Here is a 72,089-nt window from a genome sequence, read left to right as displayed (position 1 = left end):
AGCTTTTTTTTTTTTAAATGTTACTAGTACCATGATAGCTACCTCACCCCAATGTGATGTTTGCCCCAAAGGGCAGTTACTGAATATACATGTACTGTATAGGTTTACGCTGTCAGTGTGGAATTCACATAGAAACTACAGGCCTGTTTCCTGATCAAGATGGTTTATGGATAAGCTCCCAAGAAGTGTCCAAACATTTTATTTCTTTTCAGAAATGAATTTGTTAATTGTTTGTGGTTATCTTATGCTCACCGAAGACTTACATTTATTTCATCAAGTAATGATCACAAAAATAGAATTATCAATCATAATCAAGAATTATCAATAATATTTGATGGTAGAGCATGAATCTTAGGGTTGTGGGTTTGAGCCCCAAGTTGGGCAAAAGATTCCTGCATTGCCAGGGGTTGGACTAGATGATCCTCGTGGTCCCTTCCGACTCTACAATTCTATGGTTTTAGTAAACAGAAATCCTTGACCATAGCAATCAACTTTTTATTAACTTGCTCTATCATGTATTGGATGTTGTGTGTAAATGTCATAGTGTTTCATTTTCAAGAGACAACCTTGGAGACCCTAGCAGAGTTTGCCATGAATGAAATATTTCTAGAGTTGGTACTGAGGATGGAACTATATATCCTTGGCAGGTTTATTAGCCTATGTCAAAGAACAGCATGTCTATCACCATTATTTTATATGTATATGTCCTCCTCCTGCCTCATATATCCACAGTTATGATGTCTTCAAATGTTCTTGCCCCAAAAGTCGGTTTTGCGCATCTGTAGTGGATAAGTGGGGGCAAGTGTTTTAGTTTAGATTTCTAGCCAGATTCAAAAATGTCACAGATCTTATTCAGTAGATAATTAAGGTATGGGTACAGTCTTAATTTGCACGCTGTGAAGAGACATCATTTAAAATGGTATTAGACACTATGATCTATTAATCATCAGCTGTAGGAATATTTAAGCTTTAACTGTACAGGATTTTCTACTGAGAATCTGGGCAGGGTGACTGAGGCAGATCCCATATCCAAATCAAAACTCAACTCCAAATGCCTGAGACAGCTGATTTCTTTTGGTATTGATCTTGAAACATTAATCCAGAAATTGTACAGTAAAAACACTCACTTTTCAACCAACTATTTCAGATCCTTAAATTAAACACCTGAAATGTTTTTAACACCAGCAATGCTTTCCAGCACAACTTGTTGTTCTGTCCCTCAGAGTCCCTTCCTCTTGGTTTGCTTCTTCCTAATTTTCCTTGGCCTTTCAGAGCGTTTCCCCCTCTTTCAAGGTAGTTTTGGAACAGTTGGACGGGACAGAAATAGATTGGTTGGTTGGTTTTATTTCCCCCCTGGGTGAATAACTGGTATGGTGATTTTATTTACCCAGGTTTCTGAAAACAAATTGGTAGGTTTGTGCAGCGGCAGAGGAAGCCTCTCAGGCACCTGGGGGAGTGCACCCAGGTGTGGGGCGAACCGCCCATAGGGACGTGGCATGCGGGACGCCCAAAGGGACACAGTGACCCCATCCCTATGGGTGCCGCACGTCCTGCCCCGTCCCTATCGGTGACCCTATCGGCGCATTGGCGATCTGCCCAGGGGGGATTTTATCAACTCCCCTCAGGGATGACACTCGGGGCAAACCGCCCCCACTGCTCCCCTTTCTCCGCCACTGGTTTTGTGGTGTGTGTGTGTGTGTGGGTGTGTGGGTGTGTGTGTGTGAGAGAGAGAGAGAGAGAGAGAAAGAGAAAGAGAAAGAAATAAGAAAGGAATCACTTCCACTTGGTTTCTGGAACAGCAGCAGTATTGGTTTGCTGGACTAATTCCTTTTTAGTATTAAATGCTGTGTATACTTATTTGAGAATAACTCCATCAACTTGGTGTGTGCATGTGTGTTTGTGCATATGTAGACACACACTGAGTAGATCTGCATTGGACTGGCAATTCTACTCTGAGGTGAAAACGGAAGGAGTCCCATCCTTATTCTGAACACCCTTGGTCCTGGCCCTTTGTGCCGCCCCTTGACACATTGCCCCTGTGAGAACGCAGCCCTCAGTGGCGGGGTGGGGAGGTTGCTCACTCCTGCTTTACAGAATATGCCATATTTCAGAACTTTTTAAACAGTGTCCTTGAATATTTCCTAAAGGGTCCTTGATGAGAAGATAGTGGTGGACAACCTCATCCAAAAGAGACAACGTGTCTACTGTCACCTGTACTACTTTTCCCTTATGGTTCCCCCATTCAGTTCCTGTGTGAAGCAGTTAAGGAAAGACCATGGAGCCATGTTTCTATTCTGAACCATTTCCAGAATATTCTGCAGCAGGCAAGGATTCCATAGCAGACATGTTCATAAGGAAAAGATTCCCTAAACAAGGACTTTTGAAAACCACAGCAGTAGAAACTTCAGGTATGCATCTGGGAACAGAATTTAGTCTGACCATTTGATTTGAAATTGACAGTTCTCTACACTCATTAAATGAATTGTGGTAAACATTTCTTTTTGTGAGTTATACAGTAGATGGATGCTGAGGTGGAATGGCAGCTCATCTTCTTACACACTGTTTTAAGAACTACATTTCTACTACACTTTAGCTATTTCCCCATTGCAGGGCCAGCTTAGCCCACCAGTCCAAGGGCTTAAAGGGGACATAAGTGTGATATGGATTATTTACCTTATGCTGCTCTTCTGAAATACTCTACTGGATGCTGCAACCTAGACATAGCAGTTTTCCCAAGTACATTGTCTTCCAACTTTTTTCCTTTTGCATTTCATTTAACTGCTCTTGTAAAAACAGCTGGTTAAGCTCAGAAATGCCTGGAGACAATTGGAAATTGCAGAGTTTGGAGAAAATGAAGGATAAAGTGCGAGACTGGTTACACTACGCTCAGATTAAAGAAGTCTTTAAAAATGACAAAAAGTTAGGGTTCCAGGTGGAGAAATCGAAGTTGGAAACAGAACTGTTAGAGCCTAAGACTAAGGTACTTTCAAGAATGTATAACTTGCTGTTAAAATGGAATACACAAGATGAAATGGTTAAATCGGCTATGATAAAGTGGGCACAAGACATTGGGCACAACATTATGTTTGAGGACTGGGAAAGGTTGTGGACCATTGGGTTGAACTTCACTGCATGTAATGCTTTGAAGGAAAATGTAATGAAAATGATATATAGATGGTACACGACCCCAATTAAACTTGCCAAAATATACCATTTGTCTGATAATAAATGTTGGAAATGTAAAGAAAATGAAGGAACATTCTTTCACCTCTGGTGGACTTGCCCTAGAGTGAAGGCTTTCTGGGAAATGATATATAATGAGCTGAAAAAGGTATTTAAGTATACCTTCACTAAGAAACCAGAGGCCTTCCTTTTGGGTATTGTCGGCCAGAAGGTGTTAAGGAAGGACCGAACATTTTTTATGTATGCAACAACAGCAGCAAGGATACTTATCGCTAAGCACTGGAAAACCCAAGATCTACCCACACTGGAAGAGTGGCAGATGCAGCTGATCGACTATATGGAACTAGCCGAGATGACCGGCAGAATCCGAGACCTGGGAGAAGAGAAAGTTGAAGAAGACTGGAAGAAATTTAAGATTTATTTTAAAAAGCATTGTAATTTGGTTGAATGTTAAGAAGGATGCTAGATCATAAATAATTGAGCACCACTAAACTAGATGGAATTAGGATGACAAGTGAGATTGAGGAAAAAATATAAACCTTTGGGAGAATTATTAGATTATATTTTAAATGAATGGGATACAAGAATGTAAACAAGATGATAAATTGCGGGTAAGAATTGACAATGATGCAAGTGGGAGCGGGAGACGTGAGGGAGTCCAATGAAGCTAAGAAAATATGTTATGATATATGTTTCATTGTTTTTTATTTCTGCAATTATGTTTATATATATATATATATATATATATATATATATATATATATAGCTCAGAAATGCCTGGCCCATAAAGTCGAAGTGGGCAACAAATCAACAGCCACTGCTGCTGCTGCCAGTCAGGCTTTCTCTGGCTTTTCTCACCTTCTCCCATTCTTCAGCATTATGATGGTTCACTCTCTGCCTGTCTTCCTGCTCAGACTTGAATTGCTGTGACATGGCGGGTGGGAGAAGAGGCTTATTCCTCAATGAGTTTCACATAGAAAAGCAGTGTTCAGGCAGGGCAACAACACCCACCAACCTCCTTCAAATAACCTCCTTTTCTCATTAAAATTGCCTAGCTAATGCAGACACTCATTTGCTGCAATTTGCATAATGTGGGTCCTTCCAGCCCAACATCAGTTCATGGCAAGCACCTCAAAAAACATCTCCCCCAGACTTCCGGGTCGGCACCATCGCCGAATGGCGGACTCCCTCCAAGCTCCGGAGGGAGTCGGCTGGGTAGGGGTCGGGTCCTGCCGTGCCGGCGACGCGGGGACCCTCAAAAACCATGGGCGGAGATGCCCATGGACTTGGTGACTCGGCGAGCACCGTTTGCGCCCCCCTGACCCGCGAAGGAGCCTTTTTAAAGGCTGCGGAGAGGGTGACGGGGGGGGGTGTCTGGTGCTGTGAGTCCAATGCTTCCCCTGCCCAGCGAAGCCGCATGCCATTCGGCGGAGAGCAACGACTTCTTCTTTGAAAATTTCGGATTTGGACTAAAAGGAACAACCCGTGAGTAAATTGATTGGACTTAAAAGGGAAATTTGATCTTTGAATTTGGAGCGAGCGGGGGGAGTGCAAAAAGGAAGTCCGCCCCCCCTGTTGTAGATGGCTCAACGCAAGGATTTGACAACTAAGATCGAGAGATGAACTTGTTTACCTGAAAAAATTTTTTAACTTCACGAAGGGAAATTACAATAATTGTGCTGGAGGAGAAGACTGATTTGTGGGAACTAAAATGCACCCCCCCCCCCGGGAACCGGGAACGATCCGCTATGAGAGACTGGTGAAGAGACACAGAAACTTTGACAGCTGTCAAAGTAGCTGTCAAAGCAGGAAAATAAAAGAGAACTTTGTTACGATGGCTTTGCTGGTTAGATTTGTTACAATTTGGACATAAATTATTGGAAATAAAGGCAACAAGTTATTTGACTTTTGGGTCTGATTTTGAAAGAAATCAAGTTACCATATTCCCTCTAGAGGGAGGCTGGGACATTGCAACAGTAGCAGCAAGTGGAAAAATACTATGAATTTGAGCAGGATCTGTTATCTCTTGGGAAAGCTGCAAAAACGAAGCATTATTTTGTCTACAGAGGTTTCTATACTAAAGGAGACAATGGATTTATCTATTGAAGAAAGGAAGGGACTTGACGCAAGTTATGTTCCTGAATAACAAAAGCCTCTGTGGAGAACAAGAAGTTTCTGAATTAGAAGGTTTCTGCAGCAGAACAGGAAAAAGCAACCTGAGGAATAAGAGCTGGACCAAATTTGAAGCCGGAGTATTTGGAACATCCAGACTTTAAAAGGACCAAGAAATAGAATTTAAGTTAGACTCTTAAACATAAGAGGTCTGGATGGAAGAATAATGACTTTTTCTGAGAGTTTTTTCAAGATTGGACTTTCTGAAATTAAAAGCTATCAAAAGACGGCAAAGTGGAGTTGAGATATAGACGTGGATACACCAGGCTGGCAGTAGACAATGGATGAACTTTGGGGATTGGAACCGGGGAATGGGGGGGGGGGGGAGATTTGGAATCCAAAGGCTGTAAAATTATATATTATTTCTTTCTTTTCTTTTTTCATGTTTGTTGTTTGAAAATAGGGGAATTTGTGGAAGGGAAATGGGGTCGATCTTAGGGAATTATATAAAATATAAGGAGAAATGGTTCATTAAGATAAATAAGATAAATTAATTTGGAATAAATGGGTTATTTAAAATTACAAATAAGGTTTTAAAATTTGGGGTAAGAATCTGTGGAATTAATTTAAGGGAAATGGAATACAAGAGGGGGAGGGGGGGAAGTCCGGGAAAGATGCCACTGAAACCAAGTGTAAATCATATTTGTTTTTTCTTTCTTTCTTGCTATCTTTCCTTTTTATTCTGGAAATTTTTTAATAAATATTATTAAAAAAAAAAAAACATCTCCCCCATATTGCCTCCAGTTTTGCTCTGATTGGTGCAATCTGGGCCAGTCAGAATTCATGTAGGATGCTTTCAACCAATCACATTGCTGCCAGCCTTCTAACTGGAGAGAAAAGAGTTTAGGCTGCCATACACAGAACATTTTATTCCAGAATCAGTGGAGAATGAATACTTGTTTTTTGTTTCATTTTACATAGCCAATACACAACCTAGATATATTCTGCAATTTTTTTTACCTGAAAAGCACTTCTTGAGAAACTGAATTAATTCCAAATATAAAAGCTCACCACAGATTGATTTTGTGTTATGTCCATTTGAAAGCAGACGTATATGGTCCTGGCAATTGGGGTATATCCATACCTGCCTAGTGATGTTGTGGGTGGATGTATAGCAAGCCTGCAGTCACCACTTCCTTCCCCCTTCACCTGAGGCATCTGTGGGGAGGAAAAGGCATGGGTAAACTAATGACAGGAAATGTGTTCAAACAGGTATCGTTACCACACCCATTCCTGTGGACAGAAGGATATACAACTAATCTAGATTGAAAAGAGGATGCTTAATAGAAGCATGAATAATCTCAGGTCCATCTGTGCTTGGAATAGAATCAGCGGTTGTGTCCATCTTTTAGAGATCACCAAGAGCATATAGAAATCATATTTTGTTCCCAGATCGACCTTAGTAAGTTGTATTGCCCAGGTTTTATATTATTTACAAGCCATTGGCCTTGAACTATACTGCTCTAGGTTTGACATAGCCCACTTTTGAACCACAAAGCAATTTCACCTGCTGCTTTCTAGTTCTTTATAGAAGATATTGTAAAAGGTTTGCCCTTGGTTTTCTCCTAAGAATACTCTTTAGGAAAGTTGCGAATGACATGTTCTTCACATTATCATGTTCTCTCTCTCTCTCTCGTATTTAACACTCAGCTCAGTTTTCAGAACGGAATGCCTCCTCCATTTTACATAAGCTGGATATCCCTAATTCACCATCATTCTAGAGAACTAATTTGAACTTGGGCAATGGTTTGGTGGGAGGAAGTCAATGTCTACTTTCTAGCACATTGGAGGAAAATGTTAAAAACTGATGATATTAATAATTCTGGCAGCAGAAGTCTGTGAACCTCAAAATCACATAGGCTTTCATGGCTGGTATGAAGTAGAGGGGACTGCCCCAGAACTGGAACTCTATCACCAGTGCAAATGTCAAATCAAACTCTGAAAGGTAAGTTTAAAAAGGTTGTTGGGAGCCACATAGAACCATAGAAGGGTAGAGTTGGAAGGGACACCAAGGGTCATCTAGTCCACCCCTGCAGTGTCAAAGGTTTAGTAGCTCAGTGCCAAACCCCCCTCCTTTAGCAGCCTCTGGGAATTTTTATTCAATTTCTATATAAATGATACAGTACTCCTCTTCCACAATATGAACTTCCACCCTCCAAAACTAGCAGGAAAGCATATCCCTGTGCTGCTTTACACAGATGACGCAGCAATCCTCTCCATAACTCCTATAGGCCTTCAAAGAGCCATGAAAATACTGGCAGCATACTGCAAGGAGAGCGAACTAGAACTAAATTATCAGAAAACCAAAATCATGGTCTTTGCCAAAAGGTCCAAACATTGCTCATGGTACATAAATGGCCATTAGATCGAGCGGGTCACCTGCTTCAAATATTTGGGTATAACCCTTCATTTCTCAGGAGGCAGAAAAGCCCACAGGGATTATGTTGTAGGGAATGCCCAGAGAAGTGTAAATGAAATACTCAGGTACCTCAGGTGGACGATAGATACCTGCAACCCTCAAACTGTTTGAGGCCAAATCCATTGCACAGTTTGTATATGGTGCCTAATGAGGCCCCCTTGCTAACTGGGCACCATTAGAACTGGTACAATCTAAATTCTTACGATCAGCCCTACAAGTGCCTAAACATGTCTCCAATGCTACTATACATCTTGAAACTGGATTTGTAAGAATTGAGGTCAGACTATGGCTTGCCACACTAAATTACTGGCTTAGACTATCCTTCCTCCCACATGGCCTTGCTGCCTTAACCCTTAAGGACGGTTTCCAAATGACATGTAAATACATAGTGATAAACCTAATATCAACTCTAGGCTTCACCCCACAGGCCCTACTCGACATGGGGTATGAACAAGCCAAAAAAAACCATCAAGCAGGGTGTTGAAAGGCTTTCCCTCTGGCCCGTTGCCAGACCTCCCTTCAGCCCCCCAGGAAGGCGCTTTAGGCAGACACCGTATGAGGAGAGGAAATGCCCCTGTGGCGCTAGGCAAGTGGAAACAACAGAACATGCCTTTTTCACAGCCAATACTATACACAGATATATGAGCCAGGTTCGTCTTGCCTAGACTACATAAATTTCCATGTTACATACAGAACAGCTTTACACCTCCCTGCTACTTCAAGATAAAAACCCAGATGTTACATACGCAGTTGCAAGATTCTGTGCTGCCATGAGGGATATTCATCAAAAGATGGTTTGCACCACAAACTAGGTCCAAAATGCAAGACCTGTGCTCCTTCATGCTCCTTCCCTTACAGTTGCTTTTAACCATTTGTCCTTGTTTCCATCTTTTAAAGTTATGTATCACCTTTTAATTACTAGTTTTTATCCCTTACCTGTTTAAAGTCTTATGTGTTCAGTTTATTTGTATGCTTTATCTTAGGCTGGTCTGTGACCGAAATAAAGTTTGATACTGATACTGAAACCCCCTCCTGCAATCTTTTCTGTTTTCCACAATGACATCTAGTTTCACTCCTCATAAGAACGTAAGATGAGCCCTGGTGGATCAGACCTGGTGTATCTAGTTTAGCATTCTGTTTTCACAGGGACCAAACAGATATGTATGAGAAGCCCAGAAGCAGGACCTCTTCTGCTTATGATACCCAGCGACTGATCCCCAGGGACATACTGCTAGATGTGTAGTAATCATATTGGGTTCTCAGCAGTAGCTTCTAGTATTTTTAACTGTATTAACAATGAAAGGTCTGGAGCTATAAACTCTGTGGCCAACTCACATTTGGAAATCCAAGTTTTCTGCTGAAAAGCAGCCCCTGCAAGGAAGAAGCAGTAGGCAAAAGAGATAGCTAGACTTTTCCTTGAGCTGCCTTTCCCCCAGGTTGGGTTCCAGATGCAAAGGCAGATGTTGCTCAGCGATGAAGTAACAAAACCTGTCACTTTCTTAATAATATAATAATAATAATAATAAATTTTATTTATACCCCGCCCTCCCCAGCCGAAGCTGGGCTCAGGGCGGCTAACAACAATCAAAATAATCCAACATTCTAAAAACCTTTCATTATAAAAATTAATTAAAATCAAATTGATGGCAACCATTAAGCAAAATTCTGTGCAGATTGCCAGAGGAGGGGGTCAGGCTGCGCCCTGACCAAAGTCCTGGTGGAACAGCTCTGTCTTACAGGCCCTGCGGAAAGATGTCAGGTCCCGCAGGGCCCTAGTCTCTTGTGACAGAGCGTTCCACCAGATTGGAGCCGCGGCTGAGAAAACCCTGGCTCTAGTTGAGGCCAGCCTAACCTCTCTGTGGCCTGGGATCTTCAAGATGTTTTTATTTGCAGACCGTAAGTTCTTCTGTGAGACAAACCAGGAGAGGTGGTCCCATAGGTACGAGGGTCCTAGGCCGTATAGGGCTTTAAAGGTTAAAACCAGCACCTTAAACCTGATCCTGTACTCCACCGGGAGCCAGTGCAGCTGGTATAGCACCGGATGAATGTGATCTCACAGCGAAGACCCCATAAGGAGTCTCGCCGCGGCATTCTGCACCCGCTGGAGTTTCTGGGTCAGTCTCAAGGGCAGCCCCACGTAGAGTGAGTTACAATAATCCAGTCTGGAGGTGACCGTCGCGTGGATCACAGTGGCTAGGTCAGGGCGAGAGAGATAAGGAGCCAACTGCTTAGCTTGGCGGAGATGAAAAAATGCCGCCTTTGTTATAGTTGTAATCTGCGCCTCCATAGAGAGGGAGGTATCGAAGATTACACCCAAACTCTTAACGGACGGTGCTGGCACTAATTGCACCCCCGCAAGAGATGGGAGTTGCCCCCTCAATCCCATATCGCCCCGTCCCAGCCAGAGGACCCCTGTCTTCGAAGGATTTAACTTCAACCGGCTCCCACATAACCATCCAGCCACAGCTTCCAGACATCTGGTCAGTGTGTCTGGGGCCGAGTCAGGATGGCCATCCATCAACAGATAGAGTTGGGTGTCATCGGCATACTGATGGCAACCCAGCCCAAAACTCCGGAAAAGCTGGGCGAGGGGGCGCATAAAGATGTTAAAAAACATCGGGGAGAGAATCGCACCCTGAGGCACTCCACACACCAAGGAGTGGCGCGATGACAATTCCCCCCCAAGCGCCACCCTCTGTCCCCGACCAGAGAGAAACGAGCGCAGCCATTGAAGGACTGTGCCCTGGATCCCCACGTTGGCAAGGCGGTGGTCCAGGAGTTCGTGATCGACCATGTCGAAGGCTGCTGACAGGTCTAAAAGAATCAGCAGCCCCGACCCGCCTCGATCCAGCTGCCTGCGGAGATCATCTGTTACGGCGACCAGAGCCGTCTTGGTCCCATGACCAGCATGGAAACCAGACTGGAATGGATCCAGAGCCGATGTTTCATCCAGAAACCTACCAAGCTGTTCAGCAACCGCTCTCTCAATCACCTTACCCAGGAATGGAAGATTCAAAACCAGGCGGTAATTGGATAGATTTAAGGGATCTAATGATGTTTTCTTTAAGAGCGGGCGCACCACTGCCTCCTTCAGTTCCCCTGGGAATATCCCAGTGCCAAGGGACAAATTGATATCACCCAGGGGGGCCCGCACCTCGTCTGGACACGCTCTAATCAGCCAAGTCTGGCACAGGTCAAGAGGACAGGTGGTGGGCTTTCCAGCTCGGAGGAGTCTGTCCACATCGGCTGGGGATATCCGGTCAAAGTGGTCCAATACTGGACCCGAGGACAGTGAGGGGCCTCCAGTTCCTTTATTGTATCCAAATTGGCAGGGAGGTCTTGATGATGATGCTGTACCCAGGTTGGCCAAAACTTGAACTTTTAATCTTGCACTTTGCTTAAAGATTCTTCTCTCTGTGGCTGGACAATGCAGCTGGGATCTTTCAAATAGAAGACAACACAGATTCTGCCCAGATCATTGGAACCAGAATCCAGGTTAGATTCAGGCTACAGAGAACCCCAGGTGCCAGTGTGGTTATGCCCCCCCCCCAGGCAATCTCTAGAAGTAGAGGTGTGACTCCATGATTCTATATTCTTCCAGGTACAGAAGCAGAACTCCAGCAGCTGCTGATGTTCAACATCAGGGCAAGGGCATTATCTTTCTGTTCTGTTTGTGGAGATTCTGGGTTTATCTCCACTGTGGAAAACAGGGTGCTGGTTGGGTAACATGGCCCTTTGGTTTGAGCAGCAGAGTTTTTATGTTTTATGAAACATAAGCAAAATGTGTTTTCATTCTTCCACGTTCTTCCTTTATTTCAAAGACAAAAATGTAAGACATGTCCAGTATTCTGTTATAAGAAGGACAAGGCTTATTTGTGGGGTGCTTTGGACAAGCTGGTGCAGATTCTGCTCAATGGACCAATTTGGCTATATAGGAAATGGACCTTTCCAGGGCTTGCAACTTGGCCCTTCTGAAGCTTGCATTCACTTCAGATTTTATAACAGAAGAGGAGAAATAGTGGCTAACATTCTCTAATAGAAGCACATCTCTACATGTTCATTTCTCCTTTCAGCCTGCTTCACATTCCAATTTATGGCAAATTTCATTCATTCATATATATCAGCAGCATTGGACAGCCAACCCTATTTGAAAAAAGAGGTGAGGAAGCAGTAACAGCTTTCAAATAGGGCTCATATTTGCCAGTCCCCCACCCCACTTTAATAAATGAATTTCAGTAGAATTCCACTTTTATTTCTTGTTATTGGGCACTGAGAATATTCAGCTCAAAAGTTTTATTTAGGTCACGGTGAAAAAAATAATCTCAGCTACAGCCATTATGTTATAGTAGCCATTGGCTTCTTCATGTTTATCTTGCTATTTTAAACCCTTTCTATTAGGGCTTTGCCTGCCAGCAAACTGTCATACTGGATAGGTGGCAGTTAACAGACTAAGGTTGAATCTTAACTAGACAGAAATACTGTTTTGAGGGACAGGGGCAGGCAGGTGTGGAGGACTCTCTTGTCCTGAATGGAGTAACTGTGCCCCTGAAGGACCAGGTGCATAGCCTGGGAAAAATACTGGATTCACAGCTGTCCATGGAGACGCTGGTCAATTCTATGTCCAGGGCAGCTGTCTACCAGCTCCATCCTGTTTGATGGCTGAGACCTTACTTGCATGCACACTGTCTCACCAGAATGATGCATGCTCTGGTTATCTTCCACTTGGACTACTGCAAAGTGCCCTACATGGGGCTACCTTTAAAGATGACTTGGAAACTACAACTAATCCAGAATGCAGCAGCTAGACTGGTGACTGGGAGCAGCCGCCAGGACCATATAACACTGGTCTACATTGGCTTCCAGTATGTTTGTGAGCACAATTCACCGTGTTGGTGGTGACCTTTATTTTATTTTTTTAAAATACTTTTTATTAAATTTTCCATTTTAACAATCCAATCAAATCACATTGAATATTCCAAATTATACAAATACATATCATATAGTCCAAATATTCTGCCAAATTATAAATTTTTTGTTGGGACTTCCCATGCTTCAAGTTCGATGGGGCTCTGATCATCTCATATCTCTGCTGCCTTGAGTTTCCAATAGTTCCTTTAAATCTTCCTGTTGTTAACCTTCCTTCTTTCATGGCCTCTGAGTTGTTTCCACAGGCGAGTTGAAGTAAGCAGTGATGTGTTTCTGTGTGAATTTTGTGTGCTTGACTCTCCTATTGTTGCAGTATCTCCTCAAATGCTGGTGTTTATGCCGAATCAATCCAAAAGTCATTTCGCTGCTGGCAGACGCCATCTTCTCTCACTTCCGATGAAATCAAATCTAGGCATTTGCTCATTAATTTTCCCAGACCGGTTGCATCAAACATTAGCCTTTCCAGAGGAGATTTACCAAATCGTACTTGAAGTGCAGATATAATAACAAGTTAAGAGCTCACCTCCCCCTATGACTATTTATCTCTGCATCTCAGTCTTATTCCATAATGGCGGATCCCAATTAAAGAATGTGTCACATCAACATTCTCAGAATCCATCCAAAGTTTTTTGAAGTCTCTCCAGTGGCTAACGAGATCCGGCTTCTTTCTAATATCAGTATTTGGAGGGTCTTTTATCTTCTTCCAAGCAATTCAAAAAACAAAAGCTTTAATTATATAATATTGTTATTTCCACACAGTTTATATTTTTCAATCTCGCTTGCTGTAAATAATGTAAACGGTTCTTCGGGGAGGGGGGGTTGTCAGGTATTGTAATAAATCATATTAAAAAAAGCTTTACCCCCCCTCCTTTTCCATTACATTCCAACATACCAACTTAGATGTTATTCTTTCTTCTTCTCCGTCACTCTTAGCACCTCAGTGGCTGGCTTAATTGGCAGATTAATTTCCCTCTCCTTACTCGGAGCATGTCCAAAACTTAAATCCAATTTTTCATCTTAAGAAATGGAACTTGGTGCGCTTGCAGGGACAGCGTCCAGGAGATCTGAACTCCCTCGGGGGCTTTCCATCCAGTGCCCCCACCCCCTCCTTCTTTACGAATTTGGGGGTGATTTATTGGGCATCTGCGGATGAGACTGCATCTTCCCATACCCCGGGAAGAATTTGGGAGGCTGATTACTCTCATCTCAGCCTCTAATTACCCCGTGGGAGCTGGAGCAATGGTATTTTCAGTCATCTTCTGTGGTGCCTCAAGCGGAAGTCAATGGGGTGACCTTTAAAGCCCTAAACTGCCTCAGCCCAGTATACCTGAAGGAGCATCTCCACCCCTATTGCTGAGGTCCAGCTCCAAGGGCCTTCTCAGCAGTGGCGCCCTCCCTGTGGAATGCCTTCCCTTTAGTTGTCAAGGAGATAAAGGAGACAACCTTTAGAAGACATCTGAAGGCAGCTCTATATAGGGAAGCTTTTTAATGTGTAATGTTTTATTATACTTTTATATTTGTTGGAAGCCACCAGAGTGGCTGGGCAACCCAGTCTGATGGGCAGGGTAGAAATAATAAAATTATTGTTGTTATTATTAACTCCCTCTCCCAGATTCTTCGCATAGGATGATGTGCCCAAGTTTTTTTTTTTTTTTTGGGGGGGGGAGTTTCTTTTGGACTTCTCTTTTGAATTCCAGGGATGTGTGCTGGTCAGATGTTTTAACATTTAGTTTTTCAGTGTTTATTACAATACAGAGACTAGCGATCCCAGAAAATGTCATACACATGCCATAGGCATCAATAAAAGCCTTGAGTATGTGACATAATCAAACCACGTAACATCCTTGTGATGCTGCCTAATCAAGTGTCAGGGAGAGAAAGGAAGAGAGAGAGCATTATAAACCAGAACAAAATTATATGTCAAGGATTAAAAAATGATGTGCCAAGAGCATTGTAGTAAAAAAGGGGGGGGGGATCTCATTGACAGCAGAGAAGAAAATCGCCATTGCAATCAAGATGAAATTATCTGATCCCATAATTCTTAATATGAAAAGTGGAACAATAATAGTTTAATGAAATAGTAATCATACTTGAATGGGAACCTAAAATTTTAATCTTTTTCAGGTTTGGCTTTTATAAACAGGCTGTTAAAAGAATAATGGAACCTTGATTTACTGGCAATGGAGAGTCATCTGATTTTACTATATCAGGAACAGAGATGCAGCACATATGATTCAGAGAGAAGAATATGGGCACTGGATGCATAATGACTGAAATATAATATAAACTAATAATCTTCTCCTTTAAGTAGTCTGGCTTTGGCAATCAGAAAGGAGAACCAATTGGATTAGATTGCAATCAGGTATAATATTAGAGTAGTGTCAGAACTGTGATGAGATACATGCACACTGCTTCATTTGCCTGTCAAAGACTTTATATATATATTTTTAACCCATGTGTCTGCTCAGCCACTACTGACAAAATAAGCCTTTTCTATTAATATAGCATGCATTTACATCTGCATTTATTAAATTTAATGCCCTTCATCAGTAAGTGTCAAAGTGCTTTACAAAATTGGAAGGGGAGAGGACACCTCGCCATCATAAAATGTAGAGAAAGAGAAAGATGTGTTCCCTTTCTGCCTGTTGTATGCATATAGGACACTGTGGTTAGTAGTGGGGTAACTTTGGGCAAAGGTCTGACATATTTTTAAAAGGAAAAGTAGAAGCTAGAGGCCACAATCAGCAATGAAGGAAAAGTGGGCAGGGCCCTCATAACGTACCGCATAGAGAGAAAAACAGCTTGGAGATGGTTAATTTTGAGAGAAAAGCCAGCAGGTGGAGAGAAGGTTAAGATCCACCACATCCCTTCTTGAGGGCAGAATCCTGTGCCTGATTTTTATTTTAGAATGAAAGGCGGGGGGTGGTGGTATAAACTCTGTTGGCCCTATGTTGTTTCTTGAGGGAAAATGTGAGGGAGAAAACAGGAGCACAGTGCAAATTCCAAGCCCCAAGAGTTTGAAATTTGTGGGCCATGGTTGAGACATGTGCCTATCTATGTCGGAACCCTCCTTTTCTATGTTCAGGAACAAGCCTTTTCTAGAACATGAAAGCCTGGTGGGATTTAGTGAGATGCAGAAGTTCATGCTGAGAGACCAGTTTGCACAAAGTGCTGTTACAGAGAAGTAGCATCAGTTGTTGGGGCAGCACTGCTGAGCTGACCTCCCTTTAGCCCCATTGTTGTGATGTACTTAGGGGAAAAGGCAGCAGAAAAGAATGGCACAGTGCAAATGCACCAGCAGAACTAATCCCATGTTCCTGTCGGTATGTTTGCACTATGCTGACCTTGCCATGACTCCCCCCGCCCCGCCCCAGTATGCCACAGTGAGAGTGGTGATGGGACATCAAGGAAGCAGTGACACCATTTTGATTTATAAAGTTCTTAGACCTTGTTTGTCTGAGGTTTAAGGGAAGCCAGCAAGAGCAGGACACCAGATTACACAGACGGGTGAACAACTTGCCTTAGAGTATCACCAAAGTGTCTCATGTGTACAACTGTGGCCTATTTGTGCAAGGAGACGACTGCAGTTGGCGTGGCCAGTCTCCCTTCTGGGCTAGATCTGAGTGTCAACTTTGAGGCCAAAAAGCTCTCCTTGCTGCTGTGCGTAAGATTACAAGGACTACTAGGAACTCAAAGTAACTCAGGGGTAGAAGGCAAAACAGATGGGGAAATTGGTTTTGCTATGCTCACCAGTGTTCCTCACGGAAACTGAATTTAAGTTATGCGTTTGAATTTTCAAGGAAGGAAAGAGAATTCATTCTTGGTGAATGCTTCACAGGCATGACCATTGAATTACATTTTGCTTATATTTAATGAAGCTGAAGCTTCCATCATTCTATGATTCTATGGATGGAAGCGGCAACATGTATAAAAAGGGCAGGAAATGCTGCCTGAATAATCCTGGTTCCCTATAGACACCATCCATACAACCTCTGTTCCTGTCCTAGATTTGATTGTGCTTTTATTTTGAGAATAAAATGTTTATTTTTGTAAGCCACTTTGAGAGTGGCTTACAACATATAAGCATTCTAAATCAAATAAGTAAAGTTAACAAAAGTATATTTACATCCCATCTTGTTCTCATGTTGCAATTCTATGTAGCTCTCACATGGTGTGTTCGTTTTCAAACAACATGTATGTGACAGTTTCTGGGACTTCAGCTGATATCCTCTGTTAATTCAAATGATCATGTAGCAGGGGACCTCTTTCAGTTCTGTTCAGTGACAAAAAAGAAAAAGGACGGAACACAGAACAGTTCTTGCTGAGTTTAGAAATAGTCAAAGATTAATTCCTATTTCATACATATGAAGAAACATACCACCCCAAAAAAATCTAAATTTATTTGTATGGATTCCCTGTAACTCTCACCAAAGGGTTCAAATATACAGCATACCTGGAATAAATCATCTGTTTTATTTTGCTCAATATTTCAGATTTTATTTTGCTCAATATTTTTTATATGTGTGCTTTTTCTAGATTCTCCCCTTTGCATCTTAATACTGTCTCAGTATATCTGGATTCTAGACACAGAGAATGAGGACCCTCCTTTGACGGCTGCACTGAATGATTCAGTTTGCAATCACTTATTGGACCACTTATTTTGGAGTGCCCCCATCGAAATGAATTGGACTATTCCATTACTATTTTGAAATAAGTGGTTTGAACATTTCAACTTTGGTCATGTAGATAACATTAACAATTGGTGTCATGGTTGATATCAACAAGTCATTGTACATGAAGCACATCGGTTGTAGTAATGAAAATCACTTGATTTTTAAACAAGCTTTGGCTACATAAATCAGTATTTTCTCAGTAGAAATAAGCATTCCCTGGCTCACAACAGAGACACATAAAGCATATTTTCACCTTCTGGCATACGTATATTTGGAAGGTGGGTGCACATTTTTTGCAGCACATTGCTTAGCATGACATGCAATTATTATCCAGTTATCTTAACTATGTATCATGTTCTCCATTTAAAAGCAAAAAGCTTTATCTAAGCAGTATAATGGATCCTTGTCACATATCTTTATCAGTGATAGTCTTAACTTCACACCATGCTGCCCTACTTGTTTTCTGAGCATTATTAAGGCCTTGATACAGAATGTGCTGGTTTTCTCTTTCATTCACTCAGGCATGAGCTGCATCTTCTGGTTTGCACTTCAGCGCTGGCTCTCATCATGATTACTGCACCTGGGATTCTGGGGTGAATGGTAATGGGTTTGGCACTGGGGGAAGACAGAGTAGCCAGTCCTATGACTCTTTAGACCACCCCCACCCCCCCGTAGTATCCCTCAGGATAGGCTGGCCTTGATGAAGTTGGTGATGCGCTCCTTGGTCAGTTCTGGATCCAAGCACAGACTCTTCATGATGACACGAGGGCTTGGAATCCTAAATGACTATGAGCTTAGATGTCTTTGAAGAAGGAGGAGACATTTTCAAGGAGGAAAGGTCTACCAATGGCAATTAGCACTGGCAATAGAACCTCCATGTTAGTTCATAGCATAGGAGAAGCAGGGGACAAACAACAGCAAGGGCTGCGCCTCCAGGCTCTGCCTGTAACCTCCTGCAGCCTTCCTGGAGGCATCGTGCTAATCACTATTGAAAACGGGACATTGGACTACATGGACTTCTGATCTGGTCCATCAGAGATCATATGTACCAATGGGGATGCTTAAATTATATGCAGTTCTTTGCAGTGGTTTGCAGTTGGCTGGAGCTGCAATAAATCTCAGGAAAGCAGCTGCATAAACCGAATTCTGGTTCCGAATTCCATATTTACTTGCTGGCTTCCTTTTCTTTTCTCTAGTTAACGGTGCTTAATGCAAGCTGCAACTCCCCCGCCCCCTTCCTTAGTGCCAACGTTTGTCACTATATTTGCGATATTCTGTAAAGCTGAAATAGGAGAAAAATATGCTCAATATATTTAATTACCACAGAAGTGAGCCGTTTTAATAGGGATGTAACGGTTGTTAATGAAGACCCTAACAGCAAAGACTTTTATATTCTTGTCTAAATCAGGACACATTTTGCATTAGTAATGGTGAAGAATTAACAAGGGGAAAATGTGAGTCTATTTGCACAATCTCTGCAAGCCCTGTTATAAAATGGCATCAAGGATTTCTTTCTTTCTTTTTTAACTGAGTTCAGGAAGGTAATTTAAAAATGCCTAAACTTCAGGCAGGCACAAGTAATTACAGAAACTCATGAGGGTGTTTCAGTGTTCCTAATTACTGTCATTACAGCTGTTTTATCTTGATTTCATACCCAACTAATGACCTTCATATATTCTAAACATCCACATACACTTTTTTCTCCTGTTCTTTATACATTTTATACAATACATACAAGCAGCCTCAACATCAGAGACTCTACAGATGTCTGCCTATCTAAAGTTCGCATTCCTATTCTAAAATAAAAACCAACCATGAAAGGTGTTGTATTATTTCCTACTTCAAACCATACTTAGATCACATCATTTTGCCTCCAAGCTAAAATGATATTTAATTTTTTTAAAAAAGCTTTCACTTTTTAAAGTGGCCCACTTCAGTCAAAAATCTCACTTCTCTTTCTGTTCGGTCAGGCCACAAAATTACGCTTCCCATCCTGTCCACTCAGTGCCTGCTCCACCACTCAGTCCCCCTGCACACGAACCCAGAGGACATAAGTCCAAATCACGTGGTTGATTCCCATATTTGGGGAAGGGGGTTGAAAACGTCCTTTGGGCTTGCTGACCCAGAGTTGGGGAGAGACCTCCAGCTAAGCTGAAGACAAGGGAATTCAGCCAGCATGACCTGGCTGTGCTAGGATCTGCTAGATCAGTGGGAGATCCGGGCCTTTGTATGATGGTCTAGCTGCTGCTTGAGCCAACATCGTTAAGAGAGAATTGGGAGCTGACAGTCTGCACCTTTGATCATATGTCTCTGTTATATGAGAGAGGAATAAGTGTTTCTCCCTTCCTTCAACACTAATGTGTTATATCCAAACTAAGAAATGCTCCCTGGCTGCAGTCACACCCATTACGTACCTGTGCGTTCTTCCAGCCAGTAAAGGAGCATAGCACTCTGCTTCTAGATTCTCCATGCAAGTTTCCCATCCACAGTGCCATGAACAGCAGCAGGAAGGACAGGGGTCTCTAAATGCTGGTTGTGCACAATATGAGTGTAAGGTGTGTGTATTTGCTTTGGGCGTGTACAAACAAGAAGATTCAGTAAAGAAGATTCAGACCCCGATCAGGTGCTTCAGAAAACAGACCAATTTGGTTTATTTTGCCTTGGAGTCTGCCCACTTCACCTCGGGGGATAAAAAGGGATTTGCTTCTCCTTGGTGGGAGTTTGTAGGCAATTTGTTTGCATCATTTGTTCTGTATGCATTTTCCTGTGAACTGACCTGATTCATTGATCTGGATTTATATGCTGATTATATAAATTTGATTCTGCAGTTTTTTTGAAACTTGTGATGCGGTTTCAGTTGAAAAAATGCACACAAAATGCATATTTCATGAAAAAGAATGTTAGGGCATGTTAGGGGGAAATGCACTGAAAGCATACAAATATATGTATTTTAGGGGAGCAATGTGTATAAATGAATACAAAATTTACTTACTTGCTTACTTACTTTCAATTTGATTTTTTAAAAAAACAGGATGGAATGAACCTGCAGAAAACTGAAATGGATGGAACAAAAATAACTTTCCCTTGTGGGTATCCAGAACCCACAGAAGATCAGAAATTGTTTTCAAAGATACTTTAAACAACTTTACACACAGGGGCCACAGAATGAAATTGAAATTGACCAATTTTTGAAAGTTAATGGACTGGGAAAAATCTCTCAAGAAAATAAACTGCTTTTGAATTACGAAATAACAGAACAAGAGATTGAAGGTGCCATTCAGAGTATGAAACCAGGCAAGTCTCCAGGACCTGATGGGCTAACCTCCAAATATTACAGAACTTTGAAAGACTATTTAATTCAACCATTAAAGGAGGTTTGCAATGAAATTATGGAGGGGAAAAAAGCGCCAGAGTCGTGGCAAGAAGCATTTATCACACTCATACCAAAAGATGAGACTGAGAAGACGCAACTTAAGAACTACCGTCCCATATCCCTTTTAAATGTGGATTACAAAATTTTTGCTGATATTTTGGCTAAATAAAAAAAGTTTTAGTTGAAACGATACACAAAGACCAAGCTGGCTTTCTCCCTGGTAGACACCTATCTGATAATATGAGGAATATAATTAATATTTTAGAAAAGTTACAGGTGGAAATTAATACAGAAGCGGTTCTGATATTTGTGGATGCAGAGAAAGCCTCTGATAATATTTCTTGGAATTTTATGGAAAAAAACCTTCAGGGGATGGGGGTAGGACAAAACTTCGAGAATGGTATAGGTGCGATTTATTCTGAACAAAAGGCAAAACTGATAGTGAACAATGTGGTGTCAGAAGAGTTTAGCATTGAGAAAGGGACACGACAAGGCTGCCCAATTTCCCCATTACTTTTTATTTCAGTCCTGGAAGTCTTACTTAACATGATAAGAAGGGACCGTCTGATACAGGGCATTCAGGTCAGAGTTAAACATTATAAACTTAAAGCATATGCAGATGACCTTGTTTTGACATTACAAGAGCCAATAGCTAGTACCAAGAGGGCTTTAGAAATAATCCAGGATTTTGGTCATGTGGCGGGATTCAAGTTTGGGAAAAAATCTGACTCCAATTGAAAGAGAAAGGTTTCAGAAGGAGACATTTAACATTGGTAAAGAAAGTTAAATACCTAGGGGTAAACATGACCTCTAAGAACGTGAATCTATTTAAGGATAATTATGAAAAATGCTGGGCAGAGGTGAAAAAGGATTTGGAAATATGGACAAATTTGAAGCTTTCCTTGCTAGGCCGAGTTTCTGTTATTAAGATGAATGTATAGCCAAGATTGCTGTTTTTGTTTCAATCGTTACAAATTATTGACAAAATGGACTGTTTTAAGAGGTGGCAAAGAGATATATCAAGATTTGTCTGGCAGGGCAAAAAGCCCAGAATAAAATTTAAGATACTTACAGATTCTAAAGATAGAGGGGGATTTGCCCTGCCAGATTTGAAGTTATATTATGAATCAGCAGCTTTTTGCTGGTTGAAGGAATGGCTACTTCTTGAAAACACTGATGTTTTAGATCTGGAAGGTTATGATAATGCATTTGGATGGCATGCATATTTGTGGTATGGCAAGGTTAAGGTACATAAGTCTTTTAAAAATCATATTGTCAGAAAAGCACTGTTTAATGTATGGTCGAGGTATAAAGATCTATTGGAAAGGAAAACCCCAAGGTGGCTCTCACCCATGGAGGCCAAAGCGTTGAAAAAACTTAACATGGAAACAAAATGGCCAAAGTACTGGGAAATTTTGGAAGAGGAAGGTGGTAAATTGAAACTGCAGAGTTATGAGAAACTTAAAGATAAGGTGCAAGACTGGTTACACTATTTTCAAATAAGAGAAGCATATAATCAGGATAAGAAAGTGGGCTTCCAGGTGGAAAAATCAAAGTTAGAGACAGAGTTGTTAGAACCCAATGTTAAGGTATTGTCAAAAATGTATAACTTGCTGTTGAAATGGAATACGGAGGAAGAAACGGTAAAGTCAGCTATGATAAAATGGGCACAAGATATAGGATACAATATTATGTTTGCTGACTGGGAGAAGCTATGGACCACCGGGATTAAATTTACGGCATGTAATGCCTTAAGAGATGGGACGCAGGTGGCGCTGTGGGTTAAAGCCTCAGCGCCTAGGGCTTGCCGATCGAAAGGTCGGCGGTTCGAATCCCTGCGGCGGGGTGCGCTCCCGCTGCTCGGTCCCAGCGCCTGCCAACCTAGCAGTTCGAAAGCACGTCCGGGTGCAAGTAGATAAATAGGGACCGCTTACCAGCGGGAAGGTAAACGGCGTTTCCGTGTGCGGCTCTGGCTCGCCAGAGCAGCGATGTCACGCTGGCCACGTGACCCGGAAGTGTCTCCGGACAGCGCTGGCCCCCGGCCTCTTAAGTGAGATGGGCGCACAACCCCAGAGTCTGTCAAGACTGGCCCGTACGGGCAGGGGTACCTTTACCTTTACCTTTACTGCCTTAAGAGAGAATATTATGAAAATGATGTACAGGTGGTACATGACCCCGGTCAAGCTTGCAAAAATTTATCATTTGCCCGATAGCAAATGTTGGAAATGTAAAGAAATTGAAGGTACATTCTTTCACCTTTGGTGGACGTGCCCAAGGATCAAGGCTTTCTGGGAGATGATATATAATGAACTAAAAAAGGTACTTAAGTACACTTTCCCCAAGAAACCAGAGGCTTTTCTCCTGGGCATAGTCGGCCAACTGGTGTTAAAGAAGGATAGAACTTTCTTTATGTACGCAACAGCAGCAGCAAGAATTCTCATCGCAAAACATTGGAAGACACAAGATCTTCCCACGCTGGAAGATTGGCAGATGCAACTGATGGAGTATATGGAGATGGCGGAAATGACTGGCAGAATCCGAGATCAGGGAGAAGAGTCGGTGGAAGAAGATTGGAAGAAATTTAAGATGTATTTACAGAAACATTGCAAAATTTTTGAATGCGAATGATGTTGGAATGAAATGAAGGGGTTCTAGCAATACGATTAGAAGTTAAAATTCGTGAGGATAACTAACTAAGGGTAAAATCAAGAAGAAATGAATTTGCTATTTAAACTTTTAAATGGGATACAAAAGAGGGAGATGTGAGGAAGTCATGAAAATAAGTTAATGAATAGTATGATACTTGGAAAAGGGATTTTCTTTTTTCTTAAATGTTCTTTTTAAGTTTTGGTTTTGTTTTTTCTTTGTGTGTGTATGTGTATTTTTATTTTTGTTTTGTTTTTGTGAATCTTTTTTTCTGTAAAATTCAATAAATATTATTATAAAAACAAAAAAAACAAAAAAAAACTTTCCCTTGTTATGATGAATGATAAAAAGTTTTAGGGTGTTTTTGTTTTCCTCTACAGATGATTGAACCAATATCACAGAAAGAGACTTTATGTGCTTTGTGACAAATACCACTGCACACTTGGGGAGGCCGTCTTTAGCTGCATCCAAGTGAGCACTGCATCAAACAAGTTTAATATAATCCCCCAAGTAAACAGAATGGAATCTGTTGCATCAGGCAGGCTTCTTGCCTCCTGCTTGACTATGAGAAACACAATTCTATTTACCAGGAGATTCAAAGTTCTATAAATTCTTACTTCATGGCTTACTGAAAAGCAAGATGCCAAAACAGATTCCATAAGACAACAGACAAAGAATGCATTGCTAGTCCTTTACATGCTTTTTCACACCAGAATTCACAGATATAATTATGTTCTGATCTATGAATCAAGTGTCCTGTTTTTAAGGATGCATTGAGATAGCACTTTATTCCATTCTCCTGATGTTTCCTTACTCAATATCCTCACAGTATTGGGTGAAAGCCACTTCTGGAACTCTAGTGGAAGTTTAGAACTCATTTCCCTGTTAATTGCTTCCAGAAAAATATGTATGCCAAATTTTATGTATGTAAATTTTATATGTATGTAAATTTTATGTAACGCATAAAATTGTGGGTGTTTTGTGTTGCCATGTTCCCATGGGTTTCATGGCTCACACCACTCGTATTCCAGCTTTCTTTCCTGCTCTTCTCATGGGTGATGGAAACAGAAGCAGGACGAAGCAGGAAGCCTTCATCAGGCAGCAGAGGGCCATGGAGGAGATGGAAGCTCTGTCATGGATGCTTCATCTGAGGACCCTTCCAACTCTGCCCTTCCATGGTTCTATGAAAGGCACAATTAGAGAGGTGTTTGGACATGAGAGTGGAGAAGTAAAGTGTGTGTGTGTGAGAGAGCAAGGAACGGGACTTTCTGGTAAAGTGGAATGTGGCTGAGGAATTCAATGGAGCTTAGGAATCACTTTCTGTGATGTCTGGTTTGCTGCAACTGACTAGGACCCCTCTCCTTTCTCCTTATTTGAAAAGAGTGAAATATGCTGAGAAATGATTTGAGAAAAGGACTGCAGGGCTTATTAAGCTGGTCACCGATGTCTCATTTCAAAGCTAATTCTTATGTCTAAACTAAAGTCTAGCTTCAGATAAATTCTCAATTCTAAAGCTGTGTGTCTGGATGCTGTTTTTCCATTGACTGTACTGCAAAAGAGAAGAGGAGGGGGGAGGATGTTGGTTTTTATTTTAACCCCATTCCACTCACGTTTCTTACAAGCAAAATTCCAACTGAGAGGAAAATGAAAACAGCTACTGCTCATCCCTAAAGAACCTGCCTCTGCGCTATCAAGCTATGCAACACATTAGACAAGTGCACCACACAAAGCCTGATATTAATGCTTTTAAAGCATCTTGGGACTATTTTTTCATTTTCATAATTTTCACACATTTCAAAGAGTTGGTTCTAGGGAAGAATGGGGGAAAGCAAAGAACAAAGAGTCACAGTCACTTATGGATAGCGATCAGTCGTCAGATGTGTAAATTATTAACTGTATTTAAGGACTTGATTATAATCAGAAACTAATCAAATGCTCATATCTAATGGCAAGCTTGTGGACATGGAGAAATTAGATTAAATTTATATTTTTATTCTTTCCAGGGGCTCCTTTAGAAAAGTCAAGTAAAATAAATGCCACAAGCCCCCCAAAAATCCAAATACCATGTGTGTGTGTGTTATTTGGAATATGCACACTTTTCATTTTTATTGTATTTATTTTATTTTAAAAATAGCCTAAACCTTTTTGTCTTTACTGCAGCTTTTTAAAAATAGCATCCCCCCCCCCCAGTGCACCACCCTATTATCAGGGAGAGAATTGGGGAGGGCATTTTGCCAATTTTGCAGGTTGGGGACGAAAACAACTGAAATAGTGGGGGGGGGGGAATAAAAACAGAATAAAAATAATGAACGAAGTTAGATCAAGGTTTCATATTTGGTTTATCTTATTTATGTAGCAGGGTGACTGGTGGCGGTGGCATCCTTTGGGGGTAACAGTTGTGGAAGTGAAGAAGTGTGTGCCTGCAGGTGTGACTTGACTTCAGGCTCTTTGAAATTGTTCTAATAGACCCAGCTTTCCCATAAAGATCTACACTAAAGCGCTAAGTACCTAAATATGGTTTCATGCCCAAGGCATTCAGCATAGGGTTAAAATGAGAAGATTAGTCCCTTTTCTGAATGCCAGCTTCCCCCTTCTTCTCAAATACTTTTGAATGACTACAGCTAGTCACTTCCTACAGTCAGTGGTGCCCTAAATAGTTAAGGGAAGAGGGCAACCAAATAAAATGCATGGGGCCAGTTTCCTAAATAGTACTGTATATTCAGTGCTTTTTTCCTGGGGGTACAAACATGAGCCTGACCAAACTGTGGGAGGCAGTGGAAGACAGGAGTGCCTGGCATGCTCTGGTCCATGCAGTCACAAAGAGTCGGACACGACTAAACAACAACACTCAGAGCTACACAGTACCGGCACCTTTTTTTAAAGAAAAAAAGAACTGTGTATATCTAAACACCCTTTTAAATTGAGCTCCTCCCCAATACATAGTTTACAGTCAAATTACTGTTAAATATTGTCTACAGGCAAATAGGGCCTTTCAGCACACTTTACATCTGCAAAAGCAATCATTATCCAAAGGAAACTCATTGCTGCCAAACAGTCCCATTGTAAGATCCCTGAGGAGGCAAAATATCGTACTCACAAACAATGCCTACTAATAGCTGCCTATTTGTCTGCTCTACTGAATACACAGCACACACACCCCATTCACTTTCTACCTGAAGTTCATAGTTAGATTAATTAGGAGTCACCATGTTTCAAATTAAAACTATGACATATGCTGCTGTTTTGAACTCTCAAATTCCCACAGACCAACTGGGCTGGTTTCTACAGTTTCATGCAATTCTCAAGCGTCATTTTTATCATTTAGCTATGGTTAAGTTAGTTGCTTCTTTGAAGTATGGTTTTGGGAGGCATTATGTAAAATATAATGAATTACAAATCAAAAGAAGCTGGACAAACCCATCCAGTACTCTCTTAGATTAAAAATAAATGAAGAACAAATATACAAATTTTGTTTCCAGGATTACCAATGGATGCATTTAGGTTATTAAGGTAATAGTAATTTAAATTACTTAGTTTGCTTGCAATTCATACGTTAATGTCTGCAAAGTTTTCCATGTTACCGTATTTTTCTATCCATTTGCTATTTTATTTGGAGTGTCAAGCTTCCCATTACTGTTAGCTTCTTTCCAAAGAGGGATCCTGCTGCATCCATGGCTGTAGCCTTGGATTCTGGCCGAAATCAAGCATGTTTCTCTCTCTCAGGCTTCCAGCTGCTTCTTCCTCCAGCTTCTAGCTGACTCACATACAACTCAGCTCTAGACTTTTGTCTTTTCTCACTACCTACCAGCAAGTTGAGTGAGTGGGAGCCCCCATGTGTGAAAATCTAGACAGAAAAGTTGTTCAGCTTTTTTTGGCAAAGTTGCAAAATCGCAAAAAAATGCCGTTTTAATGGGAAAACGAAAAAAAAGACACTGCCGTTACGGGCTGCCATACGTCTGGATTTTCCTAGACATTTTCCTGATTTCCACCAACTGCCAATGCAGTTTTCCATTGCCTTAACAACCCTTGTTTATAGGGCCTTTATCACACCAGGAAAGTCACCAGGATATTCCAGGAATTTGAATCCTTGCTTAGATTTTATGGCTTGCTGGATCCAGGAATTAGAAGGATCTCAACATGCAGCCTACTGCCCCCAAGGGTTTCCTTCAGTTTTCAGACCCCCCAAGTGTCCCTATTTCCCAGGGACGTCCCTGATTTAGAGAAGCCGTCCCAGTTTCTGATCCCCCAAAGTCTCACTTTTCCTTAGAATGTCCCTTCAGTGGTACCTCTGGTTGCAGACGGATCTGTTCCGGAGCTCCGGCTGGATCCCGAGGTTTCCGCAACCAGAGGGACCGCTTCTCTGCACATGCATGCATGGTGGTAGAGCGCTTCTGTGCATGCGTGTGTGGTGAAACCCCAAAAAATACTTCTGGGTTTGCTGTGTTCGTGTCCTGAAGGATAAGCAACCAGAGGTGTGCGTATCCAGAGGTACCACTGTATTTTCATTGGAGAAATGTTGGAAGGTGTGGAATAAGAAGGATTCCTCACCACTCCCACTGGCTTGGAATCTCCAGATAATACCTGGCTCTTAAGGAAACCTTTCCTTACCCATAAAACTCACTGCATAACCTCGGGCAACCCTTTGGCAATAATACATGTGGAAACAAAACAGGAAGGAACTCTCAGGAAACAAATGAACTTTTCCGAAGATCTCTTACAAAAAGTTTGTATATACCAAGGTGATTTAAAGTTCAGTGGTTCCTTGCATAGGTAAAGAAAACTGATTCAGTTGCACTCATGACCGAAAAGATGGTCCCTCCTGGTCTCCAATTAGGAGGATAAAACTGATCTGCCAGAATTACTGCCAAAATTCAGCACAAAGGTAATCTGATTTATGCTCAGGAGCATATGTTTACTCTGAAACCTTGCCAAGGAGATTTGGCAAGGGTGTGGAGAGCACCTCAACTTGCTCACAGAACAGTTATGTCAGATGTGGCAAAGACAAACACTGGGCATAGGAGAGCTTAGTCGGTAGGGCATAATCTCAGGGTCATGGGTTCAAGCCCCACATTGGGCAAAATATTCCTGCATTGCAGGGAGTTGGACCTCTACAGATTCTATGATAACAGTCTCTGTATTAGCAACCATGAATCTAGCGTTTCAGAGGGACAAAAATTGCTCCTCGTTTTGTCTGGAACCAGCAGAGTCCATTCTGGGACCAAAAAGCAAAAATATCTGCATTTCTTGCAGTCTTGTAGAAGAACCTGAAAACACCAAAGGAGGAAGCAAAACCAGCTTCCAGAGAATATAAAGCAACCAGGAAAGAACCACTGACAGGGTGAAAAACTCAACCAAATACCAAGAACTGTGACTGAGGAACTTGCTAGACTGGTTGCAGGATCTGAGCTTGGCCCCCACAGTCCCAACTCACTCATACAAAGAGACCATTACATTTGCTCAGGCCTTTCTTAAGGGGGCACGGGAGGCAATTGGCTCAGGCCTTGTGCATGGGGTCTTAACAGGGACAATGCTGCATAGTTGACAACTCTCCCCATCTAAAAAGAATCTAATGGGGTCCCCATCTCAGGGGGAGGGAGGGGAAAAGCCAATGAAAGATCAATCATATTTGAAAGATTATTTCTGGATTCTTGATGTAATTTTGCTTTTAAAAAGAAACAAAATGCACATAGGAAAAATATCAGGATCAAATGGACTCTGGAGCTTATCAAAAGGACAAAGCAGGTGAATATATTTAATGTTTCTGATTAAACATCTGCCGATGTCAGCATACTGGCCAGTTCATCAACAGAAAGTGGAAGTGGATGGGCATTGCATGGACAGTCGTGGATTTACTTATCTGGGACTTGGCTTGCTTTGTGGCTCAGTTGCCCACTATATGTAGATGCTTAGCCTAGTCCAAGTGGACAGTGGTTTCCCTGCGGCTGGACTCACCTGTGTGCATCACATACTTGCTTGCGCTTTGTGTTTCCAACTGTGTGGAGCTTGTTTGGAATTGTGTGGCCCTCCTTTGACTTTGGCTCTGAGGAGCAAGAGGCTGAGTCGAATGCTGTTTCTCCAAGTCTGCACTCCCAGTGAAGGCACCCAGGACTGTTTTGTCTGCACTTACAGAAAACTTTCTTCATGAGCTGGTTAAAGAAAAGGCACTGTACACTTTGTACCAGGACTGGGGAGAAATAGAGTCTCAATTCATAGAGTCGGGAGTAGAAACATTAACAGAGCCAATCTAACTAGGAAAAAAAAAAAAAAAACAGCGCAAGTTAAAATGGCACATGTCCCTGGCCAGGGAAGAAGCTGCGAGTGATTATCTACTCTTGGCATGAGGGTGAAGACCTACAGCCAAGAGGCTGCTGTAGAGGCAGCACCTCCAGCCTCCAAGGAGCGGGGGGAGTGGCCCCAGCAGCCCCAGACAACCCTTGGCGGCGAGATCTGCTGCCATGGGGCTGCTGCTGCCTGAGAGGGTCCGCTCCCCTTGCCTCATGGGTGGGCCAGCCCTCAGGGGGGTGGGTGTTTTGGATAGGCCAGCATGGGAGTCTCCCAGAGGTAGCACACAAGGAGTTGGTAAAGGGGAAACATCTAACATGTACTTTATGTTTGACATAAAGTGAGAAAAAGAAAAAGAAAGAACCTTTAGAGGAATTGTAATACTGTGTATTATTGTGAAGCCTTTTGCCCTAACTTGCCATTATTATAATTTCTAAATCCACTAATTACTTGTACTTCAGGTTTTTGTGGTAAAGCCCTTGTTTCACTTAGTTTTAAGTGGGAAAGCTTTAATTATGATGCTTTAATTATGACAATTTTGGCTCCATTGTTTAACCAAATAAAAACACAGTAGAAAAAAATGAAGGGAAAAGTGTTTGCATCGCCCAGTTCTAGTTTCAATATTTGCTTTTTCTAAACACAGAAAAAGAAATATGTTAATGTTAAGTTGTGGGTTGACATAGCAGACGACACAGCGATTTCTCCAAGTAGCTCTTTATTTTGTAAGCTGGAATAGAACTGACTGCAAACAGCTCAGCCGGCCTGCTTTTATAGGCAGCCGGCTGTCAACATTGTAGCAACAACAGCCCAGCGTTTCCCGCCTAAAATAACTAACGTAGACCTGAGTGAAAACTATCTACAGACCTGAGTGAAAACTATATACAGTATCCCCCTGCTGGCCCAGGGTGAAACTTCACCACATAACACCCCTCCCCACCGAGATAAGGCGTTAGTTACAATCGTAATGGTTTCCTTATATACAGCACTACGCGTAATGGTTCAATTAGGCACAAAAGCATATCGGTTACATTTCCCATACTTAGACCAACAGTGATACATGTCCAACAACATAGTCCTTTAAATAAGTTGGGCGCTTGGGAACTCTGCCAGACTGCCGGGGACTGGTAGCCAAGTCCGGAGGGCCACACAGTTCTTGCTGAGGCTGTGGTGCGACCCTAGGTGGCGTTGGAACCAACTCCCCTGGATCCGCTGCTGTGGGTGGAGCCGCCGCAAGTGGAGTGGTCTGAGTCTGTGGTAAGTCTGGCAGACCCTCTGAAGCGGCTTGGTTCGGCTCCACGCTGGCAGTTTGCGAGGGAGGTGTAGGTGGGGCCTCGGATGACGGCTTCGGTAGTGGTGGAGGGCATCAGGGCGACCTCCAGCCATTTGGAATAGGCGTCCACCACTACCATAAAGGTCCGGCCGTGAAAGGGGCCAGCCAGATCGATGTGCACCCTCGACCAGGGTGTCTTTGGCGTCTCCCAGGTGTGTCCCTTAGCTGCCGGTGGTGCAGGCCTCGACTCTTGGCACGCTTGACAGGCGGACACCCAGGCAGTGATGGCATCATCCATATTAGGCCACCAGACGTAACACCGAGCCAATGCCTTCATTTTGACAATTCCCGGGTGGCCAATGTGCAGAGCCTCCAGGACGCGCTGACGGAGTCCCTGGGGAATCGCGACGCGGTCTCCCCACAGCAGACAGCCGCGATGAGCTGAGAGTTCATGTTGTCTGGTTGCGAAGGGCTGGAACTCCGATGCAAAAGGCCCTTGTGGCCACCCCCTCCACACCCAGTTGAGCACCCGGCTGATGGTGCGATCCTAGGCAGATGCGGAGGCCACAGTGGCAGCCGATACAGGCGCTGCCGGAAGATCCTCAATCAGAAGGAGCGATGAAGCTGGAGCCGGGTCTTCCACAAATGCTGGAAGAGGGCAACGGCTGAGGGCGTCGGCATGGCCCATCGATTTCCCGGGGCGATGGATGAGCCGGTAGTGGTAGGCAGCCAGGAAAACAGTCCATCGCAGCATGCGTGGCGAGAGGACCGGTGGAGTTGGACGATCACCGGCAAGGAGGCCCAGGAGTGGCTTGTGGTCAGTGATGAGGTCAAAAGTCCTGCCATAGAGGTATTCATAGAACCTCTTCACTCCAGCCACAAGTGCCAGTGCCTCCTTGTCGAGCTGGCTGTAATTCTGTTCCGTCGGAGATAGCGTCCTGGAAAAGTAGGCGAGCGGTGCTTCTCTTCCATCTGGAAAACGGTGACTAAGGACAGCACCGATGCCAAAAGGTGAGGCGTCGCAGGCAAGGACCAGCGGCCTGGATTCACTGTACTGTACCAGCACACTGTCTGATGAAAGGAGAGCCTTGACCGCGTTGAAGGCCGCCGTCTCCCGATGACCCCAGGCCCAAGGCGTCTTAGTGCTAAGGAGTCGGTGAAGAGGCTCAGCCACTGTGGCTTTGTGGGGCAGGAACATGTTATAAAAGTTCAGCAGCCCCAGGAACGCCTGCAACTCCGTCTTGTTCTTTGGGGTGGGGGCCTGCTGGATAGCGCGGATCTTGGATGTGGTCGGGTGAAGGCCGGAGGCATCGATAAGATAGCCCAGGAACTCTACCTGTGGAACGGCGATCTGGCACTTTTCCCTCTTTACCTTGAGCCCAGCCTCTTGGAACCTGGTCAGCACGGCACGGAGGCGCTCGAACAGCTGCTGGTGTGAGTCTGCAGACACCAAAACGTCATCAAAATATGGTACCACACCCGGAAGCCCTTGCAGGAGATGCTCCATAAGGCTTTGGAAGATGCCAGGAGCCACACTCACCCCGAACTGCAACCGGCGGCAACAGAATGCCCCCCGGTGGGTGACGATTGTCTGGGCTTCAGCAGTGGCATCATCGACTGGCAGTTGTTGATAGGCTTGGGCAAGGTCCAGCTTAGCGAAGACCTTACCCTCACCCAGGGAATGCAGCAGGTGTTGGACAACAGGATAAGCGTGCTGCTGAAGTGCCTTGTTGATCGTGCACTTGTAGTCAGCACAGATTCTCACCGACCCATCTAGCTTGACAGGCGTGACGATGGGGGTTTCCCACTTGGCGTGGTCAACCGGCTCCAAAACTCCTTGGGCGATCAGTTTGTCCAGTTGTTTGTCCACCTTAGCCTTGAGAGCAAAGGGAACCCGGCGTGGCTTTAGCTTGATGGGGGCGACTTGTGGATCAAGGCTAAAGGAGATGGGCGTACCTGTATATTGCCCCAAGATGCCGTCAAAAACCTTGGCAAAGCCTTTGACCAGACCCTCAGTCTCTGCGTTAGAGATGCAGTTGATGCCGGTGACTTCCAGGCCGAGGGCATCAAACCAGTCTAGCCCTAGGAGGCTTGGCCGCTGACCTTCGACCACCACCAACCAGAGCAGGCCCGAAAAATCCTTGAAGGCAATCCGGAACCTGCCAACGCCTACCACGGGAATGTCGTTTCCCTGGTAGTCTCTCAGGTGTACGCGGTGAGAGTCGAGTTGCCTTTTGGACACTCTGGGTACCAGTCTTTTGATGGTGCTCCATGACACGATGGACAGGGCAGACCCGGTGTTGATCTCCATGTCACATGGAGCTCCTTCAATGAGCACCGTGACGTTCAGCTTGCGTCGCGTAGGCGAGTCGGTTTGGCCAATCGTGGTTCCAGACGGGCAGCGGCAGTTGGTGAGAGCGAAACAGCTTTCCTTGGCAGACTGGAGTGAAGACTTGGACTTGCGAGTCGATGAAGGGGGGGTGTCAGACGGAGCCGATCGGCAGACCTTAGCGATGTGGCCCCTTCTGGAACACTTCCTACAGATGGCGTCTCTGAATCGACACTTGGCACGGGAATGGTTGCCTCCGCAGCCGGCACATTCCGGTTGGCCCTTGGACTTCTGTTGGAACTTCCTGCGCTCCCGCTTTGTCTGGTGCACGTCATCGTCTTCACTGGAGGATGCCTCATCACTGCTGGCCTCTTCATGATGCACCGGAACTGGCTCCCTAGCAAGACGCGGGCTGCTGGACTTGCGGATCTCCTGGGCGGAGCGTTCAGCAGCTTCTGAGGCCACAGCCTCCTCAATGGCTTTCTGTAGCGTGAGGTCTGGCTTGGCGAGGAGACGCCGTTGCAGATGGATGTCCCGGACCCCGCAGACGATTCGATCCATCAGGGCATCGTCTAAGTCTCGGAACTCACAGTGCATTGCAGCCTGTCGCAGGGCGGTGGTGTAGTTGTTGACTGACTCCCCCTCTGCCTGGTTCCGGTGGTAGAACGCATGGCGGGCAGCAATCTTGGACGGCTTTGGTGCGTAGTGGTTGCGGAGCTTCTCTTGGATCGTGTCCCATGGTGTTGCCTGGACTGCTTCAGGCGCAACCAATGCTCGGGCCGTCTCAAACACCTCAGGCCCACAGAGGCTGAGGAATAGGCCCCGCTTCCGATCCTTTGATACTGCTGTCAGCTCGTTGGCTTGGAGGTAGCAGTCGAACCGAGCGAGGTAGGAGTCCCATGATTCAGAGGCTGGCGCAAACGGCGGTAGAGGCACAAGTGAGGCCATGATTCCGATGCCGGCGTGAAGGGCGATGGATGGAACACAGTGCTCTTAGCCAGAACAGTCAGCTCTGAATTGGTTCTGTCCAGTGATTTCGCTCTGTGATTCAGCTCAGTTCAGAGGCTGGCCGCATCTGGCTGTGCTCTGATGTCCATCGATCCCACCTTCGTCGCTAGTGTTAAGTTGTGGGTTGACATAGCAGACGACACAGCGATTTCTCCAAGTAGCTCTTTATTTTGTAAGCTGGAATAGAACTGACTGCAAACAGCTCAGCCGGCCTGCTTTTATAGGCAGCCGGCTGTCAGCATTGTAGCAACAACAGCCCAGCGTTTCCCGCCTAAAATAACTGACGTGGACCTGAGTGAAAACTATCTACACACCTGAGTGAAAACTATATACAGTATCCCCCTGCTGGCCCAGGGTGAAACTTCACCACATAACAGTTAACATCTATCGATCTGCCATGCTTGTAGATTAATTAATGTTAAAAGATGGAACTGTGAACTTATCTGGCTGAAGCAGCGAATATCAAAGTTTCTCAGTGGCCTGATGGGGGAATGAAATTTTAATATCAGTGGGGAACTAGAGTGTAATGTTAAGTTAATAACTTTCTAGTTTCAAAGGGAAAGACAAAGCAGGATTAAATCCAATGAACTAATGTGAAGTTGAAGGATCTAATGTAGCCACTTGCCTGGCAAGGACTTCCTCCAGCTGACAATCCCCTGCCCTGTCGTTGAGGAAGGGGCCATAGCTCAGGAACAGAAAACATACATTAAGTGCATACTGTCTGACTTCCAGCCCCTGCCAACACCAGGGGCTAATAATAATAATAATAATAATAATAATAATAATAATAATAATAATAATTTATTCCTATATTAGTTTTTTAAACTGATTGTGAACCACCTTAAAGCAGGATGGTTGAATGGCAACCTAGAAATGTCTATACTGACACAAGTGGAAGCTAAAGGGAGGCAAGACTTGGAAAACCGCCTTCATCTTGATAAGCAGAGGGTGTGCTGCCGCTGGGCTGAAGAGTTGTCTGAGATATATTCTGAGAATTTGCTTCCTGGCTCCCCCAAATGATTAAATGATACTAGACTTCTCTGGAGATTCTTTAGTGAAATGCCTCCCAGCTTCTCTGCCCATTTCAAGCTAAACTGTGGATCTGTTAGGAACGTGGCCCCCCAGAGCACAGGGGAAGAGTCAGACTCAGAAATTGAGCTAAATGAACGAGGGACCGGCTCTGCAGATGAGAGCTGGCTGACAGAGTCGAGAAAGGGCAGTTTGACCCCCCCTTCCCGGGGAAGATACTGTTCGCTCTCAAGAAGAGGAAGAGTTGGAAGGCAGCCAGAGCGCTGCTAGGCAATCAGCAGATAAGCAAAGGTCTGAGACTGTGTCAGCTGAAAGTGGGGAGGGTGAAGGCCAGGCTCTCAGTCCCTGTTCTAGGAGACTGGATAAGATCAGAGGGCAATGGAAGGGCAAGAGGGGAAAGGCGAGAGTTTGGCGTCCTTCCTGCTGTGGGAGGGGCAAAAATTCAGACCGGCCAACTATTGTTAATGCGAGCAGGCAAGAAGCCATGCTCTGGAGGCGTTTTTGTTGTACATAAAACTGCCGGAGAGTCATTACTTCTTATCAGGGCTTGCTTGCCAGAGATCATTACAGTATCTAGCTTTCATTATTGTTTATTTTTTTTAAAAAAAGTATCATTGAAAGAAGCACTGGTTGTGCACCCCTCTAGTCCTCCTAGTCTTCCTCTTTTAGCCCATTGCTTCCTTCACCCAGCTACCCACAGAATTTCATTCAGTATTAGCACCAAAATTTATCTGAAGTGTATTTTCTGAGTAATTCATTTAGAAAGTTTTCTTTCCTGAACTGTTGGAGAATTATGCCAGTGCCCTACTGGCAAAAATGTCTCACCTGTTCCAAATTTCATCATCCACAAATGGTTGTTTTCATTCATTTATTTCATAGTCACACTATCATCATTTTGTAGATTTTCCTATCACCCCCCCCTAAATTTCTCAAATATTTTGCCTGAGCAAGAGTCTCAACATTCCACCTCAAAAATTCTGCTTTATGCTGTCTTTGGTGGTGTTTTTGTGCACACAAACATGCAGAAACACATTTAACCGCTTATGATTCTTAAAACACTAAACACTGGGGTCACATTCATTAAAAAGCACTTGGGCTGTATTACTTCCAACCAATTTTTCCCCACAATAAAAATCAAGGCAAGCAAACATGTGTACATTAAATCCATCAAACCCTTGTTTGGAGCCTTCAAATAAGCCTCAGTGAACCTGTCAGGATCTATTACGCTCCAAAGTAGCCGTTAGGTTCTATTATGTCAATTATCATGTACATTCATGACAGACTGCTCTCTTTATTTTTTATTTTTAATATTAGCATTAAAAATAAATCCAGGATGAGGTTGGATGGCTGAAAGAGTTGCTATTGCTTCATAAAGTATTTCACTCAGAAGTTACTGGGTCAAATCTAGTCAGGGTCAGTGGTGACTAAGAACCTCTGGTGATTTGTGATGATGTCCTACATTTAGGACCTCCCTAGTCTTTCAGGTTTTCTCTATATTCTTTCTTGCTTTACGTTTGTGTGTTTCAGACTAATCTAATGATACTGAGGAAGTGTGTTGCATGTGAAGACCCCCAAACCCCCTCCAAAATAAATCACGCAGGACACAGAATATTTGTTTAAGATTTTTGGCATTAATTTGGCCACAACTTTATTGATTACAGTATGTGAATGGTTACTTAGGCATTGGTTCGGACTACCTGCACCGGCAGGAACAGGACTGACAACTGGAACCTCCAGAGGTCAGTAAGGGAAAACATCCTGGGGGAGCACAGAGGCGGATTTCCGACTCCTAGTTCATCCCAGATGCTCCCAGGAACTCTGGCATGGCCCTACCCAAGAGAGGGGATCGGACAGAGCAAGTCGAGCCCCTGGATTCCTTTAACGGAATTCCCTAGCAGCAACAACAAAAATGAGAGGCAGGCACAGCCAACCCATAATCCCCTCCACCAAAGAATGAACCAATGTCTAACCGCCAACCTTACCAAGTTGTGACGATTTGCTACACGGTAGGCAGAAACCAAATGGCACCAGCCAATCAGCAAAGTGGCAAAATTCATACCAGGCCCCTGCTCCAAAAACAGACGACCCCTAGACAGGCATAGCAAGGTCAAAAACACAATCTTAAATTATAGGGAGGGAGGGAGATCCGCTGCACGATGCGCAAGAGAAAGTACTTTACCTTGTGCAGCCCCTTAAATAGCCCCTTAATTGCCAGTCAAACCCCATCCGACAGAAAATTTTCCCCAGCAACAAAGGGGCAGCCAGTGAGGTGAGGAGGTCATCCAAACGGGCCCACCCCAGCAACAAGAAGGCAGTTGGGTGATCTCACCACAACACGTGGCTCTCCATGATTTGGAGGACACAATCTCCTGAAACAGAATGGTCTTCCAAATCTAAGGTAGGAAAGTGAAAGTGAATGGGGGCGATCCTGGAACTCTGCAATAAAAGAAACCTTTAATAACACTGTCAAAAAATAGTTTTGTAAATTAAATCAAGTATACATAATTATGAAAATGTGCGTATATTGCCATTCCCTGACAACGATTATGCATGCTTCAGTCTCATTTGCCTTAACTGAACATTTACTTTGAGGCTTATCTAACCCTTTTTGTACCAGATTCTTGTCCCCATGCTGTAAGGTAAAGGGACCCCTAACCGTTAGGTCCAGTCGCGGACAACTCTGGGGTGGCTGCGCTCATCTCGCTTTACAGGCCGAGGAAGCCGGCATTTGTCCACAGACAGCACATGTGGCCAGCATGACTAAGCCACTTCTGGCGAACCAGAGCAGCGCACGGAAACGCCGCTTAGCTTCCCGCCAGAGCGGTACCTATTTATCTACTTGCACTTTGTGCTAACAAACTGCTAGGTTGGCAGGAGCAGGGAGCAACAGGAGCTCATCCCGTTGTGGGGATTTGAACTACCGACCTTCTGAGTGGCAAGCCCTAGGCTCTGTGGTTTAACCCACAGTGCCACCTGCGTCCTGCACTTATTTGCAAATAAACCTACCCACAAAAAGCCTTGTGTGCGTAGACCTGATCAACACAGTTTGACCTTTCCAATAGGGTGGTCTGCACATCTTGAGCTTAGCCACCAGAACCCACCCTACCATTATTCAAAGTGAAGCAACTGGGCACTGGCCGGCGGTGGGGGGGGGGATTAGTTCACTTTGGCTTGCATTTTAATGCCAGCCGACCTCTGTTAAAAACAATACATGGGTTGAAACACAGCTCTCCTTCGAAACATACACTACACAGATTTTTCAGATGCAGTTCTCCACCAAAAAATGTGATATGTTATATGCATAAGAAGGCCTATATTTGGGGTCACTGACAAGGGCAAAATACCTTCATGTTCCACTTCTGTTGCTTATTGTGATTCAATAGAGAACTTAAATTAGTTTTCTTCTTAAAGGCAAATACAACATTTAAATATTGCATTAGTAAGAATAATGATGGGGGACGCAGGTGGCGCTGTGGGTTAAAGCCTCAGCGCCTAGGGCTTGCCGATCGAAAGGTCGGCGGTTCGAATCCCTGCGGCGGGGTGCGCTCCCGCTGCTCGGTCCCAGCGCCTGCCAACCTAGCAGTTCGAAAGCACCTCCGGGTGCAAGTAGATAAATAGGGACCGCTTACCAGCGGGAAGGTAAACGGCGTTTCCATGTGTGCGGCTCTGGCTCTGGCCAGAGCAGCGATGTCACGCTGGCCACGTGACCCGGAAGTGTCTCCGGACAGCGCTGGCCCCTGGCCTCTTAAGTGAGATGGGCGCACAACCCCAGAGTCTGTCAAGACTGGCCCGTACGGGCAGGGGTACCTTTACCTTACCTTTACTTAAGAATAATGATAGTAATAATTTCATTTATGAACAACAGAAGCATCAAGAGAGCCCTGCTGAATCAAACCGTGGTCCATTTAATCCAGGGGCCGATCAGATGCCCATGGGCAGACCTTGGGTTTTCTAATTTCAGTGGTGCCCTGTGCAATGCCCCAAATCAGCACCTCCTCCTCTCCTCTTCCATTCTGCATAAGAGGTGTGGGGCCCCTTGCAGAGCCCCCAAGGCTCTCCGCCCAGTGCAGCCAAACTAGTCACGCTCCCCTAAACCTGCCTCTGCCTGCAAGCAGGATCTGAGCGCATGAGCCCCCTCCCCTCCCCTGATTCCAGCAACTGGTATTTGGAAGCACTGCTGCCTCAACCGTGGAGGCAGAGCATAGCTCTCATGGCTAGCAACCCTTGAGAGTGCTCTCTTCCTTGAACCCAGCTAATCCTCTTTTAAGGCCAACCAAGTTCATGGCCATCCCTGCCACCCAGGGGAGAAAATGCCATAGTTTAACTATGTGATCCATGAAGAAAGAAGAGAAGAAGAAGAGTTTGGATTTGATATCCCGCTTTGTTGTTGTTGTTGTTTAGTCATTTAGTCATGTCCAACTCTTCGTGACCCCATGGACCAGAGCACGCCAGGCACGCCTGTCTTCCACTGCCTCCCGCAGTTTGGTCAGACTCATGTTTGTAGCTTCGCGAACACTGTCCAACCATCTTGTCCTCTGTCGCCCCTTCTCCTTGCGCCCTCCATCTTTCCCAACATCAGGGTCTTTTCCAGGGAGTCTACTCTTCTCATGAGGTGGCCAAAGTATTGGAGCCTCAGCTTCACGATCTGTCCTTCGAGTGAGCACTCAGGGCTGATTTCCTTAAGAATGGATAGGTTTGATCCCGCTTTATCACTACCCAAAGGAGTCTCAAAGCGGCTAACATTCTCCTTTCCCTTCCTCCCCCACAACAAACACTCTGTGAGGTGAGTGAGGCTGAGAGACTTCAGACAAGTGTGACTGGCCCAAGGTCACCCAGCAGCTGCATGTGGAGGAGCAGAGACGCAAACCCGGTTCACCAGATTACAAGTCTACCGCTCTTAACCACAACACCACACTGGCTCTCAGTTTCTTTTGTCTGTTCTGAGTCCTCAAACATTCAACTTCATTGGATGACCCTGAGTTCTATTAAAGAGGGAGAAAATACATTATTTATCAATTTTCTCCATGTCATTCCTAATTTTATACACTTCTGTCATGTCACCTCTTTATTTCTATTGAATTGCTTCCCACGAGGCATCCTGAAGCAATTTCCAACAACATATCCAGTAATAAAATCAAATCCAATATAGTTACCAACTAGGATAAAGCTTATTAAATGATTAAATAAGTTACTAAGTTGCATAAAACAAACATTGGATTACAAATGCTTGTTAATACATGTTTATTTTTCCTAATGATTACTGAAGTTCTACTCAAAATGTTAGCTTCATTGCAGAGTGCAATAGAGAAATTTTTACATAATGCTAAGAAATCTTTTCATAATGCAACATGGAAAATATTCCACAATACCTTTCACTGTATCTAGGTGTTAAAAGACAAGGAATCAATTCAAATAGAACACCTGCTTTGAATTGATAAAGCAGGATCCTCAGCCAGAGAGAAAGAGGGGGAGAGAGTTTAAACAGAACTCAAAGCAATGAGATTTTCTTCTTCATACTTGATGATGCATCACAGCACAGCATCAGAAGAGAGCCATGAAATTATAACACAAATTCTGTAATGAGACTTCATGAATTTGTAAAAAAAAAAGCTTAAATTCTAATTATTATTTTGCACATGGAACCAGTACCCTTTTTGGCCATTCTCTTTCATACCCCTTATTACAGAAATACGAACAGAGTAATCCAGTGGTCTTTTTCCTTTCCCTGAAATAAAGTAGCATGCTGAACCACTGTGACCCTTTCAATATTCAGTATGTGCAATTTGAAAGGATTGAATCCAGTTATGGACTTAGCAAAGAGCATTTAATGAATCCCGGAAATAGAGCAATTTGCATGGAAATGGTGTAAGGTTTTTTTAAATAATAATAATAATAATAAAGCACAAAGTGTTCAGCAGAAGTAAAATAGAAGAACATTTTCTGTTGGTTTGATTGCTTGCAACAGAAATTTGTTTCATTTATCAGATAGTATCCCACCTTAGGACCAAATAGGCGATGGGGTAGCTCATTACAATTTAAGACAAAATATATAATGGGTAATTAGAATTAAAACCAATGTAAACCACAAAGCACCCTAAAAATAATAAATAGTAGTTCCATCTCTACCTGCTTTCTGTGATGCAGATAGTAGTGGATATTTGTTTTTTGATAACAATTTATTAATTTTCCAAAAATAACATGGAAGAATAAAAAATAACAACAATATATAAAACAAACAAAATAAAGAAAAATAAAACATAAGTAATTTTTTAAGAAACATGTTTGGTTTCATTGTTTGGCACTTGTTCATGCACGTCCATAAAACCTTATATTCTTAATGATCCAATTTTAAACCTTCTTCATCTTAATAAAAATGACTTTTAAAAGTTATACTAATGTAAACATCTGTACACAAAGCTTAACCGATATGCACTAAACATTTACCCCTTTTTAAAAATTCAGAGTCCTTTCTTTCTTAGGTTTCAGGTTATCTAATTTGGTGTTTCCTGCTTGGCAGGGGGTTGGACTCGATGGCCCTTGTGGTCTCTTCCAACTCTATGATTCTATGATTCTAATTTGTCCTGCATAGTTCAAAAGTTTATTTTGCCAATCTTCTTCTTTTTTGGCAGAGGCTTCTTCCTTCTAAAGGATGTCTGTCTGATCTTTGTGGGGATGATTAGGGGGCAGGAGAGGATATCTTATTTAATGATATCCTTCCTAACTTGCACTAGCAAGTTCCATATTCTAGCAGAGTTCCAAACATCCCCCTTTTTAAATTACGCAGCAATCAGCTTGTTGCTGACTCATCTGAGTCTTAATATTACAGATTACTTCCTGGTAAAATCCCTTTTAATCCCTCTTAAAAAGAATAAACACAAGAATCTGATTAACGTTAATATAAAAGTAGTTTACTCACAGATTCATTCAGGTTCACAGACATATCCCTGAAGGCAGGCTTAGGTTACATAACAACTAGAACTAAGTGGTACCTCTAGATGCAAACGGGATCCATTCCGGAGCCCCGTTCGCATCCAGAAGCGAACGCAACCCGTGTCCGTGCTTCTGCGGGTCGCGATTCACTGTGCATGTGCGTGATGTCATTTTGACCGTCTGTGCTTGCACGAGCGGCGAAACCCAGAAGTAACGCGCTCCATTACTTCCAGGTCGCTGCAGCGCACAACCCGAAAATACTTATCCCGAAGCTACTTCAAACCCGAGGTATGACTGTATTCCATAAAGAAGTCAGTCCCAAGTGACTGTGACTAAGGAGTCACTTCTCTAAACACACAGCAACATACAAAATGGAGAACACACACACTGATCAGAACATGGAGGCCATGTGCTCCTCCATGCTAGTACAACAGACCACACACCCTCTTCAAGTCACATGCAGTGGAAGTCTGTCCCAGCTCAGGAGGAAAGGGGAAGTCTTCTCCTGAGTGGTACAAAACACCCACTAACATGTCCACTGTGGGAATGTTGTACTACACTCCTATAAGTTTCACATCGCACAGTCTTGGCCTGGTATTGACTCTTAGGTACAGAAACAATGTCTTTCATCCAATAAGTCCATCAAAACCTGCACATCTCAATATCATATATTCATTTTTTTTAACAACAATCATATCCCACATTACTTTCCAATCTTTCTCTGTCTTTTCCCAAGCCTTTTTAATGATTTTACATTGGCACCACACACACACACAAATATATATATATATATATATATAGTGCCAATGTAAAATCATTAAAAAGGCTTGGGAAAAGGCTTTTACTGCCCTCCCTTCCTGTTTCTTCTCTATCACAGTCAAAGCCTCCCAGATCATTTCACATGAGGTACTGTTTTTAATTTGAACCACTCTTACTTTCCCATGTATTTTTCTCAAACCTCATCCCTCAACCATTCCTGCCTTGGTAGTTCGTGCATTTGCCTTTTTAAATTGTCCCACAGCCTCTGAAATTAAATTGGTATTTTCCTGAATTTTGACAGCTGCCTTGTTAACATCTTCCTTAAACTGATCAAACAGTTCTCTTTTAAGATCTAAAAGCAAATCATATAAAACATATCTTTTATTCTCTTGCATTACGGTCTGGCTGGTTTGTTTTAACATTGTGATTTTTACTTCTGCCATTTCTAATTTTAACTGAGGGGGTCTATTGTCTCCCTGTTTCCTGGCTTCCTCTGTATATTTTAATTTCAAAACAAAGTCTTTTCCCACCACACAGGGCGTTATTCTTAACCTTATTGGTACTTTACCAAGGACACCATCAAGCTCAGTAGAGAAAGCCAGTAGTTTCAGCCTGTTCCCTCCCCCTATTCTAAGTTACTCACAACTGCAAAATTTTAACAATTGCATATTTGAATCTTTACATCTATTAACATCAAAATAACTTTTAAAATATCCAATATAATAAATCTATATTGAACCTTTTATTTTTAGACTGATATAGTGCAGTATTTGCAGTAGATAGTCCTCTTCTTTTAATCTTGATTTTTATCCAGCTAATGCCTTTTAATAAGTACATAGTTGTAATTTCATAGTAGGTCATATTTGAAGGTGATTCCCTCAGTTAAAAAAAATCACACTGTACTCCCTGCCGCTCTGGACCTAAACCTAAAAATGCACCTTTTTACAGGTTAGAGTTAACTAGAAGTGGAGGAGCCTTGCATACAGAAGAATGTCCTTTAGTTCATGGCATCTCCAGTGTATGGATCTCAGGAATGGAGAATACCTTTGTTTAGGACCTGAAGAAGCCCTGTCATTCAGGCCAAATGAACCAATGGGTCCGACTCAATGGCAGGAAGGGCCCCCCCTCCCTTTACCTGTCCTTTTTATAAAGGCTGCAATCCAAAGTCCTCCCATTATAGTCACTTCCATTATAAAGGTAAAGGTAAAGGTACCCCTGCCCGTACGGGCCAGTCTTGACAGACTCTGGGGTTGTGCGCCCATCTCACTCAAGAGGCCGGGGGCCAGCGCTGTCCGGAGACACTTCCGGGTCACGTGGCCAGCGTGACAAAGCTGCATCTGGCGAGCCAGCGCAGCACACGGAAACGCCGTTTACCTTCCCACCAGTAAGTGGTCCCTATTTATCTACTTGCACCCGGGGGTGCTTTCGAACTGCTAGGTTGGCAGGCGCTGGGACCGAGCAGCGGGAGCGCACCCCGCCGCGGGGATTCGAACCGCCGACCTTTCGATTGGCAAGCCCTAGGCGCTGAGGCTTTTACCCACAGCGCCACCCGCGTCCCGCCCTCCATCACTTCCATTATAGGCAGCTGGAATTCCGCAACCCCTCCTTCCCAAACAAAGGGGAAGCTCTATTTGCATTAGGACTGAGTGGCTTTCCTCTGACAGAATCAATATATCTGAGAGGTGTGCAAAATTTAGCTTCAGCCCTGCTCCCCACATCTTCCATTTTAAATGATTAAATGTGAAGATAAAGGCAGAGATCCTTGAAGTTAAACTGGTTTTACATCCATACACTGCTAGAAAGAACTACATGTTCTGTGTGTCAATAGGCCCTTTTGAGATGATAGATACTAAAATGTACTTTGCAACGTTATTTGCCAGGAAGTTATTTTTATGAGCTTGGCGCATAAAATCTGCTAGTGCTAGATAAAATTGACAGAATAATTAGGTTTCTTTTTAAACCACACCAGTGAATGAAATGTAGTAATTCCAAGATAATATTTCCTGAGGAGATGTCAGAGGTGGGGAAAGCAAGGAGAAGGAGAGGGATGATTCACAGCTGCCAACATGAGGCACTATAAGGCATGGTGAGTGGGCTGCAAAAGCGGTGCAGGTTTGCATGAGGCAGCCCTCAGCACTGAATGCATGGCCGGGGGGGAGGGGTGCATGGACAGTCATGCGCTAACTCCTCCTCCATTGCCTTCCAGCTCATGGTGCTGTCAATTGCATTGCAGAAAAAATGATGCTATTATTATTAATAACAATAATATTAATATTAATTCATTCCACTTATTCATTTTTTAAAACAAAAATTCTCACAATAAAAGATTATATATCTCTGTGTGTAGATAGATATAGATGGTAGACAGATAGATGATAGATGATAGATAGATAGATGGATATATAGATAGATAAATAGAGACAGAGATAGAGATATGACAGCTGAGACAATGTAAGTGACCATACAATGCTTTTCAGTAAGGGAAGAAACATCTCCCTTGGAGACAGAGAGCCCTGGAGGGTTGCACTGCTTTTTTTCTTTTCTTCCAAAGTTCCAAAATGCCTTTTCGCCTCTGCCAAATGCTGGACGGTATGAAATTTTCAAGAAGAAGGTTACTACAGAGTTATGAATTAGTTCCCAGCAATCCATAGGTTTTTCAGCAGTTGGGCAAGAAAGCAAATGTCTTAAGCAACTGGAGACTCTTGGAGAAATTTGCACTGCAATATACTCAACTGCAAGTCACTCTGTATTAGCCATTCTGAGATTTCTGAGGGAAAGTAGGATATACTTTAAGCATAAAATAGTAAAAATCCAGTCAAGAAGATATACCTGTAACAAGGATGATAGCAAAGCTTGGAGCCCCTGGAGTATATGCCACCATCCATAGGAGTAGAGTAGGCTGGCAGGTCAGTTGAAAATGTATGGAAGTCAGGTCCAATAACAACAGAGGAGGTTGCCTTTGTCTGATACAAAGTCAGCTACAATGCATAGAAAGAAGTGGTTTGATATTTAAAGACCTTCCCCAGCCCACTAACACAGGTTGCCGGCTGTTCCCATGAGTCCATGTACCATGATGTCCGCTAAAAGCACCTGGCAATGAATTCAAGCCCTGGGTTTGCCAGCAAATCAGGCAGATAATCTGAAGGCCAATCAAAACCTGGATGAAGTCCATCCCTAAATATTGGGAAGAGGGGTAGAAAGCCGTATTGTGAGGTAAAGGCCATCACCTGAAGATTCAAAAAGGTCAGAGCTATAACCGCATGGATAATAGTCTCCATTATTGTATTTGATGAAGGTAATAAAGCATTGATAGTTTTCCGGCCAACCCGCTTCCTTTAAAGCATAGGCTTTGATAGCAGAAGTTTGAGCTTTTCAGCAGAAGCTGTACATTAGATTTTTCAAAAACTGCACAGTATCTGTTGGCTACTAAAATGACTTCAGAACTTGCATGATTATATTCTGTACTCAAGCTCTTTTAAATCATTTTTCCTTTATTTGCCAAGGACAAGGGGAGGAAATCACCAGATACCTCACTCCAAAGCCATGGATGGGGTAGTTGCCTCACTTTACTTCCAAGTCATGCAGAAGTCAGAGACGTTTGCAGATCTCTCAGACCTTGCTCAGATCAGAACAGAGACCCTGTTCAAAAGTACCGGCAGTTGCTGGCCAGCAAACCTTGTCATTTTAAAAGCTTCCCTGTCTAACTACATTGCCATTTTAAATTCAATATACACATGAGCTGGCAGATTCCCCCTCAGCCACTTCTTCAGGGTAGAGCATGGCATCATGCTAGGCAACTGGGCTCAGCACTTTCCTGTGCTTTCTTGAAGGTGACGCTCTCTGAGGTTTTTATAAAGCCATTGAAATGGCCCAGGGTCATTTGCAGAGCCAGCTGACCTGGAGTGGTCGGTGTGGAGGTAGAAGGCAGTTTATGATATTTTACCTTTCTCTCTCCTTCCTGAGAACCCTGAGAGAGCCAAAATGTTTTGCTGAGCTTTAATACCAATAATAAAGTTTGAGCTGGGGTAATGATGGCAATCTTTCTACCTCCTAATGGAAAAGCTCCATTTATGGCCTGTGTTAAGAGTGGCCAATGAAACATGGAAAATGTGTAGTTTGTGCAGAAAATGGGAGTTATGCCATTTTGGTTGGCATAAACAATGCAGCGACTGCTCGGAAATAGCCATGTGCACTCATGAATGGCTCCCCTTATGTGTGCTCTGTTCCTTCCTCTTGCTTTTTCTTTGCTGGGGCATAATCAGGAAAGGAAGCAGTCCCTCTTCCCCTCAGAGCTACACTTTTCAAGGCCAAGCAGATTAACGGATAGTGACAGTTTATCCCCCATCTCTGATTAAGAAGCATTCATGTAACAATGGTCACTTGCTATATCACTGGCCAATGAAATGCTCTTCTATGAAGTGCATATTTATATAAATCGAATTTTTCCATATTTGTGACGGGGGCATTTCATTGTCGCTGCTGAGCCTGCAGCCTGATCCCACCTTCTGCAATTAAACCTGCTCCCTTTAGATTAGATAAGGGGGACACGTTTTTACAGTGGAAGCTGCCGCCCGATAGGCAACACTTGCAAAGGAGAAATCTGCTCAGCATGAACAAGACTTCCTGCTCCATCCCACCATCCCCTATCTATGGGGACTGAGGAGGGGACAGGAAGGGAGGGAGGCAGTAACTCACATAAAAAGCTACTGACAAGGTTGCAAGGGCAGAGCGCATGATGGGATGTGTCTTGATTTTTCAGAGTGCCCTCGGTAACATTCTGCACTGAAAGCTGCTGCTTGAACAACATACCAGCAGCAAAAGGATTCAGGGCAGTGGAGACAGAACAGGTTGGAAAACAGTTAAGAGCATTGGCAGCCATATCAGATTTGAAAAAGTATTATTAGATGCTCGCCAGGGCTGGAGCTTAAAAGTTTTGCTGTATGGAATTTTCTCCCCCGTTATTATTTATAACACACAAAAATATTATTTATAAAACACAAAAATATAGCCTGTTTACATTTCCTGATGACAAGAATGAAGTCTGCTGAATGAAGGCTGCACAGCTAGAAACACTTTAAAAGGATGCGGATTTGATTTGTAAATGGGCTGTCACACAGGGACCAACATGAAATATAATATTGACAAATGCAAAGCAATAAAAATTAGCATTTAAAAACCTCTTGAACTGCAGCACAAAGCCAGTTGTGCTACATTTTGTAAAGTCAAACCGTTTAAAACAAAAAACAAAAAAAGCAAGCAAGCAAATAACAATGACCTTGTGGTGATGTTGAAACTGTTGATAAATGGAATGAACGACGGAGTGCTGCTTTTCCCAAAATATATGATGCCCCCCAAGGACAGGCCTGCAAAACTTGTGACTTCCAAAGCTAACGGTGGCCTGGCAGCCACAGTACTTGGAGGGCTGACAATGTTCTCTTAAGCCAGGCTCTGAAAAGAGCTTCAGGGGTCTCTAAAAGCCCACCTTGAAGGAGAGGAGACCATTACATGCTCTGGGATTCTTCAATGAGCTCAAAGACAACTGCTGGCTTCCCTGTCTGAGGAATGTTTTGCACAGCCAGGACAGAGGAGATCTCGTTCAGCAAAGTCCTTGTCAGCCACAGATCATGAGGGCCAACTGGCCCCCCCTAGATGCAGCCAACAGAGATCAAGCGCCCTGGGTCTTCAGCGGCCAAGGTCTTTAAAGACCTCTTAATGCTATTCAGTGTAAAGGAGTGGCAGGGCTGCCTTTCATAGAAATAGGACTAGTGGGAAATGACAGTAGGGAGGACATCATGGCAGTGGTTGGCTTCCCCCATTTTGGATTTAGCCCCACGCCTATTTATTCTGACACAGTTCAGTTTAATGTCTGCCAATAGCTTCACTTCCTTAGATTCCAGAGAAGAGAACCATTACATAGAAATGGCAGATGGGGGGAGGGAATTTTCTGAGTTCTCAGATTGTCTTGGAAAAGAACTACCCAAAGTTCCACAGTGTTGGAGTGTGGGACAGAAAATCCAGTAATTTCTGAGTTCCCAGAGGGGAGTTTCCTGGAGCTCTCAGGTCCTTTGAATGGCAGCCCCACCTGAGGCCTGAGAACCACCACTGCCTGTCCTTGCTATCTTCCTTATAGAATGGCAGATTTGGAAGAGACCCCGGAGGTCCTCTAGTCCAATCCCTGCAAGGCATGGAATAATGGAATAATGGAATAGTAATGCACAGCTGTGCTTGGGGGTCACAAGTTGTGCAGGTGTATCCCAGGTAGAGGTGGGAGAGAAATTCAGTGCTATTTGAATTTAAAGGCAAATCTACCACATTTCACATTCCAAAACAATATGCGAACTAGAATACAGCGACCTTTTGATTTTCACACATCTCCAAATTTTGTAGTAGAGTTCTACAGCCAAGTCACCTCTACAAAAATATTTTACTGGGGTAATGTGTGCTTTAAAATCCATAGATCTGTGAAACAACACACAGAGAATGAATTATACGATGTGAAAATGTTTTACAAAAATGTGTATATCAGAGGAAATTGCATACAAGCATGAGTCTACTGGGAGAAATTCACACTAAAAAGACTGATACGGAAGGGGGGGCATGTCTTCTTTACCTTCTTCGCTACAATATATCCATTTATTCCCAATTGTCAATGTCAAAAAGGGACTAAAATCTATAAAATTCATAGAAACTCAACGTGCCAATTTGCTCAATTTCTCTAGGACTCCATGACACCTCCCCTGTCCTCCATAATCCCTCAAGCAAGGTGTCAAGACCCTAATCCTGTCGAATCACTCTGCCAAATCTTTCCTCTGGGCAATGCCAGTACATGGACCATTGTCTTCTCATCACTGGTACTCAGGAAGTGTTTATCTGCGCATATCTCCAACTCTGCATATTCCCCCTCCCTCCTCCATATGTTAATCCATGTAACCCAACCTCTTCTTAATGTATTCATGATGTAACCTGTGTAACCCAACCTCTTCTTAATGTATTCATGATGTAACTGGGATGTATTTTGCACTGTATTCTGGGACATGGAGGGAAGTTTCAAAAGTTCATGTCACCCCTTTCTTGCAGTTCAATCTCGCCTTGAACCTGTTGCGCAATAAACTTGGATCTTCTGCAGCTTGCTCCTGTCTCCGGCTGAGCTCATTTTCCTCCGCAGGGACCCGCGGACTTAGTCCGACGAGCTGGGTGGCAGAGCAGCCTCGCACCCAGATTTTGCTGTAACAAGACGAATAATTTTCATGAGGACTTTGCAAACAAAATTGCAAACTGATGTGGAAATGTGTAGAATTTGGGTTTGGAAAAAGCAAAAACTGAGAGAAACTGAAGTGGGCAGATTCACCCATCCATAGTCCTAGCGAAGTAATTTCTGTTTTATGTTTTTCAAAGCCTATGATATCCATACAACTGGAAGTTGCAAACTACCCTGTTCATAATCTTCCTTCTCCCTCTGGCTTGCTTTGCTTTACAGAATGATCCACCCACCTGCGCGGGCACTAAACCCCCTAAATCCTAAATGTGAGGAATTCCCCTTCCCCCCCTTTTTTATAAATAATATTTATTAAAATTTTAAAGGTTACAAAAAAGAAAAAGTAAAAACACCATATCAAACAAGAACAAAACAACACATCACAATAAGAAAGAAGAAGAAGAAGAAGAAGAAGAAGAAGAAGAAGAAGAAGAAGAAGAAAACACAGCTAATCTTCCCATAACTTGTCTTTCATTTGCTTGTTTCCTTGGCCTCCTCACACCTCCCTTTTTTGTGTTCTAGTTCAAGTAACTATTTCAGCAAATCCTTTCCATCTTTTCCACTTTTTGTTCTGTAATTTATCTTAATATAATGTAACTTTACTTTCCCTCCTTTCACCAATTAACAGTCTATTTTTTCCTAAACCCTTATAACATTTCTGCTAAAACCACATAACTTCATTCCAACATCCTTCTAACATTCATTAATTTTACAGTGTTTCTGTAGATAGTCTTTAAATTTCTTCCAATCTTCCTCCACTGATTCTTCTCCCTGGTCTCATGAGGAATGTGAGGAATTCCCAGAGGGAAAAGCAAATTCCCTTGCATTTTGTTGTCTCATGGGGGGAGGGAGGCCACAGCAGAGTGAATGAGTGTAAACACTCCAAATGTGTGCTCCAAGCAATAATTCTTAATTGAATCAATTACTGCTAGTGGAAGACAATACCCATTCCCAAGAAATAATTATTCTTGTAGCCGGATCCTATGCATGCTTAAAAGGTAAAGGGACCCCTGACCATTAGGTCCAGTCACAGACAACTCTGGGGTTGCATTGCTCATCTTGCTCTATAGGCCGAGGGAGTCAGCGTTTGTCCGCAGACAGTTTTTCCAGGTCATGTGGCCAGCATGACTAAGCCACTTCTGGCGAAACCAGAGCAGCGCATGGAAACCCCATTTACCTTCCCGCCGGAGTGGTACCTATTTATCTACTTTACTTTGACATGCTTTCAAACTGCTAGGTGGGCAGGACCTGGGACCGAGCAACGGGAGCTCACCCCGTCGTGGGGATTCGAACTGCTGACCTTTTGATCAGCAAGCCATAGGCTCAGTGGATTAAACCACAGCGCCACCCGCTGCTTACTCCAATGTAAATCACACAGAATTCAATAAGGTATTCAAAGTATATATGCACAGGATTGCAGCCATAACTTAGGCTCCATCTGCCCAATACATTTATTTTTTTTTTTTATAAATATTTATTAAGATTTTTTTAAAATACAAAATGCAAAAATAATAAACAATATAACATGAATCATAACACATTTTTCAGAACTTCTTTGGACTCCCTCACGTCTCCCACTCCCACTTACATCGTTATAAATTTTTCCCAGCAATTTATCATCTTTGTTTATATTCTTAAATTTTGTTCAATTAATTTGTTCTATTCTCCACAAATTTTATATTTCCCTCAATCTCACTTATCGTCAATTTCAAATCTAATTCAGTGGTAGGCGATTATTTATGATCTAGCATCCTTCTTAGCCTTCAACCAAATTACAATACTTTTGTAGATAAATCTTGAATTTCTTCCAATCTTCTTCAACCCTCTCTTCTCCCAGGTCTCGAATTCTGCCAGTCATCTCGGCCAGTTGCATATAGTCCATCAGCTGCATCTGCCACTCTTCCAGTGTGGGTAGATCTTGAGTTTTCCAACTCTTGGCAATGAGTATCCTTGCTGCCGTTGTTGCATACATAAAAAATGTTCGGTCCTTCTTTAACACCTTCTGGCCGACAATGCCCAGAAGGAAGGCCTCTGGTTTCTTAGTGAAGGTATACTTAAATATCTTTTTCAACTCATTATAAATCATTTCCCAGAAGGCCTTCACTCTAGGGCAAGTCCACCAGAGGTGAAAGAATGTTCCTTCATGTTCTTTACATTTCCAACATTTATTATCAGACAAGTGGTATATTTTGGCAAGTTTAACTGGGGTCATGTACCATCTATATATCATTTTCATTACATTTTCCTTCAAAGCATTACATGCAGTGAAGTTCAGCCCAGTGGTCCACAATCTTTCCCAGTCCTCAAACATAATATTATGCCCAATATCCTGAGCCCACTTTATCATAACCGATTTAACCATTTCGTCTTGTGTATTCCATTTCAGCAGCAAGTTATACATTCTTGATAAAACCTTAGTTTTTGGTTCTAACAATTCTGTTTCCAGCTTCGATTTCTCCACCTGGAACCCTACCTTTTTGTCATTTTTAAAAACTTCTTTAATCTGAGCGTAATGTAACCAGTCTCGCACTTTATCCCTCATTTTCTCCAAACTCTGCAATTTCCAATTGTCTCCGTCTTTTTCTAATATTTCCCAATATTTTGGCCAATTGGCCTCCATATTGGGTCTTTTTCGGGCCTTAGCTTCCAGAGGTGAAAGCCACCTCGGAGTTTTATTTTCCAATAAGTCTTTATATTTTGTCCAGACTTTAAAAACTGCTTTCCTGACAATATGGTTCTTAAAGACCTTGTTAATCTTAACCTTATCGTACCATAGATATGCATGCCAACCAAAGGCATTGTTAAACCCTTCCAAGTCCAATACGTCAGTGTCCTCGAGAAGTAGCCAGTCTTTTAGCCAGCAAAAGGCTGCGGCTTCATAATACAACTTTAGGTCTGGCAGGGCAAAGCCCCCTCTTTCTTTCACATCAGTTAGTATCTTAAACTTAATTCTGGGCTTTTTGCCCTGCCAGACAAATCTAGATATATCTCTCTGCCACTTCCGGAAACACTCTGTCTTGTCCACAATCTGCAATGTTTGAAACAAAAACAACATCTTTGGCAATACATTCATCTTAACAGCAGCGATTCGGCCTAACAGAGAAAGCTTCAATTTTGTCCAACTATCCAAATCTCTCTTAATTTCAGACCAACATTTTTCGTAATTATCCTTAAATAGACTCAGATTTTTTGCTGTTATGTTTAGCCCTAGGTACTTTACTTTTTTAACCACAATTAGTTCCGTTTCTCTCTGAAACTGTTCCGACTCTACATCTGTCAGATTTTTCCCCAACACCTTAGTTTTCTGTTTATTTAGTTTAAATCCAGCCACCCGACCAAAATCTTGGATCAGTTGTAATACTCTTTTGGTACTAGATTCTGGCTCCTGCAGGGTCAAAACTAGGTCATCTGCAAAAGCTTTAAGTTTATATTGTTTCGCTCCGACCTGAATCCCTTCCACCAACCGGTCCCCTCTAATCATATTCAAGAGCACCTCCAGAACTGATATAAATAACAAAGGGGAAATCGGGCAGCCTTGTCGTGTTCCTTTTTCAATTTTAAACTCTTCAGTAACCACATTGTTTACTATCAATTTAGCCTTTTGTTCTGAATATATTGCATCAATCCCATTCTCAAAACCCCGACCCACTCCCATTTCTTTTAAATTTCCCTTCATAAATTTCCAAGAGATATTATCAAAGGCCTTCTCCGCATCTATAAAAATTAACACTGCTTTTGTATTTATATCAGTTTGCAAAAGTTCCAAAATGTCAATAATGTTCCTTGTATTAGCAAACATGTGTCTACCTGGAAGAAAGCCTGCCTGGTCTTTATGAATTACTTCATTTAAAACTTTTTTAAATCTACTTGCCAAAACATCTGCAAAAATTTTGTAATCCACATTTAAAAGGGAGATGGGACGGTAGTTCTTAAGTTGCGTCTTTTCAGCTTCCGATTTTGGTATCAATGTGATGAAAGCTTCCTTCCACGATTCCGGCGCCCTCCTCCCCTCCATAATTTCATTGCTAACCTCCATCAGTGGTTGAATCAAATGGTCTTTTAATATCTTATAATACTTGGAGGTTAGCCCGTCTGGCCCTGGAGATTTGCCCGGTTTCATGTTTTGAATGGCTTGTTCAATTTCTTGACATGTTATTTTACTGTTCAGGAGAGATCTATTTTCTTGTGACAGCCTTTTAAGTCCATTTTTCTCCAAAAATTGTTTTATCTCGTCCTCATTCTGCGGCCCTTGAGTATATAATTTTTTGAAGTATTTCTGGAAACACTTTCTAATCTCCGTGGGGTTCTGAATGTTTCTTCCTTCAATTTCCAAATTTGTAACTGTATTCAATTTTTGTCTCTTCTTCAACTGCCAAGCTAGCAGTTTCCCACATTTGTTTGCCGATTCAAAGGTTTTTTGTTTCATTAATTTAATCTTCCACTCTATTTCCTGATTTATCAGTTTAGAATACTGTGCTTGATAGAGTTTGATTTCTCTCAAGATCGGCAGGGACTTCGGGTTTGATCTTAACTTCTTCTCCAATTCTTTTATTTTCTCCAAAATCTTATCTTTTCTGTCATTTTGTTTCCTCTTCCTTGCCACATTCTGTTGTATCAAGAACCCCCTCATCACAGCTTTACTTGCATCCCAAATAATTCTTTTTTCCACCGCGGTGTTCATATTTATCTCAAAGTAATCCTTCAATGCTTTCTGGGCCTTCTTAGTAATCTCCTGATCTCTGAACAAATTGTCATTCATCTTCCATCTAAAGGAACCAGTTGGTAATAGTATCATATCCATTTTCAGTGCGTTATGGTCGGAGCAGGTTTTTGGGCAGATTTCCACCTTTCTGACCTTCGGTGCCAGACCTCTAGTTATCCATATTTGGTCGATTCTTGTCCAAGTCAGCTGAGCTTCAGAGAAGAATGTTCCTTCTTTTCCCAAGGGGTTCTTCGTTCTCCAAATGTCAATCCAATCCATATTGTCAGTCAGTTCAAAAAAGGTCTTTGGTAGTCTGCCATCTTTAGTAACATTCTGGCTTTGTGACTTATCCATATTTGTTGATACAACCCCGTTCATGTCTCCCATCATAATGATGTTGTCATAATCCAGATGTTCCAGCATAGTCTCATGCAACTTCTTGAAAAATTCCGACTTCCCTTCATTTGGTGCATAAATTCCTAATATCAGAATCTTTTCTCCTTGATGTTGTATTTCGATTGCCAAAATTCTTCCATATTCATCTTTAAATAAGAATTTGGGTGACAGGCTCTCTTTTGCATATATCACCACGCCTCTCTTCTTTACTTTGTCTGAAGATATAAATTCCTGACCAAGTCTTTTATTTATTAGTACTTTCCGGTGGAGCCTAGTCACATGTGTTTCTTGTAAGCAAATAATGTCCAATTGTTCCTTTTTCAATATATGAAAAATTTTCCTTCTTTTTTCCGGAATGTTACAGCCATTTATATTCCAGCTCAAAAGTTGCAGAGACATCCTGGATAAGTCTGGTTATTTTTCTAGGGGTAGTACCTTGTTCGCTGGATCTTCAGAATCCGAGGGTGCAGGCACCTCTGGTACTACAGGCCCCGAGGTTAGTTCCAGTCCTTTTTGAAGGTCCTCTCCGTACGCAGTCAGAAATTTGTCTCTATCTTCCAGTGATCTGATTTTAATCTTCTTCCCTCTAAAAGTAAAAGATAATCCTTGAGGAAAGTCCCACCTGAAGATAATTGTGTTGCTCCTTAACAATCTTGTTAGTTCCAAATAGTCAGCTCTAAGATCCAACAGTTGTTTAGGAATATCCTTAAAAATTTCGATTCTTTTGTCCAGAATGTCCAGTGACTTTCCGTAATGTAAACCCAAAATCTTGTCCCTTTCCTCCTTTGATCTCAATATTATTAAACAGTCTCTGGGCTTCTCTCTCTTTATAAGTCTTCCAAGTCTGAAGGCTGATGTAATTTTGAAGTCTTTTTCCTCTAGGTTCCAAAACTTGGAAAATTCTTTAGTCAGGAACTCAGCTAAGTTGCCTTCTTCCACCTCTGGTATCGACCTTATCCTTAAATTAGTCTGTCTATTCTGTAGTTCTATCATAGAAAGATAGGTCTGATGTTCACCTACTTGTTTGCTGAGTGGTCTTACCTCTTTCTCTAAATTTCCCAATCTTTGGCTGGTATCTTCAGCCAATTTCCGATTTTCACCTGCAGTCTCCTTCAGTTCTCCAATTGCTTGCACATTTTGTGCAACTTGTCCAGTTAGTCTATTTAAACATTCAGTATTTTGTTCAATTTTAGCTGTTTGCTGATCAGCTTTTTTATCCAAAGATTCCACTTTTTTATCCAAAGATTCCAGTTTTTCAAGAATTTTCTCTAAAGTAGAACTGATTTCTCCTGAGGCCATCTCTCCCAATTGAAATTCCTCAGTTTCTGCCCTTGGCAGAAAAGCAGCTTCTTTCTCAGAAGTCAGAGTAGGCAAAGTAAGCACAGTAGGCACAGATGATCTACGTGCCTGGGAGACTGCGGTTAGAGTTGTTTGTCTGGTTCTCGGTCCCTTTCTTCTTGCGCCACTCATTCCAAAGTTATCTAAAATTCAAGGTCAAGCTGAGTTGTTCCCATGAGAAAAGCAGCGGCCCAGATGGTAATAGTCAAACAGGAGGCCGGGAAAGGGAAAGTAAAACAATGTCACTGCTATTAATCCCAAATCCTCTAGGGGGAACTTAAAATGTCTTTAGAAAAGAAGACAATTTCAATAAAAATATTGTAATCCCATTTAATGTCCGAGAGCCTTCAATAAAGTAATTTTTAGCAGAGTTAGTGTTTAAAAAGTCACAGTGTTTCAGACAGTGCTTGCTGGTATTCCAAAAGATGCTTCAAAGTAACCAGTTCAAACTCCCTCAGATTGTTTCAAAGTTTAGTTCAAAAGTATCCAGCCCTGCAAGCTGGCTACTCAATTACTCAGGCAGTTCCAGCACCTGGGATTCTTGCTTTAATTATAATCCAAATAGAAGAAAGGTATCAAAGTCCACATAAAAGTCATATAATCAATTACTTAAAGTCCTTATTCAGCTTAAAAATAATTTCCACGAATGCCCAGATCAGTTAGATTTAAAAGTTCACTCTTTGCCTCCACTCCTCCGGCTCTTTGCTTAATGATTCAATGACAGCGGAAGACGGACTTCCTATTTTTCGTCACTCCGCTTTCAGCCAAATTAAGTACTTGAAGTCCCGAAACTTTTAAAGTCCGTTTACTCACGGGTTGTTGTTTCCGAATCTGTAGTTTAGGAAGAAAGGACAGCGCTCACCGGCAGCAGCAACGCGGCTTCACTCCGCCGATTGCGGAACGATCCTCAGCGCCGCAACCCCCTCCGCGGTCCGGAGCCCCTTACGGGGCTCCTTCAACGTTTTGGGGGCTGCTCCTGGCGCCCGCCGGACCCCAAGACCACAGGCTTCTGCTGCCTGTGGTTTTCCTGAATGGGTCCCCGCTTCGCCGCAGCGGGAGACCCTTTTTCGGCGGAGCTTCCCTTCCCCGACTAGGAAAGGGCAGCCATTGCCGTTCGCGCCGCCTCCGGAAGATCCATCTGCCCAATACATTTAAAGCACTCTTACACAATTTTAACTGTCATGGCTTCCCACCAAAGAATCATGGGAACAGTGGTTTGTTAAGGGAACTGGGAGTTGTTAGGATACCCCCCATCTCCATCACAATTCTCAGAGTCCTCTGCGAAGAGGGTTTGGTTGTTAACACTGCAAGGAGATCTGATAACTCTCAGCACCCTTAAACTGCAGTTTCTGGGATTCTTTGAAGCCATGATTATTATGATTAAAGTAGTACAAGAATGTTTTAAACATATGCCTTAGGCTTCATGTGGAACATATATCACTATCACTATTATTATTATTATTATTATTATTATTATTATTATTATTGAGAGTTCAGTCAGTAGAGCGTAAGACTCTTAATCTCAGGGTCATGAGTTCAAGAGATGCAGTGTTATAAATTTAAAAATATAAGAAACCGCAAAATGAGTGGGGGGGGGAGTGTCAAAATACATATAATTGTTGGGAAATGTTGGATTGTGTTTGTGTCAAAACATTTCTGAAAAATAAAATTTATTTTTAAAAGTGCCAGTTCTGCAGCTTGTAGAGGTTGTAATCAGGTCTTAAACTGTTACATATAAAAAGGGGGAAAGTGATGGAGTTACGGATGCAAGCAAGGAGCCATGAATGCAAATATTGCAGCATACCATACATACAGGCTTAATGATTAGTCTAAGACTCTAAGCCAAAGGTCACATTTCTTGAATTGCTTTGTTCACGATTTCCCCAGAGGAGGATCTGAAGGCTCAAAACACAGCTGTAAATCTGAAGCTTTGCTCATCTGGCCTTGCAAGCTGCCTAATGTTTGCTGCAATGATGGCCCTACAGCCCTTCTCCATGCTTCTGGAGAGCAGGGTGTTTGGGAAGCAGACCCTTCCTACCTAGGAGAAGGATTGGGAGCAAGTAAGCAAGAGACAAACCTATTAACTCTCTAAGCAGCTTTCTCCCTTATGAAACTTGGTGGGGTACTGGGGGTTAGAATGCTGAATATTTAGAGATTTATGTGCATGCATGCATGCATGCTGTTGTTGTTAAATTGAATTATATGTAATTTAGCTCTTCATTGTCTTTGCTGCTAAAGCTTCTTACAGGAGGCAAAAGTGGGGGCAGGTGGAGGAGAGAAGAGACGAACAGATTATCTGTTCAGCATCTTGATAGGCTTTCACTTATTTACAAAGTTGCTTTACAGCCACAACAGTTTAATTAAATTAATATTCTGACTTATTTACAGTAAGCATTATGAATACATGATTACTTTCTCTCTCTTTTTCAATGCTGAATTTCTAATCAGCTCACATGTTCGTAATTAAAGTATGGCACTAAAATACCAATTTTTGATGAGAGAAAATACAGGAAAACATACTTTGTTTTTTCTACCTCTTTAATCTTTCATAATTTCCCCTTTGTGTTTTGAATATATTACACTGTGCAGGATCTTTGAGAAGTGGGAAGATTCTGTTCTAGATTGGAAACCTATTTTCTATATGGCATTCTAGAGGAAATTCAACTTTTAAAATTTGCATCATATCTTTACACGCCCCAGAATTCATCTGCCACTCAGTTGCAAATCTAAGAGGGAGAAGAGACTTCTCTAAAAACTAGATGGGTCCAGATTTTGCCTTGGCTCATGAGCGGTCACCACAAGCACCTGCCAGTCCTATTGTGAAGCAGAGGGAGGCAGCTGCCTCGGGTGGCAAATTCTGAGGGGTGGCTAAAAAGTTATGCCACGTGGTCTGCGCGGCAGCTCCTAAATTAAATTGCTGCCCTAGCATGGCTGGTGCACCAAGGAGGTGACTGAGGCAATCTGCCTCAGGAAGCATGCTCCTTCCACCCCACCAGGGTGTGAGTCCAGATCTGTGGTGGAGGGGAAACTTCGGTGGCAAGTCTTCCATCAGGCACCAAAGTGCCTCGGGTCTGCATGTTGCAGAGATGCAGAAAGCCCCACCATTAATGTCAGCTGAGAGCAGTGCTTTTTTCTTTAAAATATATATGTTTAGGGGTACTCTCATTTTCCTCCTCATATAGAAATACGTACCCCAGTGTGTACCCCCAGAAAAAAATTACTGGCTGAGAGCATTTTCAACTTGATACTCTTCGTCTCCATATCTCAGAGCACTTCTGCTCCTCATATATGTGCAACCAAATAAAATAGTCTGAAGATGCCAAGTAATTTTTCATTACAGATATTACAAACATAATTCTAATACGTGTATATATGTATTTGGTGAGGAGCTATGCCATCATCCACCCTCCTGTGCTTTGTGGGTGGAAAGGTTTAAAGGGAAATGCTTGTTGCTAGCAAATGTAAAATAAAAATAAATCTACTATATTGGTCTCACTTTAGCTTTTGGAAGCTGGAATCCTGCCATTTTATACACACCCAAAAGCTGCTTTGCTGTGAAATGGCAAAATTCCACAATAAATCAAATTCACAAATACGAACAAAGCAGAAAGAGGTGCTTTTTTCACAGCAAAAGCACAGAATTGATTTTGTGATATCGAAACAAACTATATACATTTCTCCATTTAGGAAAAGGAATAAACCCAAACTACAATATTACTGGGCATGCTTATACATTAGACTTTTCACGCATGTTTCCTAGGTGAAATTATATGAAGCAGTTTATTGGTGAGGCAGAGGAAGGGATGTAAAGTACAGTGGTACCTTGGTAGTTGAATGGCTTGGCTCCCAAACAAATCAGCTGCCAAATGCCGCAAACCCAGGAGTGTTCCAGTTTGCGAACATTTCTCGGAGCTGAATGTCCGACGTGGCTTCCGATTGAATGCAGGAAGCTCTTGAAGCCAATCGGAAGCCGTGCCTTGGTTTTCAAAATGTTTTGGGAGTCGAACAGACTCCTGGAATGGATTAAGTTCAATAACCAAGGTACCACTGTATTTGCCTCTGAATTTCATCTTAAATTGCATTATTTGGGTAGACTTTTCCTGGAAAAATGACATACAGATAATCACAAAAGGGGTTATTTCAATAGTTTTCCATCATATCTACCTTTCTGTTGTGTTTTATACTCAGCCCTCCCCCCAGATTGAGGTTTCAGCCTCCCTGGCCACTGGAGGCATCTTCAAGATCAGACTTCTCCTGGGGTCCCTATAATCCACTAGGACCTGGGTGGGATTCCTCAGATTTCCTGATCTCCTCCCACTCTTCCTTGTCACCTGCCCACCCTCTGCATGACATCTCCATGGGGCTTAGGACAGGATTCATCTCTGGAGGTCAACTGACAGCTTCTCCTGACCTTGAGGGGTGGAGGAAGGCTCAAACCAGGGCTTTTTTCCAGCAGGAACTTGCCATAACTCAGTTCCGGTGTCTCTCAGGTGAGTGCCATTGCCATGCTAAGAGAAAGAGGGAGGCATTCATGGTGAGTTCCAGCACCTCTTCTAGAAAAATAGCATTGGCTCTGTCCAGAGGCTTTATGGCTAGAATAGCCAAATGTACATGATCTCACTCGGTGAAAATATGTGAGAATATTGTGTGTGATGTCAGCTTTCCGTAAATTAAAGATGTGGGTTGATAATTAGTGAACTGTGAAGTGTAGGTGGGTTCCCACGAGGCAAGACACAGCGATAACAGCAGGAACCTTTATTGAACTAACAGAACTGGACAACCGGGCAAAGCAACTACTTATATGCATTTTTGAAGGTCTGGGTCACTCCCACTCCCAACGTGACTGGCTGTCTAAACTTCCAAACTGTGAATCATGACTCAGAGTTTAAGGGACAATGGCAGAGGCCCAAATTCTGAAATGTTTTGTGATTGGGTATCATGTATTGAATCAGAACACAGGAGCTCAGAATCCTTAGTCCAGACTCAAGCTCAGGCAAACACAGACCACTGAATACATAACCAACTGGGTATGCGGAACCTATCCACTGGCCGTGTCAGATTAAGGGCACTAAATTCCAACCATTTACATGATTAGATGTCATATCTAACAGACACTTTGATCCTCTAGTATAGTGAGTAAAGTAAGTCAATATTACTCCTATTATTAATAACAGCATTCACAGAAACAGAATTTGAAATCATATTAAGGCATTGACAAAAATTAACAAAAGCAAAAAGAATTCAGAGTTTTGTCAAATGCAGCTTCTCAATTACTATATTGTACTGAGTTACAGCTTTCACAAGTCAAACCACTGAACGGCCTCAAAAATAGCTTTTACTGAAGACTGGAGAGGCAGCCATCAAAACATGTTGTGTCTTCCTTGTAACAAAGAATTCCTTGCAATATAATATTATGTATTCTAATTTACTTCACTTGAGAACTGTGCCACATAGAGGTCTTTGACTTATGATTGGAATATCTGCTCTAAAATTCTTAAATTCTGGTTTGAATAATGATACGCCAAGGTTCTCATTATTGCAACTTTTAAAACTATTTCTGCAGCGCTGGATGACACCTTTTAACCAGGGTATTGGCTTTCTTTCAGCTTTCATTGATGGAGATTTTACCATATGCTGGAAACATTCCAGTTAGCAGCCACACACTTATTGCCTGTCATGATCCATGATGGGTCTCAGAGTATAAATTAATTTTCTGACATAAGAGGCCAGCCACTTTGATATGATCAGCTGCTGACACTGATTGGCAGATGGGAAACAGATGCTCTGGCATACTCAAAATGTAACATTTACTGAAAAAAGTGAGTGATAAAAAATCCTTTAAATATTGAATGAAGGAAAAAGAACTTGCTTAAAACTTGCTGCACCAAAACCCACTAACTAAAGGCAGTGCTTTTTTCTGGCATTACCAGCACTGTTCTTTCCAGGAAAAAATAACTGATGACCCACAGAAGCGATGTCCCTTCACTGCTGGAGAGCAGCAGCTCCTCCTCTGCTTTCCTCCCCAGAAGCAGCCTTTAGTGCGAGAGTCGCCAGACCCTGCAGAGCTCCACCTCCCAGCGTGCTCCGTGGGCTCCCTCGCCGCCTTTTCTGGAAGGGAGCAGATTATCGTTTGCAGCCCCAGGAAGAGCCAGTTGGTTGGTGGGAAGCTTTGACAGGTGTGTGAGATGGCTCCGCCCTCCCCCGCAACTGCAGCTTCCTCTCCCCCGAACTCATTCCACTGCCCCCCCAGCAAGGTCTGGTTTATTTGAGGAGCCCCCTCTGTCATTGAGTTGAGGGGGAGAACTACAACTCAGCCCCCTTTTTGCAGAGGGGTAGATGAGATGGGGTCCCAGTTCCTCCCTCCCTTCAAAGACTAAATCTATTTCTCTTCTCTGTCTTATAGTTTCACCTCTTTTCCCTCTGGGGGGCAAATTCCTTTCAGTGGCAGAGCTTCATGCTCTGGCACAGGGGCACGGAGAGCAGGCAGGGGCGGGGCTGGCGTGCGTACTGCCCACAGAGGCGTGGCGTGTGTCCTGAGGGCGGGGCATGCCACCTGCAGGGGCGTGGCACCCAGCGCGGGCAGGGGGGCAGCCACAATGGCACCCTACTGGGATCGCGCTGCCGGGGGCGGTGGGCTACCCCCGCACTCCTCTTCCTCCGCCAGTGATTCCCTTGAAACTTTCTCTCCTAAGGGGGGGGGGGGCATTCCACTTCCCCCGTTTTTCTTTATTTCTTTTTGGGGGGTGTATGGTTTTGTGTATCTCCTTCCTTCCTGAAAATTCCTTGGCCAGTCCTCTCCCTTTGCGTTGAGCCTTGCAAAGAAGGACTTGCTGCCAGCACATGTGAGACAGGTGCCCTGATGGCTTTCTTGGGGGGGGGGTGCTGCTTGAGCCCGGTGCTGCTCTCAGCAAAGGGAGCAGGGTGGAGGGAGGCAGGAAGGGATGGGGGCCACACAGGCACAAGATGGCTTCACTTGCACCTTTGCCTCCGCTTCCAGGGGCGGGAAGAGAGAGAGTTTTGTGCACGCTCAGAATTTCATGTGCATGAAAAAGAACCCCTGCTCTCCTAGCATGCATGCATGAGGAAATATTATTTATAAGATGTGTTAGTCACTTTCTCTTGCCCAAAGCAACCCCAAGCGACATACAACCAAATTAGGAACTGACTATATATATATGTTTAAGTAGTAAGTATGGGTCAGCTGATCTGTTGTTGTTGTTTAGTTCTTTAGTCATGTCCACCTCTTTGTGACCCCCTGGACCAGAGCACACCAGGCACTCCTGTCTTCCACTGGCTCCCGCAGTTTGGTCAGACTCATGTTTGTAGCTTCGAGGACACTGTCCAACCATCTCGTCCTCTGTCGTCCCCTTCTCCTTCTGCCCTCCATCTTTCCCAACATCAGGGTCTATTCCAGGGAGTCTTCTCTTCTCATGAGGTGGCCAAAGTATTGGAGCCTCAGCTTCAGGATCTGTCCTTCCAGTGAGCACTCCAAGCTGATTTCCTTCAGAATGGATAGGTTTGATGTTCTTGCAATCCATGGGACTCTCAAGAGTCTCCTCCAGACCATAATTCAAAAGAATCAATTCTTCGGCAATCAGCCTTCTTTATGGTCCAGCTCTCACTTCCATACATCACTACTGGGAAAACCATGGCTTTAACCCCCCTTTACCCCTTCATGGACACTGCCTTGCTGTGGCAAAGTGGCTTGAATAACTCAGAGAAGCTATGAGCTATGCCGTGCAGGGCCACCCAAGATGAACAGGTCATAGTGGAGAGCTTTGACCAAACATGATCCACCTGGAGCAGGAACCAGCAGACACTCCAGTATCCCTGCCAAGAAAACTCCATGGACAAAGACAACAGGCCTCAGCTGATCTACAAATCACTAAAACAATGACTTAGGGCGTGAGAAGATGAGCTCACATTTTCTGCCCTCAGAGAATGCAAAGTCAGTTTGTTGACCGCCTCCTGCTTTCATGTCACCCTCTTTCATCTGTTGTAAATGTCATGGACTGGTTGGGCATAAAGTAATGGTGGGAGGAACCAGCCGGGGAATCCCCAAGAGAAGAAGGCTCAGAGCCTGAGGAAACAATGGTGGGACAATGATGAGTGGTTGGAGGGAGAAGAGAGAGAAGATTGGGAAGAGAAGGTGTTGGATGCTGAAGAGGCAACAGGGCTTAGTAAGCAGGGAGAGACTGTGGCAGAGAGAGCTCCAGAATCAGAGGCAGAAGCTGAAGCAGGAGAGGAGGGAGGCCAAGAGGCAGAGATGTCAAGCTAATGAAGAGTCATGGGTGTCTCCCCCTCCTGCTGTGACAAGCTCCCCTCCTCGCATCTCCCAGAGGGCTGAAACAGGGGGAGCAGCAAAAACTTTCTTGCAGGCACAGTTTCTGATTGCTTAGGGAAAAACTCTGGAGACTGCTGTGCGAAGGTGGGGACTATCAGTCTCTGGTTTTCATGGCTTTTCAGCTAAGTCTGTGATGATCGTTTTTTTGCTAATAAAAAGTTAACTCCAATTTTGAACGGTATGATTACTGACTGGCATGCTCCTGTGACCGTAGGTGTGTGTTCCTCTCCATACGCAGGACTTTACCAGAAGCATGTTTGCACCTAAGTTTCTGGGAGAGAGTCACCCAACAAAGGCCATGACTGTAAGTGGATATGAAAACAGACAGGAAGAAATGGAAATAACATCGGTCCAGTCAATAACCCGCCTTTCTTCCTCATTCACCACTTGCCCTCTTCCAGCTTTCTGACCTCCTAAGTTTGTTGATTCCAGCCATCCAATGCAATATTTGTTCAGCTGGCAGACCTGGTTTAGAAGAGCTCTTCTAAGAAGAAAAGTGCATGATGCAGCCAAAATTAAGCACATTCCATTCTCATTTGTGGGAGAGATTTAAGCATGCACTTCCATTGAAACAGAATTTTAAAGAGCCAGGTTAAAGAATGCGCTTGCTTTTGCAGAAGGGAAAGATGGACAACAGAGAACAACATTGTGATATACAAATGTTTAATATACAAAAGTGGGAATGATGGTGGATGTACATTTGCAGAGATACTGCATAGGTTGCAATGGATGTCTGAATTTGGATGAATGTCAGTATTCACATGTGAATATTGACAATCCCAGAAAACTCGGATACAGCCTTGAATGCCGACAATCACCTAAATGTCAGTGTCGACATATACAGTATAGATCCAAAAAAATAAGGAGATAGGTGCCTTTGTAGGTGCATTTATAAAATTTGACTTGTTAACAGTTACACGTGAGTGAAACATTGGGGGGCATTCTGCAAAAAACCATGATGTGAACTGTTTCAGTCTTCACTCTCAGGTACCTACCTATCTTTTATGGCCATTGTAAGCAATATGCATGTGCATTAGAAAGAAGATAACCAGAGAATGCATTAAGTGTTGTCAACCACTTGTGGGAGTAGGAAGTCAGATAACAAATTCAAAGAGGCAGGTGAGTTTCATTTGATACAAGGCGGCACAGCAGGTAGTGCTGGGAGCATCCACAAATATCTATTTCCACACAAAACCTTAGCCTAAGGCAGGGATGGAAAACTTCCTTCCTTTCTTTGGGGGAGGTGTGTTCCCTTGCTTGGAATCTTCCAGGGTCCACATCCGCGTGGCAGGCTGGCCAGAGACTTAAGTGGGCAGAGCAATAGATGTGACTCTTTCCTTTGTACAATAAGCAACATTCATCTTTGTACCAGAGGTTAGATGCCAAAGTCAGGTGTTTCAGACTCAAACTTATACATCTTCAACCAGGCAAACAGGAGGCATTATTAAAGTTCAGTGGTGCATTTTGGTCAGGCAGAGGCTGCTGAGAATGTGAAAAGGGGCTAGCAAGGGTCTGGCCTGGGGAGTGCTTAGGGCCAGACAGAACAGCCTAGAGGGCCACATGGAGGCCCCCCACTTCTGGTTTAAGGCTGCAATAAGTCCATTGTGTGGTTGAGATTGGATTCAGGATTTTTCAAGTCATCCAGGTCTCATACAGCCAATATAACAGCTGCAAAGATATTATACTGGACTAATTTCATTGCCAAGCAAACAGCAATCCATGAAACTGAATGTTTAAGATTGCCTGTCACCATCACTTCTAGAATTCAGGATGGGGGGTGGGGGTGGGCAGAGAGAGAAATATCCAACATTTGCTCACACATTATTATGCAAAAATAGAGTAGGGACAGAAGCTTTAGAATATTGTAGAATGGATATTGTGCCACAACATCATAGGACTACTTAATGGCATTTCTCAGAAAAAAATTGTTTTCATCTGTTTCCTTGGGATTTCTGGGGAACCAATAAATATTAAATAAGCTATTTTCTGATTTTGTTCCCCTTCTCTGCCTCACTTGCCTCACTAGGTCTATATAGTGCCTCCTTGTCTATTTTTGTGTGTCTTTTAATAACTATTTTTTTCTTTCCAAAAAGCTTCCTTTGTAATGCAAATGGATTCCAGTACAAAAACCACCTCTTTCTATATTCTCAAAGTCATCTTGTCATTTCATATACTGTCGTTTATGGACAGATTCACCCATGTGAATACATCCTGTCCTGTTTTTGTAGCCAGAGTTTCTGAGAGAAACAAACACACACAGAGAGAGAGATCATAAGAAAGAAAACTACTGCTCCATTTTGATAATAGAGTGTCTCCATGGAGTCTTGTGCAATAATGTTCCCCTCCCCCTCCCCCGCAAATAAAATTCTCTCACACACACAAATACACAAACTTGGTTGTCCTCTGTGGTTGTATCTTTTAAATGTAGAATTTTGCTTTCTTTGGGAGAAAAGAACATTTTATCATAAGCTTCACTAACATGTCTCAAAAATTTCTTAGAATGAGAATGTAGAAGTTGCTGGTGTCTACTTTAAGTAAGCGTAAAATAAAAGAACAGCCTGACTAATTTGGACCAAAGTCCCACTTACTTCAGAATCCTGCCTGCAGTAGTCAGTTGCCTCTGGAAAGTACACAAGCAGGAGAAGTAGCAAGTGCGCACCTGCTTTTATTTGAACAAGGCATAGAATGCTCCTTCTGAACACAGACGTTCCATTTAACTATTGTGGCTATGCATGCAATTGTGTGTGGGCATAGACTATGATTTTGTGTCTAATCCACTCAAGGCCATCACCAGATCCTGTGAGAGGGAGTTATCATTGATGTGTTATGTGAATAAGCCCATCCTCAGCACCACTGGCTGACACCACTGGTTACAACCCACTGGATCTAGAACTCTACCATCTGGCAGCAAGGGAGCTGCAGCATTCCTAAAAACTATGGTTGGCATTCACATCAGATTTCAACACATTCTCTCTCTCTCTCTCTCTCTCTCTCTCTCTATAGTTGCACATCTTTTTTCCTTCTAGCAAATTTGTACCACCACTATATTTATTTAGATTAAGATTTTCTCATACCTCACTTTCCCCCTCCCCTCAAAGCAGCTAACAGAGTCCAACTGTGGCATTTGCCTATTCTTTTAGAAATGTCTGTACAGGGGGAGAGAAAGAGTTAATAGGTAGACCAATAGAAAAGCCAGAGGCGGAGACTACCTGTTTATAAAAGGGCTTAGCCCAAGGTTTAGTTAGTTGATAGTTGGTTGGGAAGAAGCGGTTGGAAAAGCAGTTGGCAGACAGATGGAAATAGAGAGACAGTTAGTGCAGTGGGTTCTTGTGTGAGGTTGGAGACAGGCTAAAATAAGACTAAGAGGGTAAAAGGTAACAGCATTTCAAATACATTTAAAGTTTATGTGTGTTTGCAATGAACAATCTTCATTGTTAACTTGAGAACCTGACTAAGGCTAAATGATTTACCAGGGAGAACCTGGTTGGTGGCAGCGGATTAGTGGTGTACGGGTCAATAGTCCGTGAGACAACTGGGGGCTCCGTATGAACGCCACACCAACAAACAGAATTAAAACAAGAATCCACATCATCATTATTTTTAAAACACACACATACAACAAACAACATGCGGGGAAAGAAAGTTGGTCAATATATAATACTTAGCACTTAACTAGCAACAGGATCAAAAGTTCACTGCAAGAGAAAAGTCTTCAATCATTCTAGGAACAAGACGTTAAACTGCAGAAAAGGCTCTCTCATTCATCTCCACATGTTGCTGGCATCTGTCTGTCTCAAGAGACAATGGAGTGTGTCTCCAGGGTGAAGTCAAACCACAACACTGAATTGACCTCCCAGGGGCGCGAGCCTGGGCAGTGTGTCTGGAGGTCCTGGGCTGCCCAGATGACACAACCCCCACCGCCTGGCCTCGCAGATGTGGTCCAAAGGAAAGCAGAGCAAATATTGCCCCCAAAGATTCTCCAAAGCTGGCTTTAATTTTGGAATTAGATGTCTTATAGTTTGCTTTATATTCTTAATCACTATATTCTTAATCGATTGATTACATTTGCATGTAAGGCGACATTTTTCCACCTTCGCCGCATTAAGCAGTTGGTCCCTTACCTTTCCCGCCCCAACCTGGCCACAGTGATCCATGCGACGGTCACCTCCAGGCTTGACTACTGTAATTCGCTCTACGCGGGGCTGCCCTTGAAGCTGTCCCAGAAACTCCAGCGGGTGCAGAATGCTGCAGCGAGGCTCCTCACGGGGTCTCTGCCATGGGAGCATATTCACCCAGTGCTTTTCAAGCTGCACTGGCTCCCGGTGGAGTACAAGGTCAGGTACAAGGTGCTGCTTTTGACCTTTAAAGCCCTTCACGGCCTAGGACCCTCCTACCTGCCGGACCGCCTCTCCCGGTCTGCCCCACGGAGAGCCTCAAGGTCCATAAATAGCAACACCCTAGTGGTCCCGGGCCCTAAGGAAGTTAGATTAGCCTCAACCTGAGCCAGGGCCTTTTCAACTCTGGCTCCGGCCGAGTGGAACGCTCTGCCTCATGAGACCAGGGCCCTGCAGGATCTGATTTCTTTCCGCAGGGCCTGTAAGACAGAGTTGTTCCGCCTGGCCTTTGGCTTGGAGCCAATTTGCTTCGCTCCCCCTATTTCTTTTTTCTTTTCCTTCTCCTCCTGCGATGAGGCTACATTTTAATATTTTAATGTTTCAATATTTTAATGTTGTATTTTAATTTTGTTTTTAAGTTGTATTCATTCAACTTGTTTTTATTATTGCTTGTAAGCTGCTCTGAGCCCGGCCTTGGCTGGGGAGGGCGGGGTATAAATAAAAATTATGATGATGATGATGATGATCAGGGCAGCAGCTGAAGAAGGAGCAAAAAGGGTTTTCTTGTGTGTGTGTGTTTCTTTGTGGCTGATTAGCTGCTCTCCCTGTGCAAAGGTCAAAGTGGGAAGAGTTTCTGTTGAGGCAGGTGATTAGCTGTGGGAGGAGCTTATCAGAGCTTGCAGGGCAGCGGCGCACGCAGTTTGATCCATCTTTTAGATTTAGGGGAGCTAGTCTCAAACGTTTGTTGGGGGAGACGTAGGTTTTTTTGGGGGGGAGTTATTTGTCCTGTCTTCACGCTTTTTATGATGGAGGACCGCTGTAGCCACCCCCAATGACACGTTCTCAAGATGGAGGGTGAGGGAACAGCTGCAGTCGTCTGCGGTTCCTGCACAATGTTTGCAGACCTAGTGGTGGGAGGAAAAAATCCTTAAATACCTTAAAAACCTTAAAAACCCTTAAAAATCCTTAGAAACCCTTAAATGGATTCTTAGATCACGGACTGCAGTTTCTTGAAGATGGACTTCTGGCAAGCGATGGGCTGCACCTCACAACGGTTGGGAGGAATGTTTTTGCCAAAAATCTCAGAAACCTCATCAGGAGGGCTTTAAACTGACTAATGTGGGGGAGGGAGACAGTGCTCCTGAAAGTAGGAGTCTATCAATTGATGAAGATGATCATCCAAATGTCATAGACCAAATGGAGCAAACAGCACACAGACCTAGTGGTGGGAGGAAAAAATCCTTAAATAAGAGACACGGGGGAATGATTAATAGACTTCAATGTCTGTACACTAATGCGCAAAGCATGGGAAATAAACAAGATGAGATTGAGCTCTTGGTACAGCAAACTAAATATGACATAATAGGCATCACTGAAACCTGGTGGGATAAGTCCCATGATTGGAATGTAATAATGGAGGGATACAATCTATTTCAGAGAAACAGACTAGACAAGAAAGGAGGAGGAGTGGCGTTATATGTCAGGCATGTGTATACCTGTGAAGAGATCCAAGATTTAGAACTTCAAAGCCAAAGTGAGAGCATTTGGGTCAAAATTAAGGGAGAGAAGAATAACAGTGACCTCATTGTGGGAGTTTACTATAGATCCCCAAGACAAACGGAGGACATAGATGATGCCTTCCTGGAACAGATGGCCAAGCATGCAAAAGGAAGGGAGATAGTAGTAATGGGGGACTTCAATTACCCGGATATTTGTTGGATGTCAAACTCAGCCAAGAGCATAAGGTCAAACAGATTCCTCACTGGCCTTGTAGACAACTTCATTGTCCAGAAAGTGGGAGAAGCAACAAGAGGAACAGCCATTTTAGATCTGGTCCTAACCAATGTTGATGACCTGGTTAGTGGGGTAGAAGTGGAAGGATCATTAGGCGCGAGTGATCATGCTCTTCTGAAGTTTACTATACAGTGGAAAGGAGCAGCCAAGCATACTAGGACTCAATTTCTTGACTTTAAGAAAGCCAACTTCATAAAAGGAAAGGGAGTTCATGATGGCTGGGAGTTTGTTAAGAGGGAGATAGTAATAGCACAACTTCAGGCAATACCAATGAGACGGAAACATGGAAGGTGCCTAAAGAAGCCAGGGTGGCTATCTAAAGAACTTTTAACTGAGTTAAGATTAGAAAAGGATGTGTACAAAAAATGGAAAAGGGGGGAAACCACCAAAGAGGAATTCAAACAAATAGCCAGCACGTGTAGACACAAAGTCAGAAAAGCTAAAGCACAGAATGAACTCAGGCTTGCTAGAGAGGTTAAAAGCAACAAAAAAGGCTTTTATGGGTATGTTTGTAGCAAAAGGAAGAACAAAGAAACAGTGGGGTCACTCAGAGGAGAAGATGGTGAAATGCAAACAGGGGACACAGAAAGGGCTGAACTCCTCAATGCCTTCTTTGCCTCAGTCTTCTCCAATAAAGAAAACAATGCCCGACCTGAAGAATTTGGAGCAAATGATTCAGCAGAGGAAACACAGCCCAGAATAACTAAGGAGATAGTACAAGAATACTTGGCTAGTTTAGATGTATTCAAGTCTCCAGGGCCAGATGAACTGCATCCAAGAGTATTAAAAGAACTGGCAGATTTGATCTCAGAACCACTGGCAGTCATCTTTGAGAATTCCTGGAGAACAGGTGAAGTCCCGGCAGACTGGAGGAGGGCAAATGTTGTCCCTATTTTCAAAAAGGGGAAAAGAGAGGACCCAAATAAT

This window comes from Podarcis cretensis, assembly GCF_951804945.1.
Source record: "Podarcis cretensis genome assembly, chromosome: 4".
NCBI classification, from domain to species: domain Eukaryota; kingdom Metazoa; phylum Chordata; class Lepidosauria; order Squamata; family Lacertidae; genus Podarcis; species Podarcis cretensis.
The sequence above is the reverse complement of the archived record's forward strand: the minus strand, read 5'-3'. Positions refer to the sequence as shown.